Here is a 72,089-nt window from a genome sequence, read left to right on the forward strand (position 1 = left end):
CTATCAATTAATCAGAAAAATTTAGGTTACATACTAAAAATACTATCACTGCAAATAAGGCTGGTGTCATGGGGTAAAACATGAATCTTCAAGTCTACATGCCTAATAAGACATGATCTGTCATGCCTTTATGTATCAGGGCACAAGATAATTGTGAATTGCCTTGTCCTGGTTTCAGCTGGGATAGAGTTAATTTTCTTCCTAGTAGCTGGCACAGTGCTGTGGTTTGGATTCAGTAGGAGAAGAATGTTGTTAACACACTGATGGTTTAGTTGTTGCTGAGTACTGCTTATGCTAGTCAAGGACTTTCCAGCTTCCCATGCTCTGCCAGGTGCACAAGAAGCTGGGAAGGGGCACAGCCAAGATGGTTGATCCAAACTGACCAAAGGGCTATTCCATACCACATGACATCATGCTCAGTATATAAACTGGGGGGAGCTGGCCGGGGAGCAGCGATCGCTGCTCAGGAACTGGGTGGGTATCAGTCAGCATGTGGTGACCAATTGCATTGGGCATCACTTATTTTGTATATTATTATTATTGTTGTTGTTGTTATTTTTTTTTTCTTTTCTGTCCTATTAAACTGTTTTTATATCAACCCATAAATTTTACTTTTTTTTTTTTTTTCTGATCCTCTCCTCCTTCCCACTGGGGATGGCAGGAGTGAGCTAATGGCTGTGTGGTGTTTAGCTGCCTGCTGGGTTAAACCACAAGAGTCCTTCTGGCACCCAGTGTTGGGCATGAAGGGTTGGAGATAATGACAGATCTGACCAGAGCGTGTTAACACACATTAGTGATAAGCATTCATTATATTAGTTTAATAGTCACCACTCACAATGTTGATTCATTTGATCTCAAAGTTGTGCTTATTCTCAGAGTTGTGCTATGTAAAACCTTACTCACCATATGCACTCCCTGTGGTGCTGTTTATCACCTCTGGGAGCTGGATTAAAGTTATTGCTTTGCTGTACTTTGTAACGCTGGCTTATGGTATGATAAAATTATCAGTAATGAGATGATTATACTCAGCACTGCTGTCATTCCCATACTTCAGGAGGTTTGGGAGCCATTTCTTGGAAACTATTAATAATTACACATTTTGCCTCTTCTCCTTGGAGAACCAATCTATGGGGGAGACAGAGGGGAACACTTTCCCCCACTCCTTCATCATCCTTTTCTCCTTCAGGCTTGTTACTAGAGCTCTTGAGAACTTTGAACATCCTAGGATGTTCAAACCAGCATCCTCCCACTGCTATGTCTCCTGAATGCAGTTCAGGTCTTGTTTATGGTTAAACAACTATTTGAGAATGTCATCCAGAGATCAACCCCTGCAACAGGCACTGCAGTCACTCCAACCCCTGCGACAGGCACTGTGGCCACTCCAACCCGCATGACAGGCACTATGGCTACTCCAACCCCTGCCACAGGCACTGTGGCTACTCAAAGCCCTGCAACAGGCACCGCAACTACCACACCCTGGGGACAAGCACTGCAACAACTCCAACCACTGTGATATGCAATGCAGCTACTCAAACATTGGTGACAGGTGCTGCAGTGACTCTAACCCCAGTAACAAACACTGCAGCTACTGACGACTCCAGCAGCAGGCACTGCAGCTGAACTAGAGAACCAACCCGTGCCAGTATCAGTCGCCCCTATACATGAGAAGAAATACATAAGGAGATTGGCTCATTTAGTAAGGGATGAAGATGAACCAGGGGCATCACAAGAAGAGGAGGAAGAGGCAAAACCTATAAATGAGATGGTTAATACCCAGTCCCTACCCCTGAGTGAACAGTGAGATATGCGAAAAGATTTCAGTCATTGTCCAGGTGAGCACATCATCACCTGGCTGCTCCGATGCTGGGATAACAGGGTCAGTAGCCTGGAGTTAGAGGGTAAGGAAGCCAAGCAGCTGGGATCCTTTTCTAGGGAAGGGGGCATTGACAAAGCAATTGGAAAAGGGGTACAAGCCCTCAGCCTCTGGAGGCAACTCCTGTCAGGTGTGAAGGAAAGGTATCACTTCAAGGAAGATGTTCTTTGTCACCCAGGCAAGTAGACCACCATGGAGAGAGGTATCCAGTACCTGAGGGAATTAGGCATGCTGGAGGTGATTTATACTGACCTGAACAACAAGGAGTTATTCAAAGATCCAGATGAAGTCAGGTGCACATGACCCATGTGGTCGAAGTTTGTACAGAGCACACTATCGTTGCATGGAAACTCAATGGCAATAATGGTCTGGAAAGATGGAGAAGAACCCACAGTGGAAGAATTGGCTGGACAACTCCAGCAGTATGAAGAAAGTCTCTCTTCCTCCCTATGGGCCTCTGTCTCAGCTGTGGACTGTATGAAAAACTGTCCCAAAAGTTCCAGCAGCTCAAGGAAGATATGTCCTACTCCCCACCTGTACGGACCAATATCTCAGCCATTAGGAGTCAACATCCCTTTACCCAAGAGAGAGGATATAGTGGATGCACACCATGGGCAACCCTGTGCTTTTACCTGTGTGACCATGGAGAGGACATGAGGAAGTGGAATGGAAAATATAGCTCGACCCTAGAGGCATGGGTGCGTGAGTTGCAAGGAAAAACAATCAAAAAAGGGGGTTCTTCCAGGAAAACTGCAGCTTCAGTTTCCAGTGGACAGTTCCCCAACAGAGCAGAAGGGCTGATCTTACCCCTGATATCAATAAAGGGACTTCTGGTTTGTATTTACAAGAAGTGAGTAAGGAATATGGTGACCAGAATGAGAGGGGCCCTGCCTCCAGACAGGTGGAGGAAAGGGACAATGGGGTTTGCTGGATTGTGTGGATTCAATGGCCTGACACATCAGACCCACAGGAGCATAAGGCTCTAGCAGACACCAGTGCACAGTGTATCCTGATGCCATCAAACTATAGAGGGGCAGAACCCATTTCTATTTCTGGAGTGACAGGGGGATCCCAACAGCTAACTGTACTGGAAGCTGAAGTGAGCCTAACTGGGAATGAGTGGCAAAAGCACCCCATTGTGACTGGCCCAGAGGTTTTGTGCATCCCTGCCATAGACTACCTCAGGAGAAGGTACTTCAAAGACCCAAAAGGGTATCAGTGGGCTTTTGGTATAGGTGCCTTGGAGATGGAAGAAATTAAACAGCTGCCTACCTTGCCCGGTCTCTCAAAGGACCCTTCTATTGTGGGGTTGCTGAGGGTCGAAGAACAACAGGTACCGATCGCTACCACAACAGTGCACCGGCAGCAATAATACACCAACAGAGACTCCCCGATTCCCATCCATAAACTGATTCATTGACTGGAGAGCCAAGGAGTGATCAGCAAGGCTCGCTCACCCTTTAACAGTCCCATATGTCCAGCGCAAAAGTCTAATGGGGAGAGGAGACTAACAGTGGACTATCATGGCCTGAACAAAGTCATGCCGCTGCTGAATGCTGCTGTGCCAGACATCCTAGAACTTCAATACGAACTGGAGTCAAAGGCAACCAAGTGGTATGCCACCACTGACATCACTAATGCATTTTTCTCAATCCTTTTGGCAGCAGAGTGCAGGCCCCACTTTGCTTTCACTTGGAGGGGTGTTCAGTACACCTGGAATTGACTGCCCCAGGGGCGAAAGCACAGCCCCACCATTTGCCGTGGACTGATCCAGACAGCACTGGAACAGGGTGAAGCTCCAGAACACCTGCAGTACATTGATGACTTCATCATATGGGGAAACACAGCAAAAGAAGTTTTTGAGAAGGGAAAGAAAATAGTCCAAATCCTTCTGAAGGCCAGTTTTGCCATAAAACAAAGTAAGGTCAAGAGACCTGCACAGGAGATCCAATTTTTAGGAATAAAATGGCAAGAAGGACGTCGTCAGATCCCAGTGGATGTGATCAACAAAATAACAGCTATGTCCCCACCAACTAGCAAAAAGGAAATCGAAGCTTTCTCACGTGTTGTGGGTTTTTGGAGAATGCATATTCCAAATTACAGTCAGATTGTAAGCCTTCTCTATCAAGTGACCCAGAAGAAGACTGATTTTAAATGGGGCCCTGAGCAACAACAAGCCTTTGAACAAATTAAACGTGAGATAGTTCACGCAGTAGCCCTTCGGCCAGTCTGGGCAGGGCAGGATATTAAAAATGTGCTCTACACCGCAGCCGGGGAGAATGGCCCTACCTGGAGCCTCTGGCAGAAAGCACCAGGGGAGACTCGAGGTTGACCCCTAGGGTTTTGGAGTTGGGGATACAGAGGATCTGAAGCCCGCTATACTCCAACTGAGAAAGAGATATTGGCAGCATATGAAGGGGTTCGAGCTGCTTCGGAATTAGCTGGTACTGAAGCACAGCTCCTGCTGGCACCCCGACTGCCGGTGTTGGGCTGGATGTTCAAAGGGAGGGTCCCCTCTACACATCATGCAAACGATGCTATGTGGAGTAAGTGGGTTGCACTAATCACACAACAGGCTCGAATAGGAAACCCCAGTCGCCCAGGAATCTTGGAAGTGATCATGGACTGGCCAGAAGGCTAAAACTTTCGAATATCGCCAGAGGAGGTGGTGACACGTGCCGAGGAAGCCCCACTGTATAATAAATTGCCAGAAAATGAGAAGCAATATGCCGTATTCACTGATGGGTCCTGTCGTCTTGTGGGAAAGCATCAGAGGTGGAAAGCTGCTGTATGGAGTCCTACAGGACAAGTTGCAGAAACTGCTGAAGGAGAAGGGGAGTCGAGTCAGTTTGCAGAGGTGAAAGCCATCCAGCTGGCTTTAGATATTGCTGAAAGAGAAAAGTGGCCAGTCCTTTATCTCTATACTGACTCATGGATGGTGGCAAATGCCCTGTGGGGGTGGTTGCAGCAGAGCAATTGGCAGCGCAGAGGCAAACCCATCTGGGCTGCTGCATTGTGGCAAGATATTGCTGCCTGGGTAGAGAACCTGGTTGTAAAAGTTCGTCACGTAGATGCTCATATACCCAAGAGTCGGGCAACTGAGGAACATCAGGACAACCAGCAGGTGGATCAAGCTGCTAAGATTGAAGTGGCTCAGGTGGATCTGGACTGGCAACATAAGGGTGAATTATTTATAGCTCGGTGGGCCCATGACGCCTCAGGCCATCAAGGAAGAGATGCAACATATAGATGGTCTCGTGATCAAGGGGTGGACTTAACTATGGACAGTATTGCACAGGTTATTCATGAATGTGAAACGTGCTGCTATCAAGCAGGCCAAGCGGTTCAAGCCTCTCTGGTGCGGAGGGCAATGACTGAAATATAAATATGGGGAGGCCTGGCAGATTGATTATATCACACTCCCACAAACCTGCCAAGGCAAGTGCCATATGTTTACAATGGTGGAAGCAACCACTGGATGGCTGGAACCATATCCCATGCCCCATGCCACCACCCGGAACACTATTGTGGGCCTTGAAAAGAAAGTCCTGTGGCACCCCAGAAAGAATCGAGTCATACAACGGGACTCATTTCCGAAACAACCTCATAGTTACCTGGGCCAAAGAGCATGACATTGAGTCGGTATATCACATCTCCTATTATGCACCACCCTCCAGGAAAATCGAATGTTACAATGGACTATGAAAGACTACACTGAGAGCAATGGGTAGTGGGACATTTAAGCAATGGGTATTGGGACATTTAAACATTGGGATACACATTTAGCAAAAGCCACCTGGTTAGTCAGCACTAAGGGGATCTGCCAATCGAGCTGGCCCTGCCCAATCAAAACTTTATGTACTGTAGGAGGAGATAAAGTCCCTGTAGTGCATATAAAAATCATGCTGGGGAAGACAGCCTGGGTTACTCTTGCCTCAGGCAAAGGCAAACCTATTCGTGGGATTGCTTTTGCTCGAGGACCTGGGTGCACTTGGTGGGTAATGTGGAAGGATGGGGAAGTCTAATGTGTACCTCAAGAGGATTTCATTTTGGGTGAAAATAGCCAATGAACTGAATTGTGTGATGTTACTTGTTATATAATACTGTATGTCATCACTTTTATACTTGCTATATGCCATATCAGTGATATTAAGAATCACCCAGATTAATGAAAAATTAACTTTAATAAAACTGAGCAAAGTGCAACAGTGATGGAAACAGAACTGGCTTCAGCATGCAACAGTCCAATATCACAAACCATCTCTCCTGCCCTGAAAGACTGTGATGACAGATGGAGCCCAAAGTCATGGGCTAAATGAACTCAACAGACATTTTAGAGGAATGGCCCACAGACAAAGGGAATGATATCTGTGTGTATATATCAAAAGACAGGGAAAGTGGTGGTGATTAATTGGAATGTATTGGAAAGAGTAGGACCTGGGCATGACATAGATGGTATAGAATAAGGGGTGGATACTGTCCTGGTTTTGGCTGGGATAGAGTTAATTTTCTTCCTAGCAGCAGGCATAGTGCTGTGTTTTGGATTTAGTAGGAGAAGAATGTGATAACATGCTGATGTTTTAGTTGTTGCTAAGTAGTGCTTATGCTAGTCAAGGACTTTTCAGCTTCCCATGCTCTGCCAGGTGCACAAGAATGTGGGAGGGGACACAGCCAAGACGGTTGATCCAAACTGACCAAAGGGCTATTCCATACTGTATGACATCATGCTCAGTATATAAACTGGGGGGAGTTGGCCAGGAAGCTGCGATCACTGCTCGGGGACTGTCTGGGCATTGGTCAGCATGCGGGGAGCAATTGCATTGTGCATCACTTATTTTGTATATTATTATTATTGTTGTTGTTGTTGTTGTTATTTCCCTTCCTTTTCTGTCCTATTAAACTGTTTTTATCTCAACCCATAAATTTTACGGGTTTTTTTTCTGATTCTCTCCCCCATCCCACTGGAGAGTGGGCGGAGTAAGTGAATGGCTGCGTGGTGTTTAACTGCCTGCCAGGTTAAACCACAACAGCCTGCAGCAACAAGTACATCTCCCTCTCTCACATTCATACTAACAGATCATGTCAAATGTGTCCTCAATTTATACAGCATGAGTTATATATGCATTCCCAACTGCTTTTCCTAGGGCTAGTGTCCAGTGTCTATAATAACATAGTACTCCTATACCATAATACTCTACTATAATAATGTAAGAAAAAACATCATAGACTACTGTTTTTCTGTTCTCCTCTTACCCCCTAAGATGGTGGCTTGGAAGCATTTGATAAGATTTGCAAGCATCCTAAGGAATCACAATCCACCAACTTTAGGGCCTTTAGATACAAACTATTAATTACCAATATATGTTTGGACCATAACTGATGTTTAATGCATCAGTTACAAGAAGTAAGCACAGTATTCAGGCCAAGTGTTGAGGAAGAGCTTATGATCAGATATAGGACTAGACCTCCTTTAAAGGTTGTGTCCTCCATAGTGTTAATGGTACACTTAACCCTTGATTTCTTATCTCCCCTTCCCCATCATTCATACCTTGCATCCTGAAAGTGTTACTATTTTGTGTGTATTAGGTGATGTTTTCCACCCATTTCTAATTTGAAATAATGTGTGGACTGTGTTATAACCCACAGAAGTGGTGATTTTGTAAAATGATACTGAGTTGCTGCATTGCATGCCCTTGAATTTGACATGAGGAAGTAGTGGGACATTTGACTTTGCCCCCAAAGTGTTGTAAGATAATATGAGAAAGAAAGGGTGCCAAAGGCTTTGGCTTTTTGGGAGATTGCTTGAACTATGCTACAGCCAGGTTTTCTTTCAGAGGAAACTAGCTAATTCATTCCAGTTATCAGCTTTGGAATGAATGAACATTTATGGGATTTGTGTAATTAAAGGGCTAGAACCCTTGAGTGAACTAGGAAGCTGAGTTATTTGAACCTGTATTCATAGATAACCAATGTGCTGCTATTGTACAAATATCAAATTGCTGCTACCTTAGCTCTCAGGAGAGTTTACCCAGAAAGGAATGTTACTTTATCATATGCTACTGAAAAGTCTAATAATATATTCATATTTAGAACAAAATATGGATCAATTATGTAGCGAGGAATGGTGGTTTTTCTTTTAGTGTCCCTTGTGCAGATATCCATTGGAAAGGAAAAATTTTTATATTGTCTTCCTCCAACCCAAGCAAAATTCTTTAAGAATTTAATCCATACAAAATATATTAGTGAAACATCACTCCATGGGATGTTTATCATGGAGGAATAGGGATTAGATTTATTCAGTAATTAAAAAATAGTGGTTGTAGAAAGCAACTTGTTTATTTCTATTCCTCTGTCACTTATTTTATCCCTATATAGACTTAATGAAAATCCTATATTTAAAAGTGTATATTGATTTGTTCCACTCAGGACACTTTTTTCCCCTTACGTGTGTTTGTCACTCCGTCTTGCATCAAAAACAGTTTTGTTATCCACACGCTTCTGAGACAAACCTTGTCTCTGCTGTTCTCATGTAATGTCATAGATTTCAAGGAAGTTTAGTGTCCTGTTTATGTAAACGTGAAAGACTGAAAAAGGTGTAGCTCTGGTGGGTGAAAGATCCTCAGTGTCCAGGCAAGAAGAGAGCAGAAAAAGAATGTTCATATTTCTCAGCTTTCAGATTGTGAGATAGCCAAGAAGAATTTGTTCAAAGACGTAGAACAGAGCTTTCTGAAGAAAGGCATAGAATCATCCTTTGTTTTCTAGTGAATATCTGTATTGTTTATAAGATTGTTTTTCTGTTTTCTGACGCAGCATCCTGGGTTTCATGTGCTGCTTGAATCACTAATAAGAGTAAAGGTTTGGAATCTACTTTGCACAGGCACTGAGTAGTCACAGCTCCATACAAAATCGTTACATTTGAAAATAGAATTCTGATGTTTACAAAAATAGTGTTTAAATTTTTTACTTCTGTGTTTTTTTATTTATTAAAATATCCTATGTCTTAATTATGCCTTACATATTGTTAGAAGAAAGGTACTCATACATAAATAATATAGGCTTGCCAGCTTAGAACAGCACCCACAGATTTTTCAGCTATTGACAACAGCACATGCTGAATATATTATTTGGTTTAGGTATGATTGGGAAGGAGAAAGGAAAGAATAAAACCAGTTACACTATCTGCCATTTTGTTCTTCATTTTGCATTTTCTCTATTAAAGGCCTCCATTATTGATGTGTAAAAAAGGAAGCTTTTCCTTTTCCCAGTTTGATAAGTATCTATGATCTCATTTAGGCATTTCAGTCAGTTTCCTAAAGATAGGTGGAATTAATTCAATCCTAGCCCCAGTTACGTAGAATTTGTGAAACAGAAATGTAAGAAATATGGCATTAAAAAGAATGTTAATTGCAAAAACCAGAAATAGAGATGACTGGGCTCTTACTAGATCTGTTTTTGTAAGCTGTGCCCAAAAGCCTGTATATAAATCTACATTTAAGTAACTAAATATGGTTTGGCTTTCAGAATGCTGAATCACTCAAGAAAGCTGTTGACATAATTGAAAGCCAGGGAAAATTGCATTCTCTGAAAATAAAGCCACATTTTCTTAGATGCATAATTTGTCCACATGTATTTAAGTATTTCAATCAGAAATTATCAAACTCTTCTTTATGAGTTTCCCTACCTCTGTTTCCTGTTTCTTAATCCATTCTCTCTATCATCATATTACCTTCTATATACTGGACAACCAGTATCTCAAGAACCAACTTGAGGTGAAAGGGAATCAAAACAAAGATCCAAATCTAGTAATTATTTTCTGGGTGCATAACAAAAACTAGAACAGTTGTTCCCAAAATCTTAAAACTCTAGGGAAGTTGGTGTACCATTCTACATGGCTGGCTGAGATCCAGACTCATCCATATTTCACAGAAATTTGAGCAGGAATATTTTTATAAATGTTTACTGCATTACCTTTTAGTTGGGCATTCTCCATGTTAAATGAAAGGATTATACTATATGTTAGTTGAACCCTGAGGCTTCTAGAACTCTGTTTTGCAAATTATGATTAAGAAAATATTAACTACATTAGCAAGAAGAAAATAGCAACAGTAATGGCTTAATAGACAGAACAGCTGTTTTGCTAGTGCTGATTCTCCATTTGCTTTTGAGAGCTCACCAAGTCTAAAAAATATACTTAATGATTAAATGCTCACTGTTATAACAAATAATGCTGAAAGATAAAGGAAGACATTTTTTAAATTATTTTTTTAGTAGATATAAGTCCAAGCTTACTTTAATTATTGGCATGATTCCAATTTTGTTCCATATTCAGAATATTCTGATCCTAGGTTTTGGAATGATCTTTGTTTCCAGTTTCAGTTACATGAATTCTTCTTATGCATACAGAGTTGATTTGCAACGCTGATGGCCATCCAGTTTCTTCTCTAAGTAGTCTCTTTGATACAGATACAATAAACACTGTATTGGGTTTACATGGCAAGGTGTTGGTAGCAGTGGGGGCTACAGGGGTGGCTTCTCTGAGAAGATGCCAGAAGCTGCCCCATCTCTGACAGACCCAATGCCAGACGGTTTTAAGATGGACCTGCCGCTGGCCAAAGCTGAGTTAATCAGTGACAGTGGTAGCATCTCTGTGATAACATATTTAAGAAGGGGGAAAAAGCTGCTGTGCAACAGCAGCTGGGAGAGAGGAGTGAGAATATGTGAGAGAAACAACGCTGCAGACACCAAGGTCAGTGAAGAAGGAAGGGGAGGAGGCGCTCCAGGTGCCAGAGCAGAGATTTCCCTGCAGCCCGTGGTGAAGACCATGGTGAGGCAGGCTGTCCCCCTGTAGCCCATGGAGGTCCACAGTGGAGCAGATATCCACCTGCAGCCCATGGAAGACCCCATGCCAGAGCACTCTCTTCCCTTGCTCCAGAGTGGTGTCTCTCCCATGGGAGACAGTCCTCCACGAACTTCTCCAATGTGGGTCCTTCCTACAGGCTACAGTTCTTCACAAACTGCTCCAGCATGGGTCCCTTCCATGGGGTGCAGTGCTTTCAGGAGCAGGCTGCTCCAGCATGGGCCCTCCACAGGGTCACAAGTCCTGCCAGCAAACCTGCTCCAGCATGAGCTCCTCTCTCTCCACAGGTCCTGCCAGGAGCCTACTGCAGCATGGGCTTCCACCAGGGTCACAGCCTCCTTTGGGCACATCCACCTGCTCCAGTGTGGGGTCCTTCAGAGGCTGCAGGTGGATATCTGCTCCACCATGGACCTCCATGGGCTGCAGGGGCACAGCCTGCCTCACCATGGTCTTCACCACAGGCTGCAGGGGAATCTCTGCTGTGGCACCTGGAGAACCTCCTCCCCCTCTTTCTTCACTGACCTTGGTGTCTGCAGAGTCATACCTCTCACATATTCTCACTCCTCACTCCAGCTGCAGTTTGTGCTGTGTTGGGTTTTTTTTTCCCTTTCGTAAATATGTTATTGCAGAGGTACTACCGCTGTCACTGTTTGGCTCGGCCTTGGCCAGTGGTGGGTCCGTCTTGGAGCCAGCTGGGGTTGGCTCTATTGGACATAGGGGAAGCTTCTAGTAGCTTCTCACAGAAGCCACCCCTGTAGCCCCCCTGCTACCAAAACCTTGCCACACAAACCCAGTACATGCTGTTACCTTTTTCTTTCGCTGTCATAAACACAAATCACCATCTGAACCCTTTGATTTATGGACAAGATATGGCTATAATTGTCTGTTTATAATAACAATTTATATGTTCTCTTTCAATATTTATTTTTCACGAAACATGGTAGAATAGTTTGTGACTTGTTGCAAATTTTTTAGAGGAGAAAAAGTACTTTTAATTGTAGTGGTTTTTTTTTTTCTCTTTAAATCAAATTTTTCCATTGAAACAGTTCAGCTCAGCCATTTCTATTTCCCTTTTACAAAATTTTATTGTCATTCCTTATTCAGTTATCCACTGGAACCATTTAATGTTAATTTTAGATCAAACTAAAGTACTTTCACTTATTAAAACTACTGAATGCTTTCAGTCATTTTAACAATGGGAAGCATTATTTTTTGGTTTTGGATTTTTTGGAAGCTGTAGCTCAAACCTCCATTCTTAGTGCGTTGAATTTCTTTGTCAGGACTACATATCCAGGCAGCAATTGTTTGGCTTACTGTATGATGGAAGACATAAATTTTTTGATGTATCATGGGAAAGGCATTTGAAACATTGTGCAGGAGATCAATCCTAAGAGAAGGAGTGGGAACTAAAAGTCCCATGAGGCAATATAACAACATAAGGAGACACAACTTGATATCAGTCAAAATGGCTCATTCAGAAAATAATTTGAGATGGTTTCAGAAGCAAAAAAGAAAACATAAATGGTTTAGGTAATCAAACAGGTGTACATAAAAGAACTTTCATGTTATAAACGTACTTAAGGTGCTGAGATGATTCATTGTTGGTCATAAAACTGGACAGTGGAAATAAAATTACTATTTTTGATTCACACACTACATCAAGTCATTTTGAAAATTCATGGTGGTATATTCTATTTTTGTTTAATTACTTACTGATATATTTATGTGTTTCTGCCCCTCAGGAATGTGAGTATCTCTATGTAAAGCTACTGTACTGAAAATATAAGTAAAGTGCTTCTGCACATCTAATAGTTAATAAAGGATTTTGCATATTGGTTCTTGATCTACCAAAGTTATATTTAGCCCCTCCCAAATGTTTCTTTAGGTGACCTAAATTTTAATTTTCTCTTGCTCAAACAAGAAAGGCCATTTTAATCTTGTTTTCTTATATCCAAAAGAAAGGAAATTTTACCTGTATCTGTTCTATTCCATTTTTGAGGGTCAAGACAAAAAGTTAATAACTTTGTCTTGCCCATTTGCTCTGACAGCTGGTGGTCAATTAGTATTCCCTCATCCCATAATTGGAATAGCTGATTACAAACCACTGTCGCTAAGACTCAAATATTGTGGCTCATTTGCAACTTCACTGCCAGGTGAGATTAAGGGAAATGTCCCCCTGGTTAAGCCACCAGGAGCTGTGCCAAATTATAATCAGTCTTTTGCATACATCAGAGACCTACAAACACAGCAGAATGATTGTATAAGCAGCAGCTGCAAGTTAGAGCTGCATCAAATTCTTCAAACATATGCACTTTGCCAGATATCCAACCACTCTTGCAAATGCCAGTACCTCATTACTTGGCAAGTTTTCTAAGACATACAGCTAACACAGAGTAAAGGAATACCAAATTGCCCACACAATATGTAAAAGATCTTTTTTTAACCACATACAGATAATAATTCTGATTCTCCTATTGATGAGCTTATAATTACCGTTCCCTCTGCATTCAAACTTCAGAATACCTAGTACTGAATCCTGGTAAACACTGAATTTGTAGAAAATCAAATTTCTTAAGTAGTTTTTCAATGAAGAAGTACTTAGCATAATGTTATTATGTTACCCTTTTACCAAAATACATGTTCAGTATGAGCTAGACCTGTTTTGGTAAAAGGATAACATGATAACATTATGCTAAGTTGTGAAGTAAAGTTCACATTATCTGTGAAGTAAAGTTCATTCGGGTTAAGGGAAAAATTGGGCATATGGAGCTTATTCAAAAATTTCATGAGTAGTGAGGTCTAAGATGAAGAATATGGTCACTTAGCAGGTGATTAGTGTTTTGATACATCCATCACATTTCCTTTTTTCCTCTCAATATATCTCCATTTTTATTCCTCACTCCTGTCCAAGGAGCCCTGTTTGACAATTAATCTTTCCATATACTGCCTTTTGTACTTTTTTGGTGTGATTATTTCAGCTAGAAATATTACTGTATTCTAGGAATTAACCTGGGAATCAGGAGACTGTAGTTCTGTGGTTCACAAACTTCTGATCTGATGATGATTCCTTTCCTCTACTTTTTTTCCCTTTGTCTCACTCTGTTTAAATTATAACCTCTTTAGGACTAAAATTCTCTCATTATGTTTTTGCTACCATGTCTCAGCACTTTGAAGACCAATGAATGGGAACTACCATCTATTAACACAGTTCAGACAATAACTGGAAGCTGTAGTTTCAGCATTCAGCTTATTCTTTCAGGGAACAGTACCTAGAAATGTGCTTAGATGTTTTTAGGCTTTCAGTGTTTTCTTCAATTTCCAGAAGAGCTTGTTGAAATCCTTATCTTTATTAGCTGTTAGTCTGAAGTGAGACTGCTCATCGAAAGCAATCAATGTGTTTAATGTTCTGGTGTGTACAATAGAAATAAGATTGCTGTTAACTTCAGAGCAGTCCTTGCTTCATTCTGAAATGTGTGCCAATAATAGCCCAAAAATCTTCTTAACAGACTGTGTTACAATATGTACTTCTGTCCTCATGCTTGAAATGCTTGCCAAACTCCTATCTTCTTACAATTACATGTAGGGCTGACATGTTGCAATGTGCGTTTCTTAAGGTCCAGTGTGACTGTGATTTCAAGTGACACAAATTGGCTTTAACTGAATGATATTTTCCAGTGATCTCTCATAGACTCTGGCTGCTTATACATCAAATGTTGCAGTTTGCCTGACCAAACTATAAGGGCATCAGTGGAGGAACTGAGTGTCAGAGTTACTTACTTCTCTTCCCCTGTTTGTCTTCAGAATTTTGAATTAAGAGAGTAACACTACATCTACTGTGGAGATTAGCTTGCTTCATTAGCAAGAAGGATGTGAATAGTCAGGGACTGGGCTGTGATGAGAAGATTAAACTCTCAACTATCCCAGAGAGTGTATAAAGAAGTGTTTGGAAGTCAGTATCTGGAAGAGTGAGTGGAGAAATAAAATGCAATAAGCATAAAGTTTTGAGTGTTGGCAACTGTGATGGGAAGAAGAGACCCGTTAGAAAGAAAATGGCTGAGATATATAGAAAATTATAGGTGAGATGAGCCCATTGCCTACTTACAAAAATAATTGGTGAAATGACTGAGCAGCCCTACGCTGTTTCTCAGCAATAAAGGTGGGTCTTGTCTGTACTGAAGAGATCTACTGGATATGTAAATTAGCAAAAATGCCTATTTATAGCTTAAAATTACCACTATTTCCATTTGTGGTTCAAAAATGAGGGACATATAAGAAGTATATTTTCAATAAAAAACATCTGATACTGTTCTTACAATGATATTTTCATTGTGATTGCATCCAATTTATTGGTTTCTCACAGAGCCATAAAATAATAACAAAAACAATGCAGTGTTTTTCTGGGCAGTACATAATTGAATGATTGGCCTCTTGCGTAGATTTAGAGAACACACTTTCAAACAGGGCAAATCAATCTAAAGTATTGGATGTCAAAATCTTGTCTGTGTGTTTTTAAAATTTAAGTCCAGATATTTTTACTAATTTTAATATTTTAAATGTGTGTGTATATATATATAACATATATATATAACAACAAAAGGACAAAAAGAGATTACTATGTCTTATCCAGTCCCTGAAGCGCATCCTTGTAGACAAAGGGAAGCAGGTGGCCCTTCTGCAGAAAAACACACCCCATAATACAGAAAACCAAAACAGAGTATACAAATCACATCCCAAGAGCCTTTGTTTGTACCCACTGAATATCAAAAGAAGCTTGTGAAGTAACTTAAATATAGATATGTACAGTGTATATTTCTGACATTAGTTCAAACGAATCATCACAAACTGCTTTAGCTTTTGCATATTCTTTGACACCACTGCAGCATGCTGTAAAACTATCAGGGACTGAAAAACTGTTTACAGTTTGTGGGGTTTTTTTATCTTTGGCTATCATTTTTTTATGGTAGTGCTACAGACTTAATAGGACTTGCATTTTTATTCTATTGTTAGTATGTCATTCATGATGAGCTTTTCTTTCTTTTTTTTCATAATTGTGTTCAATTGCATAATATTCCTATTTAAATTAAAAACCATTTAAAATAGTTGCAAGTTCTGATACATTTAGAATTTGCAATTTAGAGATAAAAATGCAACAACAGCTTAAGATACCATTGCCTGTTTAGCCACATGGAACTTAAACTAAACTTCTGGTAATTCATTCAGGTTTCTTGCTTATTATGCCAATGGTTTTATCCTTGACCTGGAAGGACCACACACTCTAGGGATTAGTGGTAATTACGTTTCAGTCTAAGATCATTTCCATAAAGCAAAGACTGCCAATTGAATCATATTGTGCTGAACTGCATAAAAATTATGCCAAATTATGTGTGGATACTTTAAAAGCAAGTTGCTCATGAAAAGGTAAGTAGCAGAATATATTGTACTGCAAAATAAAATTAGTGACAAGAAAGGTAACTGTTGTTTTCCTGGGTAATTTTTTTTTTAAGTTTACTGCTCCTACTGAAACTTACAAAAAAAAGTTATGTCTTGGAGATAAATATTCAATATTTAGGAAAAAAAGAATATTTCCATTGAGTTTTTTTTAATGAGATTTTGTATGTTATCTAATATTGTCTTAAAATTATACTTAACTAGTAGTTAAGTATTCTGAATTGATTCTTAAGTTTCTAGATATTAACTTAGAAAAAAAAAGCACCCTTTTCTCATCTTGGCTTTGGTAGATACTTAATACTGTCACTGAAGCAATTCCCTTAAGGTGACATGTTTCTGCAGTTACCATTAATTTAAAAGAAATTTAGTGTCATTTAAAACAAATTCAGTGTGACTCCAGAAGTCACAAAGTCTTTAATTCCTAATTGCTTACACATATAAGATTGTATTAGGTAACTGTACACAAAAAATATCTTATGCTTTTTTTTTTAAATTTTATTTTATGTTTTAAAATATTTTATTATTCTTTGACATTTTAAACTACTCTGAAGTCCTCAGATACAGTGACAAGACTTCAAAGGGAGATTCATCACATATACTTTCAGTTAAGTAATCTCTTACAAAGGCTTCTAAACCAAGTGTTGAAGTGCATCCTGTATCCAGATCAATCACCTGGACCAATCCACCATTGTCATAGTGCATACTTGGCCCAGATCTTTAGCAGATTTAAGGCATGTTTAGGATGGGTTATTTTTGTGGTTTTTTTTCCCTTATGACATTTTAATGCAAATTTTCTGAGGCAATATCTGTGTGAACGCCAATCAGAGTAGTAGTTTTTAATGCAACAGCAAGGATATATGTTTTATGCAGTTGGATGTGACAGGAGAGCATGTGGATCAATTTGAGGCCTGACAGGATAGCACTTTGAAACATTTCATTAATTCAGTTCTGTGGTACTTAATGTACCGTAGTCTACCACAGTAATCTCCAAACTTTTCTGATCAGGCACCCCATCAGTAAAAAAAATTCGAGCATGAACTCTCAATATATGTAAGTTTATTTATTTATAAATTACATCACCTGCTACTGTAGTTCTAATACTTTCTTCTTACACCCCAATGGATCATCTTGCATTCCCCCACGGGGTGCACTCATCCCACTTTGGAGACCACTGGTCTACAGAACCTAGAAATCTAGTTGGAGTTGCCAATTCAATGACAGAGCCATTCATCCAGAAGTCTAGCAATTCAATGCTGAATTTCATAGCATCAAAGACATTTTTGATGGATGGGAGAAAAGGGGGGGGGGGGGGGGGAGGAAAGAACCTATGAAACAGTGTGGATAGACAGAAAAATAGCCATTTGTTCAATTTATATTAATGTAGTAACACCGCAAGTATTATGAATAATCACAATTCCAAATGTATCAAACTTTTCAGTTTCACAGGACAGGATATGTAATTATTATCTCCCACAGTGGGGTGTATTTTAAACTGTGTATGGGAGGAAAAAGCAGAAGTAAGAATCTGATCATAGATCTACATGAACAGTTTACCATTGGCTCCCATACCCATAGCTGGAAAGGACTTCATAGATGCTATTTTCTCACATACCCTGTCTCCTCTAAATGACCTCCAGCTCTAGATCTGATGCAACTCACCTAATGAGGTCACAAAGTGTCCTGCTGTTAGTTTTACTTTTACTGTAATGTATGGTGTCTAGTCAGGACAACTAGGTTGGTAAAAACATGGTTAGCTAGTTGGACTTGGAACATAACATTTAATGGGCCATGGCCTACCTGGAGGCTGGTAATGCAGGGAGTACGGCAGGGACCTGTCCTGTTTAAGGTATTTTATCTATACCTGGAGGAGGTGACAAGAGTGTGTACTTGTCAAGTTTGCAGATAACATCAAACTGAGGAATGAGTTGATATGCTGGCGGGCACGGTTGGCTTCCAGAAGGAGCTAGACAGGCTGGAGAAGTGAGCCACAAAGAAGTTCAACAAGAACAAATGCAGAATCCTGCCTCTGGGAAGGAAGATCCCTCTGGCAGTGAGACAGGCTGGAATACTGAGAGCTAGGGAGCAGCTCTGGGGAAAAGCCCCTGGGGACAGTGAGCTGAACGTAAGTCAGTAGTGTGTCCTAGCAGCAAAGATGGCCAACAACAGCTGGGGCTCCATGAACAGGGGCACCTCACAGCAGCTTGCTGGCAGTTGATTATGAGTTTATCATGAAGATGGAGCCAGGCTCTTCCCAGCAGCGCATGGGGAGAATGAGAGACAATGGACATAAAGTGAAATAAGAGAGATTCAGAGTGCAAGACAGTCAGGCAGTGGATCACATTGTCCAGAGTGACTGTGTAGCCTTCAACTTTGGAGATTTTAAAGACTGACCTGGAAAAAGCCCTAAGCATCCTTGCCTTATCTCAGAGCTGACTCAGCTCTGAGCAAGAGTTCTGACTAGAGACCTCCCAAGATCCCTTCCAACATGAATTTTTCTTTGAAAATTCTACAACCACACAGGTAAATTCCCAAGAAAGCATTTTCCTATTTAATATCATTTCACAGTACCAAATCAGAGTGCTGAGATCCAAGATTTCACCTCAGGGTTTGGCACAGCATTTTCCCTTACAACCAAAATCAATACAATATTTCTGCCATTGCATGGAAGAATTTCCAGTCTTCCAGAATACTTGATGGAAGATGTTGGTTTGAGTTTGGTTTGGTTTTGTTTTTTTCAGAGGGCTAATCAGCAAGATGTCCTCCTTGTTTTTTTCTTCATGCTGAAGATATATGAGAAGTGTTAACTATGATATTCTTAAATTTCTTCTTAGTCTATGAAATGCTCCCTTTACATTTCTTCCAAATGTAGGACTTCCTTAATTTAAAGGGAAGATAAAACTCCTATAAAGGGTTGCAGGGGTTTTTCTGTTACAAAGTTTCGTTAATAAAGCTAATCAAGATTTCTAACTTTCCATTAGTTTCTTTGGCCAGTGCATTTTCCAACATACATTTAATTTCATTAAACTTTCCCTCCATATATTTGTATGGTTCTAGCTTGCCATTGTGTTTTCAGTTCAGCCTCAGTTTCATTGCTGTTCAGCAGTGTTCTAGCCAGCAAATAATTCCACCTACAAGGAGAAAAGCCATAGTTTTTCACCTTTCCAATATAAATAACAAGTACATTCATAACTACTAGATGAACAATGTCTCTCTTAAGATAATGGATACAATTGTTCATAAACTTAATGATGTGTTTTCAAGGAACTTACACTCATCACATCGTGTCTCATAACTTTCAGCTCTCAGTAACCACAGGTTCAATAAACACATTAACTGTAGCTTATGCTGCTACTACTACATTTTATGTTTCAAAAATAAAATTAAGAAGCCTTTTTTATGCTGTAGTCAAATTGAAATACACTTCAAATTTTGTACCTTTACTGTTCAAACAAAGGTTGCTAAAATAACTTGTAACTTTTTTTCAGTTTGGCTAGTAAAGCTAAAGTTCCCTAGAGTTCTAGTCTGAATGTCATGGCCATTCTTATTGAACACTAATGACCTGTTAATTTTCTAAAAAGGTCAGAGACATCCATGTGCACAGAAGACATTAGGTTTCATAAAACAAGCTATCTATTCTTTGAGCTATAATCTCAGAAAAGTTAAACATGCATTATCTTAGTTCATTGGATGTTACAAACACGGTCTTTTGCTTAACTCAGTTGACAAATCAGCAAGCTTAATTGAGTTTTGGATCTGCAGGGCAAGAACAGCAGAGCTAAAGGTTCTTGTAACTACCTCTTTCCCAAATCTGTATCCATTGAAACCAAATTAGCATAGATACAAGTGTCACAGTTTATATAACCTGATATTGAATAAAATTCATATGCAGTGCCTAGAAAAATACAAAAATTCAGGTTTCCCCATCTCTGAAGTGAATGCTTTAAATTCAAATATATTCCTTTTCTATGTTACAGAATATAATGGTTATATTAATAACATGGTTATCCATCTATGTATCTATGAAGCAAGGCCGTCTTTTTTTATGTTGTCTTGTCCTGAAGGCATTTTCCAGAGACCTCAGCTTCCATTAGGCTGTAGATGATACTGCATGTGAAAGGTTTCATAAGTATTCTAGCTTTAAAAAAAATCTATACCAAGTACAGGTATAAAGCGGAATGCACTTTTCTGGCCACATGATGATGGATGAGGATTACTGCATTTTCTGGGTTTTCTGGTAGACTTATTCTTAAAAAGTGCACTAGGTGTGTTTTGAGGAAAGTTTTTGGATCACATTCCTCCTTAGTTGCAAGAAGGTATACACTAAGAATTAGAAGTCCGCTTAACACTGAAGTAAGTGTTGAGCTTTTTGATCCCCATAAAAACATGGATGTAGGCAATGATGAAAAGATAATTTGGGCATGTAGGGAACACACTGGAAAAGTATTAGATATATAAGGAGTTGGTAAAGGATTTTTAGAATCATAATTTAGATTAGCCTAAATTAATTACCAAAATTATCTTTTAGTCCTAATCTAGGAACCTAAGTCTTCCTGCAGAATTAGACACACATCTCTCTAATCAGAGGACTGAAAAGCATGGTGAAGAATATGAGAAAAGACTGAAAAATATTGGAAGGGTTCCTTTAGAACAAGTGTCTCACTCACACAGAAGACTTTATGTTGAGAAAGCAAATATCAAAAAGGTGTAAGGAGGAAGCCAGAGGAATGTAGCAAAGCAGAAGGAAGAAAGGCTTCAGAAAAGTAAAGCTAATTTTTTTTTTATTCTTTTTTTTTTTTTAATTCCAGCATGTGTTCAATGTGTGAATGCATTATTCTCTTTTAGAGAAAGAGAAAGTAAGTTATCTATTTCATTTTGTTCCAGACTTAGAAAGACACCGTATTACATTTTCCCTCAGATATCTCTCCCTTGGTCAGGAGTCACTTGGGAGCTGCGAGTATGGTACTCTAAAGTTCAGTAGTTACCTGCTGAGCAGAACAACTCTACTACAGTATTCACAGTTACTTTTTTTAATCCCTCATACTCAGACACTTCCATCAGTCTCTGATGTTACTAGGTATTATGTCTCTGAAATATTCATTGCTCAGACCAGAGTTGTTAGAGTGGTCTAGCTACTTATACTTGGAAAAATAGAAGTACAATCCTTTTAGCCTGTTGTGCTCTTTTATGTTTTTTCTTTTTTTTCTTCTTTTTACTGAAAGGACAAGTATTTGTAAGTATTTGGGGGCACTAACAGTTCAACATGAGGGCAGTAGCATTACTTCACCATTGTGCAACTGTAGATTTCAGATGTAAGAGTAATTCGAGTTTTTTACTCTGTTGTATGTGGGCCTGATAGGGAAAGGATGAGAAATATAAATCTGCCAACTTATCTGATTTTTACTTTTTGTTGTTATCAAACAGGGCAGGGGAGGTGTTGCAGAGGTAGCTTACCTCCTGCTGTAGTTCAGTGCTAATATCAAAAGTTGGCATTGATACCATCTTTTGAAAGGGAATTATGAAACAGAACTCTGTACATAAAGAACTATTCCATTCCCCATCTGAGTGTTTCAGAATTTGTAACCTTAAATACACTGACTGAATTGTAAAAGGAAGAGCTGTACACATACCTGTTCCCCCAAAGAAACAAATAGAAGAGCAATATTCAAAACCTCATAAAAGATTTTTTTTTTTTTTAATGAATGCAGCAATTTTCTGGACCTTTAGCATGTATTTCAAAGGTGGTTTCTACTACAATTCATTTTTTGCTATGCTTGCAACTCAAAGGTGTGGTATATACCTATGGGAGATTTCAGACCTGATAATCCTTAGACAATCTGCAGGACAACAGCTCATCTGACCTTGTTCTCCTTACAGTGTTGTTAGCAATTTCTATTACAGAGTCCTCTGCCAGTACTGCTGTGCTGAGATCTCATTTATTTTCTGTGGAGCACCACTATGTATCTCTGATTTTTTGATCCAATATGCCAAACAGAAACAGCTGGCCTGGTCTGTGGTCTGCTGGGCAGTTTCCCCTGGGCTGGAGGACACAGATATTGTAATATTGCAAAGTGTGTGCCTGAAATATCACACCTGGTGGAGTCCCACCAGAAGGGAGTAGCACCCCTCTTTTATGTTACTCAGTAAGTCTGGGAGCAGAACACACACAGGGGCCAACGAGACCTGCATCATCTCTTAATGGTTTTCAGGAAGCTGGTGAGGTGTACGAGAGTGCTAAGGGAAAACAGAGTCAACAAACGAGCCACACTTTCATTCATATACTGCTGTGATGCGGAGCATGCTGGAAGTGTGGCCAGGAAGAAAGCCTGTGGTGTGCAACAATAACATAGGTTAAGAAATACTCTGTACCTTTCAGAGAATCCTAGTAGACAGAACTTTTTTTGGAGAGGTTTTCTACTTTTCTTGATCTGAAAAGAGCTGCAGAAATAGTCTTCACTCTTCATTCCGTTCAATGGAGAACTTATAAATAAGCATGAAAGAAATATTTTCTTAAAAAAAAGCCAACTTTTTTTTTTTTTTAATTTCATTGCAAATTGATAAAGTGTCTGTCCAGATCTAGTAATAATATGAGGCAGATCCTGATTTCACTTGACTCTTAGGAGTTACTCAGCTATTCATGTGGTGGCATTTTGAACTAGATATACTAGTTTGAACATGTCGGATGAAATTTCACTATTCAAAATGAAAAGTAATATATTATAGCCAACAAAGCTCCACATTGTGCACTCCATCTCTTTCTTTGTTATTTCCATTCCTAATACTAAGCTGTAATGCAAGTACCAACCCCATGAAAATGACTTTCCAATGATATGGTAAATATACTGTCCAAGGAGCTATCAACAATTTCAAAGATTAATTGCTGAGTAAATTGAAACTTGCATTTGTCAAGATAAGATGGAAATTCTGAAGGAATTAAATTATTACATTACATGGCATGATACTTAGGTGCTGATATCTGAAAAAAATCTTGGGAGATGTAGAAAAGTAAAATAAAGAAATGGGACTTCTACTTCATTTAATTGTGCCTTTTTACAGTTATATAGTGTGTATAACATACATCATACTTATCCGCTCTAATTTTATTAAGCTAAAAAATAATGTTGGAAAACAAAGTCTTTTTTGTTTTTCTTTTCCTGCTCACTTGTTTTATATTGATATTATTGTGTGACTTTGCATTACAAAGTTCCTTGAGCTGGGATTATCACCTCCTGTATATTTTCAGAATACTTTGTACAAAGATGTCAGCCTGGTTGAGGCTTGATATTTTGTGAATAAAGACACATAGCTAGACTCACTGGGATGTTTCAGCTGTGTGAAACCACTTTGATGGCACAAAGCAAATGCAAATGTAGTTGTGGTAGCTAGCTAAATCAGATTTATGGAAATTCTTGGCACTAGAGAAGTTGAAAGTAAATAAAGCATTCAGTAAACTGCACCCAAATTCCTAATGCTAGACAGTTTACTCTGCAAAAGGATGGAAAAACTATAAATTGGAGAGACGAGGGGGAATATAGGTTCAAAACAAATGTAGTAACATTTCTAAAAAAAACCCCACAATCTTATATACATAATATTTAATTTGATCCAGTCCTAGTCTGGTGGCGGAATTGGTAATATTGCTTTAAGTGTTAATACCAAAAGACTTTTAGAATACATTTTTTATCATAATTTTGTACATTTGCTCAGCATTTCCTCTTTGAGTGAGTCATACAATGAAATTGATTGATCTAATAGTTAGCTGAAGAGTAAACCTAAAGCACAAGAATTCCACCTATTTAGTTTTTATCTTAATCTAAGATGATACATACAAATACGTGACGCAAATTCTTGATTTAAATGTTTCATGATAGACGGAAACTGAGGGAACAGTAATGCTTTGTTGCCAGAAATGTACAAAACAGCTGACATCACAGCTCACTGAATATGAAGACTATTTTTAATCTGGTGTATATGTATTCAAAACCCTGTCTGTTCTATTTTATGTTATTATTTCACTACTACCAACCTAGTTATTATATTAAAAAACTGCTCTATAGGGGTTCAGTATGGACATTTCTTGTAATCATTTATACGTAAAGACTCAATGTTTTTAATATTGTCCTACTTGCTCCCATTTTCACTTTAAAAGACTTTTCTGCCTTACAACAGTATTGACCTTATTTCTTTTCATTTTATCCCCTGATATGTGCTTTGCACTTGACTGAATTTCTTTTGCTATGCTTACTTCCTTTTTTTCCTCATTTGTTTCTTAAGGGTAGTAATCAAAAATTTCCAGCCTGCATCTGTCCTTAGCCAATTAGAATTTTCATTTGCATATTATATTTCCAAAGAACGCGTGACAGTATAGATGCAATGGTTTTCAGGCATAAGCCTGGAATGGCCACAAGGAAAGAAATCATTAGTGAATTTTGCCTATCACCCTAAATTAGTGCTACAAAAATCTCTATATGTCATTTTAAAATTATTTTTTAGAAAAGCTTTAAAAATATATTTGCTTCATTGTAGAAACAAAATAACATAAATTCCCTTAGTGATATAGAAAATAGTATGACAGAAAAAAACAAGCAAACAAAAAATTAATGTTTTAAAGAACCTTGTAAGTAAACTAAGTAATTTTAATTTGTGTGATATTGCAGTGTATTTGCTCTTTTCTCTTTTGAGCTAGCATACCAAAATTGTTTATTTCTTCTGTGAAAAAGTTACTATTTCTAGTCCTGCAGGGATGGTGCATATCAGGCCTCCTCAGGCTAGGACAAATCAAGAATGACATGTGGCATTTATAGGAAAAAAAAAATTAAAAATATCTTCACTGATTTAATAGCCTAAATCATAATTTTTTAAATCTTGAGAAAAAAATCATACTTTGCATATCAATCTCTGTGGCCATTGTTATCCTCATTCTTCCTCCCCTCTTTGACTTTACCATTTATTAATCACATCTTTTGTTTAATCCTTTCCTAAAAGTTTTGGGGACTGAACTATGGCCCACTCTCAAAAGGAGATCATTGATAGGAATATAATGTAAGTCATGCTCTCCTGGACAGCCCAGTCTAGGCCAATCTATCCCCAGTAAGGGTGATCACAGACATATTTAGGGAAAGCACATGAGACTGGTCCCTTTCTGTGATCCACTCCCATCATTCCTTCTCTGAGTCCATGATTATTGTATTAGGGATGCTAAAGTGTATCTCTTTACCCATTCCTTTCAGTATCCATTTGTTTTTTTATTTATTCTTTCAACCACGAATTTGAACCTGCTGACGCTGGCTGCCTCCACTACTTCTTACAACAACAAGTTGCAGAAGTTTACTACCTGCTGTGTAAAGAGGTACTTTCCTTTTTCTGGTTTAAACTGGTTTCACTGAGGTTATCCTAGTTTTAATGTCATGGTGTTTGGTGAATAACAACTATTTTTCACTTTATCTATGACTCTAATGATTTTGTAGACCTCAGTTATCATCCCTTTCAACTGTTCCGTCTTCAAATCAGAACCCCAGACTCAGCCCCAGGGCTAACAAAATGATAAATGATGGAACAACTGTGTTAGCCTATATCACTATCTCATATCACTGTTCTGTGAATCTGTGATATGCCTTTTGAGAGAGTTCAGAATCACAGAATGCCTGAGGTTGGAAGGGACCTCTGGACATCATCTGGTCCACCCTCTAGTTAAGAGCTATGAGAAAGAACATGTAGCCGATCCGAAACAAATTCCAGCATGAAGGTGATACTTAATCTCTCAGCCCATATGATGTATATGCCCATTGGGTATAGACAGTGTAGAACTTGAGATGCCAAAACAAGCTTTCTGGGACAAGAGCAAGGCAACAACACTGCGTTTTTGTACAGGTTTGCCTAGGGTCTCCATTCTAATCACTTAGGCACCAGTCCCTTTTTCTATCTGCCATTAAGTCATCTATTAATAGAGAGCCTGACTGTAACTTCTGCATGCTGCCATGGCTTCTTTTGCTATATAGGTAAGCAATGTGTTCATCTATGTACATAGTGTATATGTACATTTATACATGCACATACCACTGATGTGTGTTTGTGAATGCATGTATGTGGTTGTAACTAAGTACCCATCTAATATCTATCTTTCCTTCTTTCCTTCTTTCTCTCTTTCTTTCTTTCCTTCCTTCTTTCTGTCTTGCTTTCTGTTTCAGTCAGCACATAAACTCTGATTTTCAGTTAGGGATGTCCAATGGTCCTGTGCCTTAATCAACACTCTCTAGCAATCACATTATTTTCCTTAAAAGATGACAGAAGACCATGATCATGTGACAGTGCAGAAGAAATGCCTATAAAGCACCAAGTGCAGGTGATAGCTGCAGGACTATCCAAAATGTTTACTGTGACTCCACTGTTAATCAGCTTGTAACTCTGAATTTCAGAGGACAGCTTCTAGTTAAAAGCATAAAAGACCTAAATGCTTGTTCCACAGCAACTCTAGCACCTGACACCATTGGTGGACACCTGAGGTCACAAACATGCTATATTAGAGATAACTTTTACAGCTGGTATCACTCTTGGAATTTGTAGCATGGCTCAGGACTGTGGGACATCATACAATAGCACATGATTGGCACAATGACCTTAGAGGTAGATAGCAAAGATGTACAAAAGTGGGACAAGATCAGCAGTTCAAAGATCTCAACCTACAGACAAGAAAAGGGCTCACTCTAGTGGTACAAGACAGCAAAACAACAAAAGTACTTCACCTGGATGTCAGCATCTCATGGTCTTGAGGGAGGGGAGAAAGGGAGGTGTGAGGCCAAAGAAAAAGAGGGTGAAGAAATTAAAAAAAAGGATAATAATAGATGCAAGTTTCATGATTGGTGCTGTTTCATGGTACCTGTTAGACAGCTCTGCACTTGATCACCACAGCCTAAATCAGGAAAGCCTGTTCCAGTCATACCACACAACCGTATGGCCTGTTTTGGCAGTCAGGAGGACCAGCAATGGGGTATTGTTGGGTCGCTTCTCTGGCCAACAGGAGAATACCTGTATGGACAGCCCAAACTTCCTGATATCACCATGCAGCAGCATCTTCCCAACCACCTCCTAATATGTCATACAGCTTATACACAAACATATTCCTTATCTACAGTAGTGTGATGCAGTATGTGGCTCCATTGCTTGGAAGACAGACCAACAGCTGAGCAGGATACTCTGTTACTTGGCATCATAGTGCAGCTTCTCCTAACAGCTTTTGGTCTCTATTTCTTTTTTATTGCCTCCTCATTGCCACTGGTACAGTGATATTCATTATTAGCTAAAATAACTTGATTTCATGAAAACATTTTCAAAATAGCTGTCTCTTTTTTTTCAGATAAAAAAATGTTGATGTTGTCACGCTGGTTTCACTGACATGTTCAAAACAAACAATAACCCAAAACCCCCAGAGGTTCCCATAACAACTCAAAATTATTGCAATTCCTTACAAAAATATTACATTAGCCTAACTTTCATGGTGCCACACAGTTAACAGTCACCATATTAAAGGAAATATCCTTTCTTTCTTTCACCACATTTTCTGCTTCATATTCTATAAACAAATGTAACATCATTTAAAAAAAAAAAGGAAAACAGGAGTCTAGGAAACTTTGTGCAGTACTCTCTTTTTTTTTTTTTTTTTTTTTTTTAACTCCTGTTCATTTTCCCAGTACTCCCACTTCTTTATTGCATCTGCTTTTATCTACTATATCTACTTATGAGATTTTCAAGGAAACAACAGCATAGTAGTATTAGTTTTTGCCATTTAGCCATAAAAGACTCTGGAGTTAATACATAATAAATGATTACTCCATCACGACAGAGGATGAAAGCCCAGTTCCTCTATAATAAATAGCAAAATGGCTATTAAATTCAGCAGGACAGAGATTACACTCACTGCATTAAGAAAGAGCTTCATTAAAAGGACCAAGCATTCATTATTTCACATGGTTGCCATAATCAGCAAAGCCTCACTTGGGGTTAGTTTCATTTTTGAAGATGATGTTTTCAGAAGTGTTTACAATTGCCATAGAATTCAATTTGGGCAGAGTTTGGTCAAAGGTGAGCACTTCTGAACATTACATCGAGATGATAGAATAAATCTAGTGTGTTTTGTGGTTTGTTTTTTTTTTTTTTTTTTTTTTTACTGCTCCCTTATCTCTGTGCATCTATCAAAATCTTTCTATAACTGTGCCAGACATTATAACGGTGCACTAGAAATCCCAGAACTAGCCCCAGTCAAGCTGAAACATCTATGCTGTGCTGTACAGACAAACTAGTTCAGATTCTCATTACAGTCTAGTCCCTTCAGCCCACTGAAAAATAGACCAGCCACAGACCACTTCAGCAGAGTTATAATGCTTCCTGTTTCACAGCCAGTTTTCCCAAGGACCTCTGCTCTCTATTCTTCTACAGGGTAACATGATACCCAGAGTGTATTAACAGAAACTTCATACCTCAGTGGCACTCTGAAAGCTAACCAAAGCTCAGGTAATATATTAAGCATAGTTTCACAGTTAATTGGATGATTTAAAGCCTAGTTGAAGACTGAATATGAAAATAATGAATAACATGAACAGAAATCGGCAAAAGTTCCTTCAGTGATAACTGTAGATAAGCAGCAGAAAATAATAATAATGATTTTTAAAAGAGTTCATTAACTGTTTGATAAACAAATATTTTAGTACTGAAATCTGCTGTTTTACTGTTATGGATGTTATACCAAACAAATGTGATTTTATTTTCAGGAAATATCTGATTGGAATGAGCGAAAAAGAGAGACAGACTCTTCTCAGTAACACCCAGTGACAGGACAAAAGGCAATGGGCAGAAACTGAAACACAGTAAATTTCACTTAAATATAAGGTTATTTTATTCAACATTTTTTTTATGTAAGGGTGGTCAAACTCTGGAACAAGTTGTCCATATTAGTGTTTCCATCCCAAGAGACAGACAAAACCTGACTGGACATGGCCCTGAACAGCCAACTGACTGTGCTTTGAGCAGGGGGGTTAGACTAGATGATCTCAGGATCCCTCCTAACCTCAGCCCTTCTGTGACTCTGTTGTTTTAAATTGAAAACTAGATAAATTACCATGGCTGTATTAAAAATACCTCAGATACGTATGTGTGACATAAGGATATCTGTACCATTAAGATTAACTTTGACAGAAGAACTCCACCATAGAGTTTAATATTAAAAAAGATATGAGACTTTTTGCATATATAATTCTAGATACAGAAAATCACTAAAACTGTCACAGCTGCAAAATTCAAAAAGGAAAGGAGAAAACAGGAGAAAAACATACAAAAGGTAAATCCCTGCAAACATAGCAGCGTAAAAGTATCTTATGCTTGTGTGTTCATCTCAGGTGTCTTCTGATTATATCTATAAGTCCTGAGGAAGACTAAAGGTGGAAATAAAAGAGTATGTACATCCAAGGTAAACCTTTGGGTTCATGACAAGAAGATATGTATATAGTCTCTTGATTTTATCATGGAGAAAGGCAGTGAAAAAAAAATTCAATCAGAAAAGATCAAAACAATCTGACATTCACAAAGGGCCCAGAATTAAAGAGTGAAACTGGTTAAAGATTTATTTATTTATGTATTTATATTTAACTAAAGATTCAAGCACATTGGAAACTGCAGGACTGAATCATGGAATCATAGAGTCATAGAATCGTTTAGGTTGGAAAAGACCTTTAAGATCATCCAGTCCGACCATTAACCTAACACTACCAAGTCCACCACTAAACCAATTAAGGGCAGAGTAATAAATAATTTTGTGTTTCCTGGCTTGGTGGATGGATTATTTTTTAATGAAAGTAAAAACTAGGAATCATTAAGATTGGAAAGGACCTCTAAGATCATCAGTCCAATCATCAACCCAACACCACCATGCCTACTAAACCATGTCCCAAAGAGCCACATCTACCCTCTTTTTGAACACTTGCAGGGATGGGGACTCCACCACCTCTCTGAGCAGCCTCTTCCAATGCTTGACTACCCTTTCCCAGAAGAAATTTTTCCTATTATCCAATCTAAACCTCTCCTGGCGCAGATTGAGCCCATTTCCTCTTGTCCTATCGCTAGCTACATGGGAGAAGAGACCAACCCCCACCTCACTACAACCTCCTTTCAGGGAGTTGTAGAGAGCCATAAGGTCTCCCCTCAGCCTCCTCTTCTCCAGGCTAAACAACCCCAGTTCCCTCAGCCGCTCCTCATAAGGCCTGTGCTCCAGACCCTTCACCAGCTTTGTTGCCCTCCTCTGAACACGCTCCAGGAACTCAATGTCTTTCTTGTAATGAGGGGCCCAAAACTGGACACAGTATTCCAGGTGCGGCCTCACCAGCTCTGAGTACAGGGAGACAATCACCTCCCTGCTCCTGCTGGCCACACTATTCCTGATACAAGCCAGGATGCTGTTGGCCTTCTTGGCCACCTGGGCACGCTGCTGGCTCATGTTCAGCTGGCTGTCTACCAACACCCCCAGGTCCTGTTTTGGCCAGGCAGCTTTCCAGCCACTCTTCCCAGAGCCTGTAGCGCTGCATGGGGTTGTTGTGACCCAAGTGCAGGACCCGGCACTTGGCCTTGTTAAACCTCATACAGTTGGCCTCAGCCCATCGGTCCACACTGTCCAGATCCCTCTGCATTGCCATCCTACCCTCCAGCAGATTGACACTCCCACCCAGTTTGGTGTCATCTGCAAACTTACTGAGGGTGCACTCAATCCCCTTATCTAAATCGTTGATAAAGATATTAAACAAGGCTGGCCCCAAAACAGAGCCCTGGGGAACACTGCTCGTGACTGGCTGCCAACTGGACTTAATTCCATTTACCACAACTCTCTGGGCTCGGCCACCCAAGCAGTTTTTTATCCAGTGAAGAGTACTCCCATCAAAGCCATGAACTGCCAGCTTCCCAAGGAGAATGCTATGGGAGACAGTGTCAAAGGCTCTACTAAAGTCCAGGTAGATGACATCCACAGCCTTTCCTTCATCCACCAAGCAGGTCACCAGGTCATAAAAGGAGATCAGGTTGGTCAAGCAGGACCTGCCTTTCATGAACCCATGCTGGCTGGGCCTGATCCCTTGCTTAACCTGCACTTGCCTGTTGAGTTCACTCAAGATGAACCTCTCCATAATCTTCTCCGGCACTGAGGTCAGGCTGACAGGCCTGTAGTTTTCCGTGTCCTCCTTTCAGCCCTTCTTGTAGATTGGTGTCACATTGGCAAGCCTCCAGTCATCAGGGACCTCCCCTGTTAACCAGGACTGCTGATAGATGACGGAAAGTGGCTTGGTGAGCTCCTCTGCCAGCTCCCTCAGTACTCTCAGGTGGATCCCATCTGGCCCCATAGACTTGTGAGCATCCAGGTGGCATAGCAGGTTGTTAACTGCTTCCTCCTGGACTATGAGGGCTCCATTCTGGTCCCCGTCCCTGTCTTCTAGCTCAGGGGCCTGAGTACCCTGGGGATGACTGGTCTGGCTATTAAACACAGAAGCAAAGAAGGCATTAAGTACCTCAGTCTTTTCCTCGTCCTTGGTGGCAATGTTCCTGCCTGCATCCAGCAAAGGATGGAGATCCTCCTTGGCTCTCTTCTGGTTGTTAATGTATTTGTAAAAACGTTTTTTACTATCTTTTACAACAGTGTCCAGATTGAGTTCTAGCTGGGCTTTTGCCTTTCTAATTTCCTCCGTGTGTGACCTAACAAGATCCCTGTACTCCTCGTGAGTTGCCTGCCCCTTCTTCCAAAGGCGGTAGACTCTCCTTTTTTCCCTGAATCCCAGCAAAAGCTCCCTGTTCAGCCAGGCCAGTCGTCTTCCCCACCGGTTGGTCTTATGGCACATGGGGAGAGCCTTCTCCTGCGCCCTTAAGACTTCCTTCTTGAAGAAGGCCCAGCATTCCTGGACCCCTTTGCCTTTCAGGACTGCTTCCCAAGGGACTTTCCCAAACAATGCCCTGAACAGGCCAAAGTCTGCCCTCTGGAAGTCCATGGTGGTGGTTTTGCTGGCCCTCCTCCTTACTTGGCCAAGAATCAAGAACTCTATCATATCATGGTCGCTAAGCCCAAGACAGCCTCCCACCACATCTCCCACGAGTCCTTCTCTGTTTGTAAACAGCAGGTCAAGTGAGGCACCTCCCCTGGTAGGCTCGCTTACCAGCTGCGTCAGAAAGTTATCCTCCACACACTCCAGGAACTTCCTGGACTGTTGCCTCTCTGCTGTGTTGTATTTCCAGCAGATGTCTGGCAAGTTGAAGTCTCCCACAAGAACAAGGGCTAGCGATTGTGAGACTTCTGCCAGCCACTTATAGAATGCTTCATCTATCTCTACATCCTGGTTGAGTGGTCTATAGCAGACTCTCAACAGGACGTCTGCCTTGTTGACCTTCCCCCTCATTCTCATCCATAAGCACTTGACCTTATCATCACCACTGTTGAGCTCTATACAGTCAAAGCACTCCCTAACATACAGAGGTACCCCACTGCCTCTCCTTCCATGCCTATCCCTTCTGAAGAGCTTACAGCCCTCCAGTGCAGCACTCCAGTCATGGGAGTCATCCCACCACGTTTCTGTGATGGCAACTATGTCATAGCTATCCTGCTGCAGGAGGGCTTCCAGCTCCTCTGGTTTGTTGTCCATGCTACGTGCATTGGTGTAGATGCACTTGAGATGGGCTATCGATTTCACCCCAACGTTGCCATGCCGCCCCTGGGCTCCTCTCTAGTGAGCCTGGTTTTATCCTCTTCCCACTTTGAACCTAGTTTAAAGCCCTCTCAATGAGTCCCACCTTGAACTCAATGTGTTCAAAAGAACGTAAATAGAGAAACATAAATACTCATGATCGAGTCTGGAGGAGAGGGGTCAATGATGACTACCTTGCCATTGCAACAGAGGTTCACACTGACTATTCAGCCAAAGTATCAGTTACATTACTTTTAGTCTTTTCATGTGAACAGGTGAACGAGAAAGAAATAAAATAAATACTACTGAAAAAGTGTTTGGGTTGTTTTATGTTGGGATTGTGTTGTTTGTTGGTTTGGGTTTGGGTTGTTTTTTTTTTTTTTTTGTCACCTTCAGGTTCTGGATAAGGAAGAGAACTTAGCAGTTTAAAACAGATTATTGTTTTGGAGCCTTTTTTTTTCTTCATATAGTAGTTTTTCTTCACCACTATTTTCATAGTTCATGTCTTTTCTTCAACATTTTGTGTAAAATAGGAAAGAGGTTTGGCTTAAAAGTTATTAAAGATCAAAACCTGTTTTACAACATGAGACAAAGCTTTGGAATTCAGGTGTCAATTACCTTATGGTGTTCCAGTGTCTGCTGTTAAAAGTTCAAAGGCACTGTTGCCTTCATCAGTTAAAGTTTAGTGTGCTGGAAAGAGGTGCAGTGGTGGTTAATCTCTGCCACTGGGAGATGACACCTATTTAATTCATATTTTATTCATATTATTACCTCTTTTGCCACAGTATTACAAGATTTTACTTTGTATGACACTCATTTACTTTCTTTACATGATGACTTTCACCATTATATTTTGGAAAATATTCATTTTTCTTTTGCTTTTTATCGTATGCAGGACCATAAGGTAAACTAAAATATGGATTTATAGGACGTAAATTATTCTGCTTTAACTGCCTGCATACATAGCTTTAGACTATAGTATAAGAGGTAGTTTGTTTTTCTTTTAGGTCTAAACATATTTTTAATTATTAATTATAGCTTATCAATATACAGTATTTTATAAGCCCCTTCCACCAATCAAGGTCTTATTCCATTACTCTCCAAAATGAGATTTCAGCTTCATCAGTTTTCTAACAATGGCATTCAAAAATCAGAGGCATTTCTGCACTCGTAATCACTCTGCAGAAGTTCAATTTGCTTATTTACTGCCATAGTTAGAGTAATAAAGTAATTTCTTCTCCCTTTGTCCCTAAGCAGGTATTCAGTTTTATCAGTATAACCAGTAGACTTAACTGCCATGTAGGCAGAGAAATGATTGCAATAATCAGTTGTTTATGGGCCAGTTAACCAATTGACAATTATCTGTATTTATTCCCTTGTGAAATAAAATACTAAAAGAGATGGGAAATTAATCAAACCCCCTAAATTTAAACACCAAATTAAATTAAGCATTCATTTTTTAATGTTTTTGATTAAAAGAAATCAATAAGAAAACATAAAATGTTTTCTTACTCTATTCTTTGTTCTGTTTTCCTTCTGAAACAAACAAAAAAATCCCTCAGCAGTCAAGTAACAATGGTTACTTCTCCTCCAAATTCACTATCTAGTATGTTTAGTTTTTTGTAGATAAATGTTGCTAAACTGTAACTTGGGTGTGAACTTATTAAACTGGATGATATCCCTTAAATTTTCCTCCTCCCTGCCTAGCACAATTAAACACCTTTTATACAAAGAAAACAAACAACTTTGATTTTTTATGCCTCTGTTAGAGGCTTCTGGTAGTTCTTCAGTACTTTACAATATATAATAGTATTTAGTTATAAACTGTGACAGGTAAAATAATTTCCTAGATGAAATTGCTATAATAAAATTAAACAACAGTATGCATGCTACATTCAGTTTGCATTCTTTACACTGTATGGTGACTGTTATTGTTAGCACAGTTCTATGTGTAGAATGTTATACTGACATAACAGAGACTAATATGAAGGTTGTTTTGGTACCATTGACTAATATTCACTACATGCATTACATATACTAATATCATTCAGTAATACAAAGCTTGTGTTGACCAAGCCTAGAAACTCTTTAAAAAGTAATTTGATTAAATATCTAATCAATATTTAACCAATAATTAAACATTTGAGTGTATATGGTCCTTGAAGGGGTGAATTTTCTTTTTCACTGGGAGTCATTGATCTTGGAGTTGTAGTCTGAAGATCATAGAAGAGTAACTGAGTCGAGAAATTTAAAATCTTCTGGAATTCGTATTTGAATAATAAATCACTCTCAGTATCTTTTTCAGTATTTCTTCTGTAAATAGCTTTGAGCAATGAAAAAAGAGAAAATCAACACTCCAAATGAAGAGTTGTGGAAAGAAGGCTAAGAGAATTAGCTTGAATCTGTCCATGTAGTGTGTGACACAGTGGAATGAAAAGGGAGAGAAGTAGTCAGAGAAAGCCCTAACAATATTTGTCAGAGATCTGTCTCAGCTAAGTAGCTATAGATATTACTCAATTTTAATAACTGCATTAGATGACTTAAATGGTGAAATAGTTTTGTTCTCCAAAAGTCATGTTGTGATTTAAGAAGATCATCTTTTCCTTGGACTGTGTTCAAGTTTTGTCTTCATAGAAAACAACAAATAAAAGCTAATAAATACAATTCTTTGTTATCTATTAGTATCAGTACTAAATTACAAGAATAAACGATGAATGATCATTCTGTCAAGATCAAAATTTTATTTTTACAGAAAAAAAACCAAAACTTTGAAGTGGGCAAAACTTAATGAAAATTAAATGGGAAATACATGTTCAAAAAGGTGTTAATGGAGTGTCGTGGTTTAGCCCCAGCCAGCAACTAAGCACCACGCAGCTGATCACTCATTCCCCCTGCCCTGGTGGGATGGGGGAGAGAATTGGAGGAGTAAGAGTGAGAAACACTCCTGGGTTGAGATAAGAGCAGTTTAATAATTGAAATAAAGGAAAATAGTAATGATAATAATAACAATATAATGGTGATGATGATGATGATGATGATGATGATAATAATAATAATAATAATAATAATAATAATAATAATAAAAAAATAAACAAAGCAAGTGATGCACAATGCAATTGCTCACCACCCGCCGACCGATACCCAGACAGTTCCCGAGCAGCGATCGCTGCTCCCCGGCCAACCCCCCCCAGTTTATACACTGAGCATGATGTCATATGGTATGGAATAGCCCTTTGGTCAGTTTGGATCAACTCTTCTGGCTGCGCTCCCTCCCAGTTTCTTGTGCCCCTGGCAGAGCATGGGAAGCTGAAAAGTCCTTGACTAGCATAAGCAGTACTTAGCAACAACTAAAACCATCAGCGTGCTATTAACATTCTTCTCCTACTAAATCCAAAACACAGCACTATGCCTGCTACTAGGAAGAAAATTAACTCTATCCCAGCCGAAACCAGGACATGGAGTCTGACATGTAATTGTTGCTATGACTTTCGTATCTTGTCACAAGTCAGTTAGAACAATTGAGATAAAAATTAGAAAGAAAAAGAATTAGGCATATAGAAAAAGACGAAAGTATTAGGAATAATTAGATAGTAATAGGATCAAATATTGGACTTGTGCACATGTTATCTAATTCTATTGGACTACACATGATGAATCTGGCATTTAACTAGCTGTAGTTCTTATAGCATAGGCATATCTTTGCCTATGAGTAATTTTTAAGGTATTGCTGTTGCACAAACATGTGTGAAACATCGGATTATGGGGGAGTGATGGAATGAAAAGGAAAATGTGTTGATGATTATGGGAGGGTCTACTTGTGACCTGCTTGTTTCTGTAGGTAGTTGAGCTGGGGAAATGTAGGGAGATGTGGGTGGGTTTCTACGGTTACAGTTAATCAACGTTTTACTGCTTTAGTTGCAATGAGTTATGGTATTAATAGCATTGTGGCTAGGTCTTTTTCCAGCTACAGCCAAGTAATTTGCTTGTGTTCAGCATTTTCTGTTAGTTTGAAATTCAGTTTTGGTCAGTCTTGTGTGTGTGTTTTGGTGTTGTTTTACTTCTTTTCCTAAAGCAAAAGAAAAACTCAATCATTTAAAACAAAATCTGCAGTATTTTGAATATTTTTGGTGCCACGGCTACAATACTTCACTAAATATCCATTTGAAAATAGATGTATACTGAACACTGAGTAATGTGACCATTTGAAAAAGGAAACAAGCAGGTGAGACCAATGATTATATTGTCTAGAAATTTGTTTTTCAGAATCATATGTGCTAAAATTATATTAATTTCTTTCCATTGAGGTTCACATAATTTCATTACAGAATTAATATATTGGTCTTCCATCTTTTACATTACGAACAAAATCAGTTTGATATGATTTCCAAAATATTCATTGGTGTATAATTCAAAACTGCTAGCAAGGCTTATTCTTTTCTTTTTGTCATTCTGATGAATATATATCCAGATTAAAGAACATGGTTTGAGGTCATGTAAAAGTATATATGTGAGCATGTGAGCAATATTGTCTAGTATGCTCCAGCTTTTCATCCTTTTAGATTTCTTTTGCTATAAAAATATATGAAAAGTTCTTGTACAAGATTGTTCAGTGGAAAGAAAATCTTCAGGATCTGCTTTTGCCTATTCATAACATGCTAACAAGGCAAGCAGACAAATATAAATATTTAATGAAGTTTTAAGGCAATTTTCTTTCTAGAAGCTGGAAGTTGTCCATAGTTGATTCCTAGTCACTAAAGGGCCATAAGTACAAACATTTTTCAAAAGATTTTTAAAGCTCTTTTGCTGAGAGATGCGCTGAACTATTTAGACAATTCTTTCTACTATTGAGTAGGTTTAAATGTAGGAAATATTCCTGTTGAAGTTTGCTATCTCTATGCCAAGCAGTAATAATAAATACCCATAAAAGTAAAATAAAGACCTGTTAAAGTAGACAGTGTATTGAAAGTCACTTTATTTTTGAACAGCGCTAAAAATCTTGCAATGAAAAATCATGCTAGTGCCCCAAAAGTGAAGTTCAAATAATAATTTTAAAATTTATTTGAGAGGATGCATGTTCAATAAATTACTTTACAGGGAATTTTTCAGATATATCTCAAAATTTGGTGGCAAATAGTATTATTGAAGATACACTAGGGTACTGTGGTAGACTTTCACCTAGTTCTCCAAAAGATGTTCAGCATCCTGTACATCTATGAGGATGTTCCAGTTTCCAAAGGTTTTTCAAATGTCACTAGACAACTGAATTGAGTCTCTAAGCTAAAAATCTTCTAGTTGTCAGAATTTGCTTTGGATAACCACATTAAGGGAAATAGGATCTTAAGGTAGAACACCTTTGTTCTGTGAAATGTAAAGAGAACTTATGTTGATTTGATCAAATGTAAACATCTAACTATACACATCCAAATTTAATTTAAATGAATCATGCCTAAGTAAGCCAAGTACAGTTGTCATCAAATTTATTTCACTTGCTATAGCTACGTAATAGGCAGATAAATCACAGATAAAATCACAGCATAATTTTGGTTGGAAGGACAGGTCATCTGGTTTGGACAGCTCATGGACAACATATTTCAGGTTGCACAAGGCTGTGTCCGGTTGAGTTCTGAAAATCTCCAAGGATGGACACTCCACAACCTCTCTGGACAACCTGTTACAGTGTTTGACTGCCTTCATTCTTCTTACTATATAATTTTAATCTACCATGCTGCAGCTTGTCTCTGTTGCTCTTCATCCTATCACTCTACTTCTGTTGTGTTATACCTTCACTTTAGGTAGTTGTAGACAACAATAAGATATCCCAACCCCCATCCGTTAGTTTTCTGGTTTTGGCAGACAGCTTTCAGCCTTTTCTTTTGTGGTATGTGCCTCAGCCTCCCAGCCACCTTGGCAGTCTTCCACTGGACTCAACTCAGTACGGCATTGTCTTTGTTATACTAGGGAACTCCATACTAGACACAGTACTATAGACACAGCTTCACAAGTGCCAGAGAGGGGAAGGATCATTTCCCTCAACCTGCTGGGACATGGTCTTGGTGATACAGCCAGGGTGCTGTTGGCCTGCTTTACCACAAGGGATAAAAACCAACTTCACAAATAAGGCATACTGCAATTCAGCAGGAGAATTGTACCTGGCCAATCAAGGGATACTATATTTTTTCTCCACTCAGTGCTAGCAAAGCCACAACTGGGACATTGTACCACTTTTGCTTGCCTCTCCCATTTCCAGAGGGATATGGAGAAAATTTAGTGAGTCTGAAAAATGACTTATATCCTAGAAGGTGTGTAAGAGGGAGCTGGGCTTGTTTAGTATCACAAAGAGAAGGCTGAGAGGTGATTTAAAAGCATCATGCAAGTACTTGAAGGACAGTTACTAAGACACTGTAGTTCATCTCTTCTCACAGTGTTAGGAGATACAACAAGGGCCACTGGTTATGAGTCTGATCAAGTTCAAATTATTAGGAAAACTTTTTTCACAAAGAGGTTGCCAAGGCACTAGAACATGTTACACAGATTGGTTTCGGGATCCTCGTTCTTGCCTACTTTCAAGATTTTCAAGACCTGAGACTACAGGGTAGTTATGTCTTTAGTCTTATGAGAAGCAGCTGAGGGAACTGGGTTTTTTTAGTCTGGTTAAAAGGAAGCTCAGGGGAGACCTTATCACTCTCTACAACTACCTGAAAGGAAGTTGTAGCGAGGCGGGTGTCAGTCTCTTTTCCCAAATAGCAAATGATAGGACAAGAGGAAACGTCCTCAGATTGCACCAGGGGAGGTTTAGATTGGATATTAGGAAATATTTCTTCACCAAAATGGTTACCAAGCATTGGAACAGGCTGCCCAAGGAAGTGGTTGAGTCACTCTCCCTGGAGGTATTTAGAAGATGTGTAGATGTGCCATTTAGGGACATGGTTTAGTGGGACTTGGCAGTGTTAGTTTTACAGTTGGACTCAATGATCTTAATTGTCTTTTCCAACCTAAATGATTCTATGATTCTACGGATATTTTCTTAAGTCAGGGAAGGGATGGTTTCCTGCCAATAGGCTGTAGCTTTTGATCCCACGATCACGAAGCAGATATTAGATTAAATTTAGAAATAATACAGGAAGCAGAGACTAAGGCCTACATTTTTCCTCCTTGCTAAGTAATCTAATTACAAAGTATTAGTCATACCTCTTTTCTTTACATTCATTTTAACAAATGTGTCTTGAAGTATATTAATCACAGTGGAAAACTTTTACTATTAAGACTGATTTCAACTTGCTCTATTACTAATCTGGTAATCCGAACACTGTCTCAGGATATTTTATTTCAATTTTCTCAGGCTAATGTGGGAACTGAATGCTTCCTGAAAATGTTTTCAGCTGTAAAAAAAAAAAAAAAAAACTGTAAAAAGATGCAGCTGAATTAAATTACCTATTATTCCAAGTGCATTAGAAAGTCCTAGTAATTATATTACAAAAAGCCTGAGCCTTTCAGCATCATTGAACATCCTCTGAAAACACCAGGCCCTTTGGTGATGTACACAGAAGTACTCACAATTTGCTTAGGTATATCTAACACAGATGTGCTCGTGTCCTGGTTTCGGCTGGGATAGTGTTAATTTTCTTCCTAGCAGCAGGCATAGTGCTGTGTTTTGGATTTAGTAGGAGAAGAATGTTGATAACACACTGATGTTTTTAGTTGTTGCTGAGTACTGCTTATGCTAGTCAAGGACTTTTTCAGCTTCCCATGCTCTGCCAGGTGCACAAGAAACTGGGAGGGGGCACAGCCAGAATAGTTGATCCAAACTGACCAAAGGGCTATTCCATACCATATGACGTCATGCTCAGTGTATAAACTGGGGGGGGTTGGCTGGGGAGCAGCGATCGCTGCTCGGGAACTGTCTGGGTATCGGTCGGCGGGTGGTGAGCAATTGCATTGTGCATCACTTGCTTTGTATATTATTATTACTATTATTATTATATTGTTATTATTATTATTTTACTTTATTTTATTTCAATTATGAAACTGTTCTTATCTCAACCCAGGAGTGTTTCTCACTCTTACTCCTCCGATTCTCTCCCCCATCCCATCGGGGTAGGGGGAGTGAGCGAGCGGCTGCGTGGTACTGAGTTGCTGGCTGGGACTAAACCACGACAGCTCGTCATTGTCAAAACAGTGGCAAATATGCAGTAATAAATTTTCCATCCTAAAAAATAATGTGGTGCTCTTCGGGCTGAGATGTCCATCAGATTAACAGCTGCTCAGGTGTTCCCAGGCTTTCAGCCTGGAATTTGGATGCCTAGATTCAATTTCAGTCGCATATTAGGCAAATAAAACATACATAGGTTTAGCTACATATGCTCCAGGGAATAGAGGTCATCAATGGTTCTGCTAAAAATTAAGGGAAAACAGCAAAACTGAAAGTTGATAAATATATTCACACCATATGTTTTAGCAATCTAATTTTACATGCCTCTGTCAGCAGCCTAAACTCTGTTCAGTTGCTTGAAAACACTTTCTGGAGGAGTCATTATGTAGGCTGTTTCTTATGATTATATATGCTCTAACTTCAGTACTTAAATGCAGAATCCTTTTTTGCTATATAAAGGAGATAAATGGCACAGACAGGAATAGATCAAGGTTTTCAGGCTGACTCTCTCTGGTTCTCTAGTCACTGGGATCTATTGTCACCTGATTTTTTTTTCACCTACCTCAAACCATGTTTTTTTTCTTGCATTTCTATAAGAACAAGAGGACCTTTGCTGAACAAAATAGTTCTGTACACGATGGCAACTATTTACTGAAAAGGAAGGAAACAGAAACACAACATCTCATGTTTCTTGCATTTCTTGTGCCCTCCTTCTACTCACTGTGGTGGGTTGACCTTAGCTGGATGCCAGGTGCCCACCAAAGCCGCTCTATCACTCCCCTTCTCAACTGGACAGGCGAAAGAAAATACAACAAAAAGCTCATGGGTCAAGATAAGGACAGGGAGATCACTCAGCAATTACCATCACGGGCAAAACAGACTCGACTTGGGGAAAATCAGTTTAATTTATTAGCAATCAAAACTGAGTAGGGTAAGGAGAAATAAAACCAAATCTGAAAACACCTTTCCCCCACTCCTCCCTTCTTCCCGGGCTCAACTTCGCTCCCGATTTTTCTCTACCTCCACCCCCACAGTGACGCAGGGGGACAGGGAATGGGGGTTGTGGTCAGTTCATCACACATTGTCTCTGTTGCTCCATCCTCCTCAAGGGAAGGACTCCTCACTCTCTTCCTCTGCTCCAGCATGGGGTCCCTCCCATGGGAGACAGTCCTTCACAAACTTCTCCAATGTGGGTCCTTCCCACAGTCTACAGTTCTACATGAACTGCTCCAGTGTGGGTCCCTTCTACTGGGTGCAGTCTTTCAGAAGCAGACTTCTCTAGCATGAATCTCCTGTGGGGTCACCAAGTCCTGCCAGCAAACCTGCTCCAGCATGGGCTCCTCTCTCTCCACAGGTCCTGCCAGGAGCCTGCTGCAGCATGGGCTTCCCATGGGGTCATAGCCACCTTTGGGTGCATCCGCCTGCTCCAGCATGGGGTCCTCCATGGGCTGCAGGTGGATATCTGCTCCACCATGGACCTCCATGGGCTGCAGGGGCACAGCCTGCCTCACCATGGTCTTCACCACAGGCTGCAGGGGAATCTCTGCTCCAGTGCCTGGAGCACCTCCTCCCCCTCCTTCTTCATTGGCCTTAGTGTCTGCAGAGTTGTTTCTCTCACATATTCTCACTCCTCACTCCAGCTGCAGTTTGTGCTGTGCGGTTTTTTTTTTTCCTTTTCTTGAATATGTTATCGCAGAGATACTACCGCTGTCACTGCTTGGCTCGGCCTTGGCCAGCGGTGGGTCCGTCTTGGAGCCGGCTGGGGTTGACTCTATTGGACACAGGGGAAGCTCCTAGCAGCTTCTCAGAGAAGCCACCCCTGTAGCCCCCCCCTCACTACCGAAACATTGCCAGACAAACCCAGTACACTCACCCACTCCAACCCTACTCTCCCAGTAGTGGACATGGCCTGGCAGAGACAGGGACTGGAGCAGGAGCAGGGACAGAGCAGGTGTCTCTCAAGGACAGGGGCAGCCTTTGGGGGTTGGAGCTGGTTCCCCCTGCTCCCCACCCTACTCTCAAGTGACTGTCTTCCTCCTGGCAGGAGCTGCTGTTCCTTTGGGAGCAACAGCCTGAAAGACCCCAGGGGTGGAGGGACCCCCTTTGGAGGGGCCTGCACACCATGGACACCCTGCTTCTCCTGGCAGACTTAGAAGTCAGGGTGACACTGTGATAAGTGCAAATACAAGGAGAGGAAACAGATAACTGGGAAGTTTTCTTTTATAACAAGTCAATTTTATTATTAATGAGGCTTTTCTCTCCTAAACAGACAATTCTGACTTGCAGTAAATTCTCATCATATACGTAGTGTGACCCTTTTAGCCCACAACAGGATTTCAAGTGTAACACTTGTTCCTGCTATCGATGGGATTCCAGTGTCCACCATCTAGGAGGTGGGCTCAGGTCTAGGCAGCTAAATTTAGGTGCCTGTGTGCAGGCTGGGTGTCTAAGCTCCCGTTATCAGCATAGCAGTTAAGGAGAATAAGTCAGTTTCCTAAAAGAGGTGCTCTAAGGCATCTGAGACATCCACATCTGTCTGGCCAATGGTTATAAGACCCACAACAGACCTGACAAAAATCTTTTGTCTTTATAGAATCAAAGTCTTAAATGATGCTTCTTACCATCCAAGGTTTGTTCCCTAAACAGAACTAGAAACCTGCAGCATCATACTGAAAATTACCCAATGGTTAGGATACTTTACAATGCATTCTCTCCTTCATGGATTTTTGGTGGCCATTAAGGATAGTCTTGCATTGCAGCATCTTGTAGCTGTAGCAGCTAAATCAACTGACTTCTATTAAATCACATATTTCCATGAAACTCTAAGAATGTAAGTGAATTCAAGGTTTGTACCAGTATATCTGATTTGACTGAAATCAGCTGAAGTATTGATAAAGCTATTTTGCACAGAGGACAGAAACAAGGTGACAAACATATTAGTTTGGTTTCAGTTTTCCCTTTTTGCTGTCAAACGCATGCACAAAAAAAGCTTCTATGAAGGAAGTCTAAGTAAAAAATTGTTTCAGTAAAAAAAATCAGTGTTGTGTTTCAAGTGATCAAGGACTTTAGGAGATGAAAAGGCTAAAAAAACATCATTTCTTAATAGTATTGTTTTTCTTCAGAATTTTTTCTTTCTTAGAACCAAAACTATATAGAGAAAATTGCCTTTGACTTTATCCTTACAAACTATTAATAATTACTAATTTTAAAACTAAACCCCCCGTAAATGTGCCCAAAATGTTGTACAGCAAATTAGAGAGCATACTTTAGAGACATACAGGAATGTAAGAAATCTAATTAAAAAAAAGACAGACAAAATTTTCTAAAGTACTTTTTACTGTCTTAAGATTTTCAGAATTTCTCTTCTCTAGAACGGCTAGTAGTTAGTCATTGGGAAAGAAGTTGTGCCTGCACCCAACTGCACTGCAAAAGTCCTGCATGCATACATTGACAGTAGTATCAGTACAATTCATATGATATCATGCCAGTAACCACAAATATGATGATAAAAATAATTCTATATAAAAAGAATAAAAAGAGAGGCTGTGTTCATACTATTTTGGGTTTATTCATCAGGTTCTTTCACACTGATTACAATTATGTTTTTCAGTTCAAGAATATTTTTCTATGGAAGTGCTGATTGTTGTTATCTCTGTAGATAAACGGACAAGCAGAAATAGAACTACTACAGATGCAGATGAAAATAGCTTTTATGTTTTTATTGCCTTACATGAGATGATCAGTATATTCAAGAAGCTGCACATCAGTAAAATATGAAATATGATATATAAATACACTACCGAGTGCTGGCACTGTATACATAGCCATGTTTAGAAATTAGAAATTGAGTCAGTTATCTAAATCCAGTGTAATTGATTCAGCTTTATTAATTCAGCTGTGTTTATTCATTACACCAGAGGAACATCTAAAACTGTGCTGACCTTCATGGCTGCACAACAATCTTGGATCACAAGGCAGTTTTGCAGGATTGAGGTAAAATAATGAAAGAGAGAATGAGAGCAGGGTGGCTAGGCTACCTTCTGTTTTCTATTTGAGTGCAATATCAATGAGGCATTGAGGACAATATATGGTTGTCACGCAAAAAGATGAGTTAAATTTAATATAAGGAAGTACTCCATTGCCTACAAGTGTGTACATGCTTCAGAATATCCTGTCTGTCTTCCTCCTGCCTCCTGGAATGTGATGAGCTTCCTGTGGGTCCTGTAAAATATCTGCAAGTCCCATACAAATGCTTTAGATATCATAAAGGTCAGAAATGTCTCTAGGTGATTCAGTCAGCTGCTGATGATGAGAAGATTTAGGCAAAATTAAATAATTATGTTTACACAACTGATTCTGCCTGCTCTTAGGATCACGATGGGATTCATTTGCCTGAACAGCAGTGCCTAGAGTTTTTCTGGACTATCCCACCTGGCTTCCAACAGTCTCTCCAAAATAACACAAGCTTGCTGTCATTCTGAACCATATCTGCCAGGCTGTCCAGATGTTTGGATATCCTAAGACATAGCAGATGGCACTAAATGTCTGCATGTAGGCAAACAAATTGAATCTTTATTCAGTACAATCAGGGGTCAGGCCCTCAGTGTCATCTGAAACATCATACCTGCAAGAGTCTGGCAAATCTCACACAGGACTTAGAGGACATCCACAATTTTTCAAAGCAGCATCTGAATATCAGCCAGCAATACTCTAAGGACTCCTGGAAGGAATTAAATACCTGTGCTTAGGTGAACAAATTGATCATTGAGTGTAGAGAGCTTTTCAGCTAAATGAGACACATAGGTTTTATCATCTGAAAGCTCTGTAGACTCCACTGACTGTGTTGAGTAGAAACTTGATACAGTTGTCTGTACATAGTATGTTGGGAGTAGATGGCCAGGTTTAGGTGGGGATGGGCTGCAGGGATAGTCTCTCTAAGAAGACGCCCAAACACAGCCAATTCCAGCTGGCTGTAGTCGACCCACTGCAAGACACAGCTGAGCCCATCAGCCAAGCTGATGGTGCCTTGGGGAAAATGTACTAAAGAAAAGGCAAAACACTGCACAGGCAGTAAGGAGTGAGGGAAAAAACGTGCGAGAAACAACCTAGCGAGCACCAAGGTCAGAGAAGAAAGGGAAGGAGGTGTTCCAGACTCCAGAGCAGATATTCCCCTTCAGCCCATGGAGAGAGCCACAGCAGAGCAGATATCCACACTGCAGCTTGTGGAGGTCCCCACAGAAGAGCAGGTGCATAGTTCCTGAAGGAACTGCCACCTGTCAAGAGCCCGTGCAGGGCTGTCTCCTGACAGCAACTGCAGCCTGTGGAGTTGGACAAATATTTCACTGCAGCTTGTGGAGATTATCACACCGCAGTAGATATCTGCACTGTGGCCCATGGAGGACCCATGCTGGAGCAAGTTTATCCTGAAGGGCTGCAGGCCATGTAGAGGACCCACAATGGACATGGGGAAAAATGGGAGGAGGAAGGAGCGGCAGAGGAGAACAGTTATGTGCTGACCATAACCATCTGTTCCCCACGCTCCCTGTCCCACTTGGGGCAAGGGTGTAGGGGAGTAGGGAGTAAAGGAGTGAAGCTGAGCTTGGGAAAAATGAGTGGCTTGGGAGGGAAGGTGTTTTAGGTTTTGTCTTTGTTTTTCAACTTCCAAATCTATTTTAATTGGCAATAAATTAAATTAATTTTCCCCAAATTGAGTCTGTTTTGCCCATGACAATAATTTGTAAGTCAACTCCCTGTCTTTATCTCAAATGATAATTTTTTTTCATCTTATTTTGTCCCCTTGTCCTGTTGAGGAGGGGGAGTAAGAGATCAGCTGGGAAGGAGTCTGGCAGCTGGCCAAGGTCAACCCACCACCTATAGGAATCGGGAAATTTTTTATCCAACTATCTTGGATATTAGAATATCTCAGATTACAATTGCGACAAATAAAGCCCTTGATCTCCTCTGACTGTATTAGGCACTTTGATATGCAGTTCACCTATAAAGATGTACATTTTGACACCTAAATTTAGGCATCTAGAGTATGCAAATGAATGTTACCCCATGCAGCAATGGAGAGATATAATTGCATGTGATCCTCCTTGAAAACAGATTCAGTCAGTTTACAAGGGCAATATGGATGACCATAATGAGAATTTAGAAGTTCACCAAACTTTTGAACAATCCTAGGACTAGTGTCTTTCAGCTGCTCTGCAGGTATAGCTTCTGTAATTGTATGGCAAAAAGATAGATAGATCAATGTGCTTCAATATATATTTTAATAAACAAGAACATTTGTTTTGAAGATTAGATTTGATTTTGTTAAAACAGCATCAACAGAATTAGGAAAAACTCCAATTCCAATATGAATCTGCAGTCAAAACAGACACACTTTCTTCAGGAACTTTTTTCAAGCTGTCAAAATTTAGCTAATGAAAGCTATCCAAGAGAATGGATATTACACTTTGAAGATGTCAAATAAAATCTTTAGAAAAGAAATACTTGTTTTGTAACACATCATGAAGTGACGAGACACTCCAAGTGACTCTTGCTATATAAAATGCTGCTAAACAATTCCAGTTAGATCAAAAGATAAAATGCAAATGATTACAGTGATCAGAGAAAACAGACATTTTAAGCTGTGCAAGAAAAAAAGGATAAGTTTTTGTTCTCATTCCATTTACCCAAAAGAGAAAGAAAGTACTGGCAATAGTAAAACAATTTTTGGTTTTTTTTTTATTTTTTATGGAAAGCAATGTAGGGGTAACTGTGCTGTAGAATGCTGAAGCCCTCGTCTGCCATGAAGAGGAGGTGTTCTTTTAGGACACTGGCTCTGCTTCTGACTTGCAGAGCAGGCTCAAACAACAAAATGTTTGTCTGCTTATAAAGTCTCAGGAGGACTGTGATTCACTTCCCTCTTCTAGTTAAATTTTGGCATATCATTTCATAAAACTGGAATATTAATTAGCTGATACATTGTTTTCTCATTTTGCCTCCTGCTTCTATCTAGTATCAGCTGTATACAAATCCCAGATTAGACAATTACAGACTAATTTACTCATAGGGAAAATTTCTTTCTAATCCCAACAGTTAGAAACTGATTTATGCTTTCAAGTATTTTTTTTATATCTATCCCTTTCAGTTATATATGTGAAATATATCTGTGATTTCTCTTGCATAAGGCTTTTTTTACTGATTGGGGATGTGAATAGGTGAAAAGGGTTAATTTATGTTTAAAATTAAAAACAAATTAATAAATATAATTGTCTCACATTGTCTGGAAAAAAATCTGTATGTGTTTATGAAGAATGGATAGGCATCTTGGAAATCAATTAATCTGGTCAGATTCAGTCTGACTAGGATGTTGGATCGTTTTTCATCACCAGATTAATATGAGCCTACCGCGAGTTTCCTGTAGCAAAAATATCAGATATGTCATTTTCCTAATAAAAAGAGAAATACTAAGCAGTGAAATGGTATACAGCATTGATTAAGTCATCATTTGAGTACTATATTTCCATATTTTAAGAAAGCTGTAAAAAATTAAACACAGTTGAGAGGGCCTAAAAATAGGAGCATTATCTACTTATCAAAAAGAAGCTTGAAAAAAATGATATGTAATGTACTATATATAGAATAGTTAGAGGATCTATTTATAGTAGTTAGGATAGAACTCTGTACAAGGAGGTTTCTGTTGAAGGTGGAAGGATCTTTTTTTAATTAGTAGGGAAAACATTATAAAATGTAATGGCCTCCAGCTGTAGTAAGCAGAGTTTGTACTAGAAATAAAATGTAAACCTTTCATAGTGAAAGCAATTAATGCTGGAATAGATATCCTAAAGGCATGGGAATTTTTCCACGACTTACAATCTTTAAAACAGTATTGGATGTCTTTCTGATATGTTTTAATTTAACAACAAATTACTAGCTAGGTATAGGGAGTTATCAAATTAGTACAACCATACCATTCCCTCCCTGTTCCTTGAAAATCCTCCATTGCCCCCCTCTTGAATGAGCTTAATCTAATATCCATTGAAATCACAGGGTCTTGCCACTGATTTCAGGCTCTTTATGACTCCCCTGTCTTGTCTCCAGTACAAGTCTTCCTTTTACATTTCATAATGCAATCAAAAAGTATTTGTGCAAAACCAATTCTATGGACAGATTCAAAAACATTTTTTGCAGGATCCAATGATTGTTAGAAATTACTTCAGATCCAGTCTACTAGTTCTTTACTATCTGGTTCTCACTTTTCCTCTAATAAGATTCTAAGCAACTGTGTGTGATCTGGAGAATTCTTACTGGTTTGTTTCACTGATTATTGTTTTTTCTTCTGAAAAAAATTGTCATTTTGTACTTCAGAGGTTAAATTTAACTAGTTTCTCTCCACACTGTTTGCTGGATTAACTATCCTGACTTTCAAGGCCCTTTGGGTATGAAGCAGTGAAGTAGAGTTTGATTTGGCACACGACAGCATAGATCTTTACCTAAGGACCTGCTTCAGGTCCAGACTTCCTTCAGGCTGTAGAAAAAAGAGAAACAGCTCCATGTGAAAGCAATTGTGAGTCTTATGCTCAGCAGCAATAGTAGAAGTCCCAAGCCTAGTATTTTTACCCACAATTAGGAGGTAATGTTGTCTCTATGTTATGCACTAAGTTTACTTTTTATGTTCTTCCTCATGGTTAGGAAGTCATAGAAAAAATATCCTGTTAAATGATATGAAGCAGTTAGTATTTCGAAGACTACAACTCTGAAAGTATTTATATTTCCAGAGTCTTTTATATCTCACATTTCCAAGCTTTTTACTGCCATTGTCAAAGCAAGAAATGGATTTACTTAAACTCTGAGATTATAATAGATTCCAGGCTCCGTATTCCCAGGCTGGCTACAATAGTACCATGTATAATATTACAATTCTTATAACTGGATTTTGCTCTGACAGATAATAGGCACTCCAAGAAACATTTCATATTTGTCTGCATTTATTGAAACTATCAGACAAATTTTAGATCAATGATGATTCTGCCTATTGCATTACTTTTCTAAAATAATACAATTAAAAAGCATCTGAAGTGGTGGACTAAGAACCAGTTACAGGCTCCCTCATGATGGTATGTATTGTGCTTATGTCCCAAGCCCAACCTAGAACAAGAGCTAGAGGCACACCAACTTCTAGTTATACAAACACACTACATGGTACCTATGGAAAGGAAATCCTGACAGAACAAAAAAGACTGTGTCCTGGTTTCGGCTGGGATAGAGTTAATTTTCTTCCTAACAGCAGGCATAGTGCTGTGTTTTGGATTTAGTAGGAGAAGAATGTTGATAACAGGCTGATGTTTGTAGTTGTTGCTGAGTACTGCTTATGCTAGTCAAGGACTTTTTCAGCTTCCCATGCTCTGCCAGGCGCACAAGAAACTGGGAGGGGGCACAGCCAGAAGAGTTGATCCAAACTGACCAAAGGGCTATTCCATACCATATGACGTCATGCTCAGTGTATAAACTGGGGGGGGTTGGCTGGGGAGCAGTGATCACTGCTCGGGAACTGTCTGGGTATCGGTCGGCGGGTGGTGAGCAATTGCATTGTGCATCACTTGCTTCGTGTATCATTATTATTATTATCATTATTATACTGTTACTATTAGCATTACTATTTTACTTTATTTCAATTATTAAACTGTTCTTATCTCAGCCCAGGAGTGTTTCTCACTCTTACTCCTCCAATTCTCTCCCCCATCCCATCGGGGTAGGGGGAGTGAGCGAGCGGCTGCGTGGTGCTTAGTTGCTGGCTGGGGCTAAACCACGACAGTCCTTTTTGGCGCCCAACGTGGGGCTTGAGATAACAACAGATTAATCAGAGTGTATTAAGGAGTCTGTTAACAGTTGCCGGTCACGATATTAGTTCTTCTGATCTGCACCATGTTCTTTTTTTTGCAGCACGCGTTAAAGCTTGCTGTCAGTTTGTGTAGTGTGCTATGCTCTGCAGTGATTCATGATCTTTTGCTTGGGAGGCTCCTTATCAAAACCCTGACCTTGAGCATTCTTTGGTATTTGGGTTTCATACAGAAGTCACTACTGTACTTCGGGTACTACCTCATAGAGAGAGTTAGCAATTATACTTCTTACTCTGAGAGGCTTGTTGTTGAGGAAATACAGAATGGCACCTTTGCTGCTTTCTTCTATGATGTTTCCTCCTTCATTACAACAACTTTCCTGTATCTTGAACACCCCTGGGCAGTTAAGATACTTCTATTGATAATTCTTGGGAATGTTGTTTCCATTTTGATAAAGGTCAGTAAGCAGTTTAAAAATACCATCCAGAGATCTACCCCAAGGCTGGATAGTTATGAGTGGCAGGGTGTGTGGGATCGTATGCGCAAGTACCTAGGGCAGTGGGGACCTCCAGTGTTTTGGAACTTCACCCCTGAACAAGTGCAGAATCCTGAAGAATTAGTAAAGTATTTGGAAGAAGTATGTTGTCACCCTGGTAGCTCCAGAGAGACACAAATCATTGCAACATGCTGGGGACTGGCCCATGCCTATCGAGCCGTGGTCAACGCTAATCAGTACCCTCAAAAGAAAGAGAAGGTCTCTGGATCTGATGACAAAACAACAAGCACTGTGGCTACTCAAACCCCCACTACAGGCCCTGCGGCTACTCCAACCCCCACTACAGGCCTTGCAGCTACTCAAACCCCTGCCCCAGGCACTGTGGCTACTCCAGCCACAGCCATGAGCACTGCGGCTACTCAAACCCCAGTGACAAACACTGCGGCTAAACCAGAGAACCAACCTGCGCCGGTATCAGTTGCCCCTATACAGAAGAAAAAATACACGAGGAAATCAGTTCGTTTAGTAAGGGATGAAGATGAACCAGGGCCATCACGAGAACCAGAGGAGGAAGAACCCATAAATGAGATGGTGACCACCCGATCCCTATCCCTGAGTGAGCTGCGAGATATGCGAAAAGATTTTGGTCGTCATCCAGGCGAGCACATCATCACCTGGCTGCTCCGATGCTGGGATAATGGGGCCAGTAGCCTGGATTTAGAGGGTAGGGAAGCCAAGCAGCTGGGATCCCTTTCCAGGGAAGGGGGCATTGACAAAGCAATTGGAAAAGGGGCAAAACCGCTCAGCCTCTGGAGGCGACTTCTGTCAAGCATGAAGGAAAGGTATCCCTTCAAGGAGGATGTTTTATACCGCCCAAGCAAATGGACCACCGTAGAGAAAGGTATCCAGTACCTGAGGGAATTAGGCGTGCTGGAGGTGATTTACAGTGACCTGAATGATGAGCGGTTAACCAAAGACCCAGATGAAGTCAGGTGCACACAATCCATGTGGCGGAAGGTGGTACGGAGCGCACCAGCATCGTATTCCAACTCGTTGGCAATACTAGCCTGGAAAGACGACGAGGCACCAACGGTGGATGAAGTGGCTAGACAACTCCGGGAATACGAAGAAAAGCTCTCTTCCTCCCTACGGGCCTGTGTCTCGGCTGTGGAAAAACTGTCTGAAAAAATATGCCAAGAGTTCCAACAGCTCAGAGAGGATCTGTCCTACTCCCCACCTGCACGGACCAGTGTCTCAGCCATTAGGAGTCAACATCCCTATGCTCAAGAGAGAGGATATAGAGGATACACACCACGGGGCACCCTGTGGTTTTACCTGCGTGATTATGGAGAGGACATGAGAAAGTGGGATGGAAAACCCACCTCAACCTTAGAGGCACGGGTGCGTGAATTGCAAGGAAAAACTATTAGAAAAGGCGGTTCTCCCAGGAAAATTGCAGCTCCAGTTTCCAGTGAGCAGTTCCCGAGACAGAGTAAGAGGGCTAATTTTACTTCCGACCTTGATCAGGGAACTTTTGATTCACATTTACAGGAAGTGAACAACGAATACTGTGACCAGTGTTAGAGGGGCCCTGCCTCCAGCCAGGTGGAGGAAAGGGACAACCGGGTTTACTGGACTGTGTGGATTCGATGGCCTGGAACGTCAGACCCACAGGAGTATAAGGCTCTAGTGGACACTGGTGCACAGTGCACGCTAATGCCATCAAACTATAGAGGGGCAGAACCCATTTGTATTTCTGGAGTGACAGGGGGATCCCAACAGCTAACTGTACTGGAAGCTGAAGTGAGCCTAACTGGGAATGAGTGGCAAAAGCACCCCATTGTGACTGGCCCAGATGCTCCATGCATCCTTGGCATAGACTACCTCAGGAGAGGGTATTTCAAAGACCCAAAAGGGTACCGGTGGGCTTTTGGTATAGCTGCTTTGGAGACAGAGGAAATTAAACAGTTGTCCACCTTGCCCGGTCTCTCAGAGGACCCTTCGATTGTAGGGTTGCTGAAGGTTGAGGAACAACAGGTGCCGATTGCTACCACAACTGTGCACAGGCGGCAATATCGCACCAACCGAGACTCCCTGATTCCCATCCATAACCTGATTCGTCGACTGGAGAGCCAGGGAGTGATCAGCAAGACTCGCTCACCCTTTAACAGTCCCATATGGCCAGTGCGAAAGTCTAATGGGGAGTGGAGACTAACAGTGGACTATCGTGGCCTGAACGAAGTTACACCGCCGCTGAGTGCTGCTGTGCCAGACATGCTAGAACTTCAATATGAACTGGAGTCAAAGGCAGCTAAGTGGTATGCCACAATTGATATTGCTAATGCATTTTTCTCCATCCCTTTGGCAGCAGAGTGCAGACCCCAGTTTGCTTTTACCTGGAGGGGTGTTCAGTACACCTGGAACCGACTGCCCCAGGGGTGGAAGCACAGCCCCACCATTTGCCATGGACTGATCCAGATGGCACTGGAACAGGGTGAAGCTCCAGAACATCTGCAGTACATTGATGACATCATTGTGTGGGGCAATACAGCAGAAGAAGTTTTTGAGAAGGGAAAGAAAATAGTCCAAATCCTTCTGAAGGCTGGTTTTGCCATAAAACAGAGTAAGGTCAAGGGGCCTGCACAGGAGATCCAGTTTTTAGGAATAAAATGGCAAGATGGACGTCGTCAGATCCCAATGGATGTGATCAACAAAATAACAGCTATGTCCCCACCAACTAGCAAAAAGGAAACACAAGCTTTCTTAGGCGTTGTGGGGTTTTGGAGAATGCATATTCCAAATTACAGCCAGATCGTAAGCCCTCTCTATCAAGTGACCCGGAAGAAGAACGAATTCAAATGGGGCCCTGAGCAACAACAAGCCTTTGAACAAATTAAACGTGAGATAGTTCATGCAGTAGCCCTTGGGCCAGTCCGGGCAGGGCAGGATATTAAAAATGTGCTCTACACTGCAGCCGGGGAGAATGGCCCTACCTGGAGCCTCTGGCAGAAAGCACCAGGGGAGACTCGAGGTCGACCCCTAGGGTTTTGGAGTCGGGGTTACAGAGGATCCGAAGCCCGCTACACTCCAACTGAGAAAGAGATACTGGCAGCATATGAAGGGGTTCGAGCTGCTTCAGAAGTGGTTGGTACTGAAGCACAGCTCCTGCTGGCACCCCGACTGCCAGTGCTGGGCTGGATGTTCAAAGGGAGGGTCCCCTCTACACATCATGCAACTGATGCTACATGGAGTAAGTGGGTTGCATTGATCACACAACGGGCTCGAATAGGAAACCCCAGTCGCCCAGGAATCCTGGAAGTGATCATGGACTGGCCAGAAGGAAAAGACATTAGAATATCACCAGAGGAGGAGGTGACACGTGCTGAAGAGGCCCCACTGTATAATAAATTGCCAGAAAATGAAAAGCAATATGCCCTGTTCACTGATGGGTGCTGTCGTCTCGTGGGAAAGCATCGGAGGTGGAAAGCTGCTGTATGGAGTCCTATACGACAAGTCGCAGAAACTGCTGAAGGAGAAGGGGAGTCGAGTCAGTTTGCAGAGGTGAAAGCCATCCAGCTGGCTTTAGATATTGCTGAGCGTGAAAAGTGGCCAGTCCTTTATCTCTATACTGACTCATGGATGGTGGCAAATGCCCTGTGGGGGTGGCTGCAGCAATGGAAGCAGAGCAACTGGCAGCGCAGAGGCAAACCAATCTGGGCTGCCGCATTGTGGCAAGATATTGCTGCCCGGGTAGAGAACCTGGTTGTAAAAGTTCGTCATGTAGATGCTCATGTACCTAAGAGTCGGGCCACTGAAGAACATCAAAACAACCAGCAAGTAGATCAGGCTGCTAAGATTGAAGTGGCTCAGGTGGATTTGGACTGGCAACATAAGGGTGAATTATTTATAGCTCGGTGGGCCCATGATGCCTCAGGCCATCAAGGAAGGGATGCAACGTATAAATGGGCTCGTGATCGAGGGGTGGACTTAACTATGGACAGTATTGCACAGGTTATTCATGAGTGTGAAACATGCGCTGCAATCAAGCAAGCCAAGCAGTTCAAGCCCCTTGGGTATAGTGAACGATGGCTAAAATATAAATATGGGGAGGCCTGGCAGATTGATTACATCACGCTCCCACAGACCCGCCAGGGCAAGCGCTATGTGCTCACCATGGTGGAAGCAACCACTGGATGGCTGGAAACATATCCCGTGCCCCATGCCACCGCCCGGAACACCATCCTGGGCCTTGAAAAGCAAGTCCTGTGGCGACATGTCACCCCAGAAAGAATTGAGTCAGACAACGGGACTCATTTCCGAAACAACCTCATAGACACCTGGGCCAAAGAGCACGGCATTGAGTGGGTATATCACATCCCTTACCATGCACGAGCCTCCGGGAAAATTGAGCGATACAATGGATTGTTAAAGACTACCCTGAGAGCAATGGGTGGTGGGACGTTTAAACATTGGGATACGCATTTAGCAAAAGCCACCTGGTTAGTCAACACCAGGGGATCTGCCAATCGAGCTGGCCCTGCCCAATCAAAACTTTTACGTACTGTAGAAGGAGATAAAGTTCCTGTAGTGCACATGAAAAATATGCTGGGGAAGACAGTCTGGGTTACTTCCCCCTCTGGCAAAGGCAAACCCATTCGTGGGATTGCTTTTGCTCAAGGACCTGGGTGCACTTGGTGGGTGATGCGAAAGGATGGGGAAGCCCAATGTGTACCTCAAGGGAATTTGATTTTGGGTGAAAATAGCCAATGAACTGAATTGTATAATATTAATTGCTTTATAATACTGTATGTTATCTCTTAACTATATGTTATCTCTTAACTGCATGTTAATATAATAATATAGTAGGTTAATATTAAGTATATAATACTATATATTATGATTGCTATATGCCGCATCAATGGTATTGCAGTAAGAATTGCCCAGCCTAAGGAAAATGAACTTTGATGAAACCATGTTGGAATGAGAACTGACTTCAGCATGCAACAGTCCAACACTGCACACCACCTGTCCTGCTCTGAAAGACTGTGATGACAGATGGAACCCAAAGTCATGGGCTAAATGAACTCAATGGACATTTTAGAGGGATGGGCCATAGACGAAGGGAATGATATCTGTGTGTATATCAAGATAGGGAAAGGGGTGGTGATTAATTGGAACACATTGGAAAGGGGAGGGCCTGTGCATGACGTAGATGGTATAGAATAAGGGGTGGATACTGTCCTGGTTTCGGCTGGGATAGAGTTAATTTTCTTCCTAGCAGCAGGCATAGTGCTGTGTTTTGGATTTAGTAGGAGAAGAATGTTGATAACAGGCTGATGTTTGTAGTTGTTGCTGAGTACTGCTTATGCTAGTCAAGGACTTTTTCAGCTTCCCATGCTCTGCCAGGCGCACAAGAAACTGGGAGGGGGCACAGCCAGAAGAGTTGATCCAAACTAACCAAAGGGCTATTCCATACCATATGACGTCATGCTCAGTATATAAACTGGGGGGGGTTGGCCGGGGAGCAGTGATCGCTGCTCGGGAACTGTCTGGGTATCGGTCGGCGGGTGGTGAGCAATTGCATTGTGCATCACTTGCTTCGTGTATCATTATTATTATTATCATTATTATACTGTTACTATTAGCATTACTATTTTACTTTATTTCAATTATTAAACTGTTCTTATCTCAGCCCAGGAGTGTTTCTCACTCTTACTCCTCCAATTCTCTCCCCCATCCCATCGGGGTAGGGGGAGTGAGCGAGCGGCTGCGTGGTGCTTAGTTGCTGGCTGGGGCTAAACCACGACAGACTGTTATAATGTAACCCAGGAATGCATTGCAAACACTTTTTGCTCCATTTGGATACAGCTTTTAACAGTAATATTATGCAGACTCTTGATTGATGCTCTTGACTCTTTTCTGCCCCTCTGCTGTGGTGAGACCTCACCTGGAGTACTGCATCCAGCTCTGGAGCCCTCAGCACAAGAAGGACATGGACCTGTTGGAGAAGGTCCAGAGGAGGGCCACAAAAATGATCTGAGGGCTGGAGCACCTCTCCTATGAGACCAGGCTGAGAGAGTTGGGGTTGTTCAGCGTGGAGAAGAGAAGGCTGCAGGGAGACCTTATTGCGACCATCCAGTACTTAAAGGGGGCCTACAGGAAAGAGGGGAGAATCTTTTTAGCAAGGCCTGTTGTGACAGGACAAGGAATAATGGATTTAAACTAAAGAAGAATAGATTTAGACTGGATATAAGAAAGAAATTTTTTACAATGAGAGTGGTAAGGCACTGGAACGGGTTTCCCAGAGAGGTGGTAGAGGCCCCATCCCTGGCAACATTCAAGGTCAGGTTGGATGGGGCTCTGAGCAACCTGATCTAGTTAAAGCTGTCCCTGCTCACGGCGGGGGGGGGGGGGGGGTTGGTCTAGATGACCTTGTGGTGGTACATCTTCCCTTCCAACCTAAAGGTCCCTTCCAACCGAAAGCATTCTATGATTCTATGACTGTGCTCACATAGTATCAACATAATTTTTAGTACTGAGATTACTAGCATCAGATTTGAATTCAGAAACTGTGACTACATTGCTGAATAGAAAAAAAGGCGCCAAGGTCAAGTGGTATAGCCTGGTTGGCATCCATACTGCTTAAGATTTATGTTGGAATGGCAAAGATGGAGAGGCCTAATTAAAGCAAAGTGGGCAGTCAGGCTCCAGGGCTTCCTGGTATTCTTTCATTTAGTAGTAGGGATGTAGCAAGAGTACTTCTTGTTCTGTGTTTTAACTATCCTGAAAATTCAAAATACAGATAAGGTGGAGTTTTGTTCAAAGAGACTTTCTATCAGGAGAGGAAGACAGCAGTGTAGTATAGCTGTAGACTAGAAGCTGAATCAATGTTACTTCTGCTTCTGACTGTACATCCTGAGGCAAACCAATTAACTTCTCTGGTGTAATAAAAGGGTTAGTAGATACTTTCCAGAGATTTCTAGGATTTTTTTTTTTTTTTTAATTAATATAAGGATAACACTGTATGAATGAGAAGTCTTGTTATGACTCCTTACAAATTGTTAGTGTGGATCTTATTTAGTAACCTAGTTGTGATTGACAGTTGGTACTACAATGTAAGTCATATCTTTTTATTATTTTATAAAAATGAGACAGAATTTTCTTTATTTTATTACAGCTCAACAGCCTCAGAATCGTTTCCTTAAATCAATTCTACTCCACAATTAAGCTAAACAGAAAAATGAGCCTGATGCAATATCATTCACAAAGGAATAGGTTTTTAGGATAGCTTTAATTTGTCGTCTTCTGGGAATAACTGAATTCAGTCATAGCATGTCCAGGTTAACTGTGTATTTCAGCTACATCAAACTGCAAAGTAGTTGTACTCTTCATAACTGCAGACCATTTTTTTGAATACTGCTGCTTCTACATTGGACCAAATTCTCCTCTTTGGAAAGAATATGAAAAAATTATGAAAGTTTGTAAGAATTTCATAGGTAAAATCAAAGAAAATTATTTTTTATCTTTAATAGAACTAATCCTACGTCTGTTATAACATATAGGGGCAGAGGATGGGATCCAATGTATTGAAATCAGGCACGGAACTAATTTCTAAGTTTTAGGTTCTTTTTTTCCTCAACTGAAAAAGTTTCAGTTATGATCAAAGTGTAGACGGTAGTTGTCTTTAAAAATTTTCAGGGGAAGATTGATTTTAGCTAAGCCTAAGCAAATAGCTATAGTCCTACTGGATTTTTTTTAAAAGGCATATTTCCATCCATTGACAATGCTGGGTCCACACAATCTTGTTACACTGCCGAAGAGCTCTATGAGAATTAATGCCATCTTCTGCCATTTGTATTAGCTGGAATTCCCTTCAGGGCTTCGTCTGTGTGTGCTATGTGGAGACCAGGAGGGAGAGAAGATGTATTGCAGGGTTCTCCGGTGCATGCTTTCACAATGACAAGAACCAAACCTGGCCAGTTACAGTAATTGATAAGGGTGTGCAAAGTGTGAGAACGTTTATTCCAGATCATCTGATTGAGTATCTTGTAAAACTGGGATAATAAGGAAAGGGGGGAGGCAACAACCAGAACATAGAATCATAGAATCATAGAATTGTTTAGGTTGGAAAAGACCTTTAAGATCATCCAGTCCAACCATTAACCTACACGACCACGTCTACTCTAAGCCAATCAAGGGTAGACTAGACTAAACCATGTCCCAAGATATATACAGACAATAGTCTGTAGTATCTTACTAAATCTGTTCTTAACTATGTCTCTGTGTAATCTCCCTCTCTGTCCAATGTGTGTGAGTGCTGCAAGGACTCAGTGCCAGCTACTGGCATGACCAGAGTTAGTGGATTTGGTGCCAGCTACTGGAGTCACACCAGGGATGTAGGTGTCCCCAGCCTGCGGTGCCAGCAACTGGAGTGAGTGGGTGCCTCACTGCCAGCTAGTGGAGTGAGTGGGGTCTCAGCCCCAGACACTGGGGTGGGAACGGTGTGTACACTGACAACCAGCTACTGGGGGGACTGGGGATGATTGAGGCGAGTGAGTGGCTCAGTGCTGGTGGCTAGAGTGGGACCATGTGTCACAGCCCATGTGCCTGGTGCCAGCTGCTAGGGGCGAGTGTCTGTATCTTCCCAAAAATGAGAGTGGGGGGGTTGTGGGGTGTGTGCATGTATGTGTGTGTGTTTGCTGGCAAACTTCAAGCTGGGTCAGCCAGCAAATAGGATGCCTGGGATTGGGTAGGGTTATCAGGCGGGCAGAAGGGTTGCGCAATGCTCGGGGGATCCGCGAATGTATGTGTGCTTGTGAACCTGGAGAGTGCCGTGTCTGTGCTGCGCTAGTGACCTTCTGCCTCTGCCAGCCCAAGAGGAGGAGGTGACGTGGCCGTCTGGGCTTGTGGCTGGTGTGAGTCCTGTGTGTGGGTGCTGTTGAAGGCAGTGCCTTTTCTGCAGCAGATTGCGTGACTGGCCATGTTGATGTCCTCTGTGTACGTGTGCCTGTCTGTCTGTGTGTATGTCTCTGGGATACATGTTCAGCTTTGGTACTGGTTGAATCTGGAAATGGGAAAGCAGCAGTTACTCCAGCAACCTGGGTCTCTGGGCTGGGCTCCAGCAACCAGGCAGGAGGAACCCACAGGCCCTGGAGATGCTGGAGGTGGCTGCTGCTTGTAACATCCCTTAATATCCATTACAGTATGTTGTGCTTTGAAGACATTTGAAGAAATCTGAAAAAAAAGTTTTTAAATTATCCAGAAAGACTAACTTTATAAATTTGACAGACTAATAAGGTATATAACTGTTGAAATACAAAATCAGAATATGATCCTGATCAGTATTTTCCAAGCAAGGAAACCATCCACTGCGTAATGAAGTTTATGGAGATCAGACACAGCTTTGTCATTATCAATTTGAAATAAAAAATAATCCAGGAGAGGAAGAAAGATGTGGAGAGCTTAAAGTATGATTCAGTGGTCTAAACATAGGAACATAATGCAGTTTTAGATACTTTAAGGTATCCCAGCTCACTTCCATCTGTCACTCTAGAACAGTACCAATCTTCTGCAAACTTCAGGTCACTTTATCAACTTTATACTCATGTCTTGGGAATCCCAGATGGACTCAGATAAGAAAATTAGGATATAATATTTAGGAAACTATATCCCATCATCAAAGTTTGAGCCTGTAGAGAACACCAAATAGAGTTGCCCAGACTGCAGTACTAGATGAAAAACTGTCCAGACAGAAAGAGAAGTAATATTTTCCAAGCACCAGCAGTGTGTGAGCAGCATGGGCAAAGAGGAGTATAGCAGGAATGCTTACTTAAAGGATTTCTTAATAGCAATAATTGATAACACTGCAGCAGAAAATGAATGGAACAGTAGCTTTAATATATATTATATATTATTTAAATTTGTGTTGAATTTACAATCAGCTTTACAAGTCAGTGCAATGCCAAAATGAGTGATATTAAAACTGAATAAAAATGTAGAAGTTTGTAGAAAAGTAGGAAAAATCCATGGAACACTGTAATTTTGGAGTTGACCTGATATGTCTCAAGAAAATGAAATTGTATGATTGTACTAGCAACTAACTGGAAAATTGCATCAGCGTCAGGGGAAAAAAAAATTAAAAGTATCCACTACTGAGTTAGCAGTTCTGAAAACAATAAATCTGGAGAGGCAATGGAGTAAACGTTTATTAAAAATAAAGCATGTCTTTCAGGAAAATAAGAAGCAGCTCTTAAAAAAGTTGAAAACAGAAATAACAGAATATTAACAGCACTACAGAAGACTTGCAAAAGTGCATTAAGAAAAGTTCCTTTAAGGCTGTGTTGGTATAGGAATCAGAGAGAAGTATCTCCAAAGTAGATTCACTCTGATTGTTAGTTAAAAAAGAACAGAAGCTCTGGAAGACTCTGGTGACATCCAGATGAACAGAAAACAATACTTCTCATTACCAATTACAGGAATTATTTTGGGAAGGTTACTTGTCAAGTAAATTTCTGCAGTTTATAAGAATCTTGAGACTTGTCAGAGCAGAAAAGCAGACTATACATTTCTTCACATGTTCAACAATTCTTTTGGGCAGACACAGTTTCCCCCCGTTGCATTGCATACAACATTCAGTCTGGTTCATACCATTATGTTATCGATGCTGCTGTAGTCTAAGTAGACAATATTTTGATCATGAGGGTCAGAAAAGATTTAAAGAACTAAAATTTTTAGAATAAAGATAAGTAAACAAGAATGTACTTTATTTTGGAGAAGAAAGATAACTTGGGAGAACATTTAACACAATGGAACAAATAGGCAGAGAAACTCAAGTAGCTGGGACATCAGGCTACATGTGCCCAGAACTAAAGGTTTCCTCTCTGCTACATCAGAAAGGATGCCTTCCTCAGCTGCTTCTCCCTGAAGATCTGTGGGATTTTGGTGAGCCAGCACGGGTGTGAGTATATGAAAATGATTTATTTTTTCCCAGAGCTGGTACCTATACATCAGTGAGTTGAAAGCAATTTGTTATGTTATGCATCAGCTCATGTCATGTTAAGTTAGCACTCAAGTGCTACATGAATAAAGATTTGTCATACTCTTTGCCTGAATTATCAGCTTTCTATGCTAGCCAGAGTCATCCCATTTTGAGGACAGTCTTTATTCACTAAAAGGGGTCCAATTTCTTTTAAATCAGAGAGACTGTTTGCAGACATTTTTCTTTTTAAATTTGTATTAGCATTTCTATTTCCTAAAACATAAATCCAGCACAATGTATTATAGTCAGCAATCTCAGCTATCTACAGGAAGAAACCCTGTCTTCATCCACTCTATATTAAATTTTTATATGCCTAAAGCTCTTTTGCATTTCAACTTCTGAATATGGCATCTCTGTTTTAAATCAGCATATGCCTCTTCCTAATTAATGTATGCCTGACGTTACTGTGGAAGCATCCTTTCCAAATCCTGTTAGGCCCATGAAATTTTTTATCTTTTTCAGATGACTAATATTTACAGGTGTGATCATACAAAGTTAATTCCTTCATTACTAGTTCTTTACATATAAAATGGAAATGCATTATAAAAAGCATTTTAAAAAGACAATCTCTGCTTCTTTTAAGAAGGTTATAATGTGCATTTAAATAATACTTTAATCTAGTGATTTGTATTCCCATACAAAAGGTAAAGTTGCACAAATATACCTTACTGACACTGCTCCTGATATTAAAATAGGCTCAGATTTGGTAAAACGTATGTAGAAACTATAAATGCTTTAGAATCTGGTTGTGGTTTTGTTTTGTTAATTATGCTTAGTCAATCTGGTGGAATATGTTTTTATCTTTTTTTTAGAATTTTACAAATGTGTTTTCTCAGCATAACACAAAGGTTCTTTCCTATGTTCTGTATAGAATTACAGAATTGCAATTTTGTCTTTCAGATGTCATTCAGAATCATGTAAATGTATTATAGTTAGTTCAAAATTCTCCTGCTTTGCAAAACATGGCAGCACAAACATTTTAAGAGTAATTTTAAAGTTCTCATATTTAACAGAATAATCTACTGTACTAGAGGCTAGTCATTCTTACTTTTGTTCTTGGACAAATCATGCAGCAAGCCTTTGTGGAAGCCATTTTGCAGCACATGAGTGGGAAGAAGGTGACTGGGAATAGCCAGCATGGATTTACCATCATGTACAACAAGCCTGATTGCCTTTTATGATGAAGTGACTAGATCTGTGCTTGAGGGGAGAGCAGCAGAATTTTTCTACCTAACTTTAGCAATGCTTTCAGCATGGTCTCCCACACCATCCTTTTATCCAGTCTGGATGGTCCAGATGGTGGGCTACCAGATGGGTGAAAATCTGGCTCCATCATCAGGTTCAAAGGGTAGAAGTTACTGAAGACTGGTGTCTTGGGTTTGCATGGCAAGATTTTGGCAGTGGGGGAGCTACAAGAGTGGCTTCCGTGAGAAGCTGCTAGAAGCTTCCCCTATGTCCAATAGAGGCAATGCTAGATGGCTCCAAGATGGACCTGCTGCTGGCCAAGGCCGAGCCAATCAATGACAGTGGTAGTACCTCTGTGATAACATATTTAAGAAGGGGAAAAACCCAAACCAACACCGGGACACAAACTGACGCTGGAGTGAAGAGTGAGAATATATGTAAGGTACGACTAGGCAGACACCAAGGTCAGTGAAGAAGGAGGGGGAGGAGGTGCTCCAGCCAGCAGAGCAGAGATTCCCCTGCAGCCCATGGTGAAGACCATGGTGAGGCAGGCTGTCCCCCTGCAGCCCATGGGGGTCCACGGTGGAGCAGATACCCACCTGCAGCCCATGGAGGACCCCACACTGGAGCAGGTGGATGCACCCAAAGGAAGCTGTGACGCTGTGGGAAGCCCACACTGGAGCAGGCTCCTTGCAGGACCTGTGGACCCATGCAGAGAGAGGAGACCACACTGGAGCGAGTTTGCTGGCAGGATTTTTGACTCGCAGGGGACCCATGCTGGAGCAGTGTGCTTCTGAAGGACTGCACCCCATGGAAGGGACCCATGCTGGAGCAGTTCATGAAGAACTGAAGCCAGTGCGAAGGACACACACTGGAGAAGTTCATGGAGGAATGTCTCCCATGGGAGGAATGTCTCCCATGGGAGGGACCCCATGCTGGAGCAGAGGAAGAGAGTGCAGAGTCCTCCCTTTGAGGAGGAAGGAGTGGCAAAGACAACATGTGATGAACTGACCACAACCCCCAATCCCCATCCCCCTGCACTGCTCAGTAGAGGTAGAGAAAAATCGGGAGTGAAGTTGAGCCCAGGAAGAAGGAAGGGGTGGGGGGAAGGTGTTTTAAGATTTGGGTTTATTTCTCGTTACCCTACACATATTCTCACTCCTCTCTCCTGTTCAGTCTTGGCTGGTAATAAACTGAATTTCCCCAAGTTGACTCTGTTTTGCCAGTCATAGTAATTCCTGAGTGATCTCCCTGTCTTTATCCCCAGCTAGAACTCAATCTGGCCACTGTTGTAAGAGAATAAAAAATGTTTTTACAAATACATTAACAACCAGAAAAGAGCCTGGCAACTGGGACATATCCTGATACTTCCTGTTTATCAATGGGCTGAATGAGATGACAGGGAGCACCATCATCAAATTTATGGATGATGACACTCTGGAAGTGCAGATGACCAATGGAGAGCAAGACTGCCATCCAGAGGGACCTAGACACGTTAGAGGAATGGGCCACCAGAACCTTGTGAAATTCAACAAGGACAAAGGCAAATGGATGAAAGTTCCGCAATGTTCAGGCTGGGATCTTAATAGCTGTGACTCAGCTCCGCAGAAATGTACTTGGTGTCCTCTGGGGCAGCAGGCTCAAAGAAAGTCAGCAGTGTGACCTGGGAGCAATGAAGTTTGGCAGCAGTTGTTGTATTAACAGGAGTGCAGTCAGTTGATCAATGATTATGTCCAGTCGGCACTCATTAGACCACATCTGCATCCCGTTCTGGGGTTTGCAATACATGAAAGACATTGATAAGTTGGGCAGCTCCAGAGGAGGCCATCAGGATGGTCAGGGCTGGAGCACTTGCTCTATGAGGAGAGGCTGAGAGACTGAAGTTTGTTCAGCCTGGAGAAGAGATGGCTTTGCAGGCACCCAAAATCCACATTGGGCCTATGGATGTATTTTGCACTAATGGGCCTTCATCTTGATGAGCCAGAAAGGGAAACAGGATAAGGCTGTTGGTTTTGTTTGTGTTTGTGTGTCTGCATGTAGGCAGTGTAGACAGTAATGAAGTTTCAGTCTGCATGTGAGCTGTACTGTGCTGGTAAGATGATGGGAGTCCAGTCAAGAAAATTGTTTTGGCCCATTCTTGGAGTTGAACATCAGAGACATTTCAGAAAATTCACTTCTGTAAAATGACTTTCAGAGAAACACAGTTTTTAAAGTTTGGACTAAGAAAATAGAATTTTGTGTATTTTAATATATAGGCTTTGAAAATGTAAAGGATTAGTTTTTATTATAGAAGCATGTCTGTTTTCCATAGTAATTAAAACTTTCAGAAAAAAATTACCAGACAAGACAAATCAGCTCATCTCAGTTATGATGGTAACAATGAGTTTTATTTGGACCCAGTGGTTCTTTCCTTGAGCTAATAGCTGACTGGAATTTTTATCACTGTGTAGAGATGTTGTATAGCCACTGTTGTAAGGAAGACGAACAGTTCAGATCAGTAGAGGAGAAGGATTTGTGCTAACCAGTGCAGAATGTAAATCCTGCTACTAACATGTTGGAAATGAGAAAGGTCTTGTGTCAGATCCAGTTATTTTAAAAGCATGTGCATTTAAAAATAAAAATACATTCATAAAAGCAAGAGCATACCTGATTTACCATACCTGACATTGATTAAACCTGCATCAGGCCAAGCTGTCCATGTATTTTACCCTTTTCTTAACAACTTTTCCTGATATCTGTAAGTTTACAAGTTGTGTAGGTAAACAAGTCTGACATGAATCCATCTATGATCTGTCTTAATCAAGACAAGATCACAAAACCATTTATGTTCCTGTCAATTCAGTTGAAAAATATGTATTAAATAAAAATCTGTTTAGAGATATAATCAATGGTCATGGTAGAAAAACATAAAGTTTTTTTAAAAGTATTTTGTCCCTTTTTTTATGAGATTTTGAAGCACATAAAAAATCAGAAAGGCAAATGATTTGAATTTCTACAATTGATTGTTTTATTGACTCTTGATCCCCGTGCTGTAAATTGTGATTTATATAGCTTCTTGGAGACAATGTCAAGAGCCTGTGTTACGTGCTAAGGGCGTGGATTGACCTCATATGCACATCAAATACTAATACAGTTTGTGTTCTGAGACAGATCTGCTAGAAAGCTGGTTAAAAATAAATAGAAAAATAGTTAAGTTTATAATTAAACAAACAAACAAGCAAAAACAAATGTACAGACAAAAGTATTAGAAGAATTGGTGAATGAATCTTTCTGAAACAATATTGTATTTCATTAATATTGAAACACTAAGGAAGTTCCAGAAAATAAGAATAAAGGTTGCATTATAATAATATTTTTTAAATATAATTGAGAATACCCAGTAAATTATAATGCTGTTAATTCAGTGTTATTATATTAGGTGGTATGTGGTATGATGATAGATATTTGAAACATAACATAATACCAATCAATATCAATCTTAAAAAAATATAACTTGTTAGACTCACATCTTTCACTTTTGATGAGACTACAAGTTAGTTAATGAAGTTAAAAATACCAGTACAAGATAGATCTCAGAAAGATTTTTCCTTTGTTACTATGTGATATTTTCCTTAAGAACAGAACTTGAAACAAAATAAAAATTGTTTACACTAAATGGATTATAAATTTAATTGAAATGGGTAGTAATCATCAAAGGATATATATCTAAGGATACGAATCAAAGATCAGTTCTTTGTATAAGTATTTTATATAACATTATTTAATGAATAACAAAAAAAGCATTTAAGCATTAGTGTTAAAGTTTAGAAACAATAAAATTGTAACAATTGCTTTCACTGGGAAAGAAAAGGGTCTTAGTGTGAAGCAGAAATATTGGTCATTTTATTTTTGAGATTGTTTTTAGATAGGATCTCTTATATTCTTGGCACCATGTGATAAACAAAAGGTGTCATAAAATTTTCAAAGTAAAGCAGACATTTAAAATAAAGGATAAAATATTACAGATGAAGATGATACTCTATGAAGTTCTATATACTTTGAACATTTTTAAAGATCTGTAAATATTCTTGTTAGGGGGGCCTTCTAGGCCTGGATTCCTCTTCCTAAAATGTAGGAATATAGTTAAGGATAAGGAGTTAGTCAAAATTAATTCAGAACAGCAACTCACTTTTCATCTTCTAGAATTCACATCTAAAATTCTGTTATATAGAGGTACACTATAGGAAATTCATGAATCAGTTCAATCTCTTACCCAACATGAGATTCTTTGTTACCATTTCATTTCGTTTTCCAAATTTCAGCTGATTGCATCCACACAGATTTCTGTCTCCAATAATATATTGACTAATCTTTTTATGTTTATTTTCATGGAAAATACATCTTTTTATGTGCTGAAATGAAATTCAGAACGTCCAGAGACAAAAGAATTTTGTTTGAAGGACTTATGTGATGTTCCTAGCACTTATCCAGCACTCAGTAACAGTGTAAACATATGTGACCAATCCTGATGACATAACTCATTCAATCAATACTTGTAAAATGATGGAAATATTTTAGAAGACATTGGCAAAGACCCAGTTAAAATCTAGAATACAATTCTACTAAATTTTAATGCAAGTTAATTCTGATATTTAATTTAAGTTAATGGAACATTTTCTATTTGAAAACTCACTGTTAAAATATATATACTTACATCCTTATTTTTTTTTAGACCATTCTGACGTAATAATACTTGATAATACCAAGACATGATGACATGTGTTTTTAAAATGCCAAAAGTAAACTAAAACACAGATATCTATAATATTGAATCTTTTTGAGAGATTATATGAAAATAAAAATGCCATAAAGAACAGCTTTGCAGAACAAGGAATATGATTTTAAGATGCCAGAACCACTTTTCTTTTTGCCGATTTGATTTTACTTACAAATTTCTCTACTCTCCATATATAACACTAGTAATAACAATCACTTGTCTATGCAGATATCACAGCAATCCATGCACTATAATCTGCCCCTCACATGTATTTTACTATGTTTAACTTCAGCTCAACAGTTAGAGAACTTAAAGCATAAAAAGAGGTACAATTTTAGGTCTGTCTTTCTGACAAAGCAAGAATGTTTTCTAGAATATATTCTTAACAACTTTTTTTACTACTTAGTATTGTGGTAGATTTAATTATTTTTTTCAAAGGTAGAAATTTTTAAGGATATTTGAGAGACTAATCACTGTACACAATGAAATGTTTTTGTTGTCCCCCTACAGATTCTCAATCTGAATTCTCATGAAACTAATTTAATCTTTGTTTATGTCTTGGGTAGAGTATCTCTACAGCTCATAAGAAAGCCAAACGCAGATCTTGTGCTGAAGCTATGTCATGTGCCTGCCGGACGGATTGTAATGACGAGTGCCAATGAAGGGATGGAAAGAGAGCTGTCAAGCAAGCTAAATTGCCAAATGAATTGCACCTTTTATTTGCCCATCAATATCTACTGAGCACAAAAGATTTTTGATGACTATTCAGATTGGGGTGCCCATTTTGTACATATGTGAATTCCCAGAATCATCAGTACAAGAAAAAAACCACACACACAAAAAACCCCCAGCAACAAAAAAATACAAATAAACAAACAAAAAAAATGCATTCAAGCTTAACGTGTTTAATAGCTGTGAGGTCCACTTACATCACTGTTCTGTAATGGAGGAGTGGCAACTCTTGGGATTTGTTTTTATCTCCAGTTTATGAAATGCTCCCAGGAAGTTTTTTGTCTTCTTGATGGTCAAAGGAATGTGGTATTTTTCTTGTGACTCTTCATCGCATCAAAATGTAGCACGCAAAACATTTAAGAGGGGTGGCAATTCTTGGCTTTTTTGCTTCCTCTGATGTCATCATTTTATTTAACTGACTATTTTAATTTTTGTCTTTGAAACTGTTCTCAAAGGTTAAATTCATTTGCTTAAATTCAGAAGTTTAGTGCCATTTAAGATGCCCTTGAATATACTGTTTGGTTTCCAGTGGGCGGTTCAGAATAGCAGAAGTCCTGTGGTTATCTGCCAGCTTAAGTAACCAATGTCAGGTACCCAAGATCATCTCAAATGGTGCTAAAGGCATACGTTTATTCAATTAAGTTCAGTCACTAAAGTCTCCTCTGTAAAGCCTTAACAAAAATGAATCAGTTAGAGTTCCCTTTCTTCCTTTGGTTTGGTTGGTAGAAAGAAGAGGCTGTTTTGGAGTGTGATGGATTTCATTCTATGGTAGATAACTAAAGACAAATTAATTATGCCGTTTAAAAGTCTGTTTCCCTCCATGGGCTATAAAAGAGCCTGAATAACTGGGACATATTGACACTGTGGGTTTCTTGAACTTGTAGAGAAGAATCTCTCACCAGATGTGTTATTGAATATGGCTCTTAGGCTTTTGCTTACTTGCATTATCTTCCAAAAGTACTTCCAATATTAATTCATAAACAGCAGTATGGATCCCCATTTGAAAATTTAGGTTAAAATCTGAGGTTAAATTGTTAAATAAATATTTAGAGTAATAATATTATAGCTGATCTGTGTTTTTCTTTTTCTGATTGTCTGTGCAAAAGCATATTCTGCAGCTTTGGGAAGCTGAATATATATGACTTTTCATGGTCTGTCAGCACTCTAGTACAGTAACTTAACACATACTGATGGTCATAGAATCATAGAATTGTTTAGGTTGGAAAAGAACTTTAAGATCATCAAGTCCAACCGTTAACCTAGCACTGCCAGGTCCACCACTAAACCATGTCCCTAAGTGTCACATCTACACATCTTTAAATACTTCGAGGGATGATGACTCAACCGCTTCCCTGGGCAGCCTGTTCCAATGCTTGATAACCCTTTTGGTGAAGAAATATTTCCTAATATCCAATCTAAACCATCCTTGGCACAACTTGAGGCCATTTCCTATTGTCCTATCACTTGTTACTTGGGAGACAAGACTGACAATCACCTCACTATAACCTCCTTTCGGGGAGTTGTAGAGAATGATAAGGTCTTCCCTCCTTTTCTCCAGACTAAACAACCCCAGTTCCCTCAGCAGCTCCTCATAAGACTTCCATTCTAGACCCTTCACCAGCTTTGTTGCCTTTCTTTGGATACACTGCAGCACCAAAATGTCTTTCTTGTATTGAGGGGCCCAAAACTGGACACAGTATTCCAGGTGCGGCCTCACCAGTGCCAAGTACAGGGGGACAATCACCTCCCTGCTCCTGCTGGCCACACTATTCCTGATACAAGCCAGGATGCTGTTGGCCTTCTTGGCCACCTGGGCACACTGCTGCCTCATGTTCAGCCAGTTGTTGACCAACACCCCCAGGTCCTTTTCCTCCAGGCAGCTTTCCAGCCGCTCTTCCACAAGCCTGTAGCGTTGCATGGGGTTGTTGTGACCCAAGTGCAGGACCTGGCAATTGGCCTTGTTGAACCTCATACAGTTGACCTTGACCCATCGATCCAGCCTGTCCAGGTCCCTGTGCAGGGCCATCCTACCCTCCAGCAGATCGACACTCCCACCCAGTTTGGTGTCATCTGCAAACTTACTGTGGGTGCACTCGATTGCCTCATACAGATCATTGATATAGATATTTAACAGAACTGGCCCCAATACTGAGCCCTGGGGAACAGCACTTGTGACTGGCCACCAATTGGATTTAACTCCATTCACCACCACTCTTTGGGCCTGGCCATCCAGCCAGTTTTTTACCCAGCAAAGAGTACACCCATTCAAGCCATGAGCAACCAGTTTCTCCTGCAGAATGCTGTAGGAAACAGTGTCAAAGGTTTTAGTAAAGTTGAAGTAGACAACATCCACAGCCTTTTGCTCATCCACTAAGCAGGTTTCCTGGTCATAGAAGGAGATCAGGTTAGTCAAACAGGACCTGCCTTTCTGGCTGGGCCTTATCACCTGGTTGTCCTGTACGAGCCAAGTGATGGCAGTCAAGATGATCTGTGCCATAACCTTCCCCAGCACCAAGGTCAGACTGACAGGCCTGTAGTTCCCCGGATCCTCCTTCTGGCTGTTCTTGTAGACGGGCATCACATTTGCTAACTTCCAGTCAACTGGGACCTCCCCGGTTAGCCAAGACTGCTGATAAAGGATTGAAAGTGGCTTGGTGAGCACTTCTACCAGCTCCCTCAGAACCCTTGGGTGGATCCCACCTGGCCCCACAGACTTGCATGTGTCTAAGTGGTGTAGCAGGTTGCTAACCATTTCTTCTTTGATTATGGGGGCTTTATTCTGCTCCCTGTCCCTGCCTTCCAGCTCAGGGGTCTGGGTACGCGGAGAACAACTGGTCTTAGTGTTAAAGACTGAGGCAAAGAAGGCATTAAGTACCTCAGCCTTTTCCTCATCCTTTGTCACTATGTTTCCGCCCTCATCCAATAAAGGATGGAGATTTTCCTTAGCCCTCCTTTTGCTGTTAATGTATTTATAGAAACATTTTTTGTTGTCTTTTATGGCAGTAGCCAGATCAAATTCCAGTTG

Source organism: Pelecanus crispus, chromosome 1, assembly GCF_030463565.1.
Source record: "Pelecanus crispus isolate bPelCri1 chromosome 1, bPelCri1.pri, whole genome shotgun sequence".
NCBI lineage: Eukaryota > Metazoa > Chordata > Aves > Pelecaniformes > Pelecanidae > Pelecanus > Pelecanus crispus.